At 36.3% G+C, this 72089-nt stretch overlaps 1 protein-coding gene across 1 annotated transcript; it reads left to right on the forward strand.

Moving 5' to 3' along the window:
* The first annotated feature begins 28999 nt into the window (after positions 1 to 28999).
* On the forward strand, positions 29000 to 42634 carry LOC136217612 (DUF724 domain-containing protein 7-like). The gene is made up of 10 exons (XM_066004210.1): positions 29000 to 29540; positions 31140 to 31547; positions 32703 to 33299; positions 34066 to 34122; positions 40297 to 40390; positions 40478 to 40641; positions 41028 to 41121; positions 41209 to 41313; positions 41459 to 41629; positions 41746 to 42634. The coding sequence occupies exons 1-10, from the start codon at positions 29061 to 29063 to the stop codon at positions 42423 to 42425; spliced, it is 2850 nt and encodes a 949-aa protein (XP_065860282.1). The 5' UTR covers positions 29000 to 29060; the 3' UTR covers positions 42426 to 42634.
* Positions 42635 to 72089: the final 29455 nt, after the last annotated feature.

The following is a 72089-nucleotide window of genomic DNA, read 5'->3' on the forward strand; positions in this document are numbered from 1 at the left end:
CTGATATATTTTAATTACTGAAATTTTTTATTTTTTTCACGGGGTTAAAACATTTTATTATTAATTATTTATAAATTCTAATATTTTTAATATATGTATGATTTTTTATAACAACTGCATGATTTTTGTAAAGTATGAAATTCAATGAATATGTAGCAATAAAATGAAAAATATTTGTAACAAAGATGTTTTAAATATTTTTTGTGAAGAAAAAGATGTTATAAATATACACAACAAAATTAATTAAAAGTTATAAAATAAAAAACCAATTACTATTGATGTGGTTAGATATATTTTACTGGATTTTATCATTTTTTTATTTTCTATTAATTAGAATATCAAAAGTCACAAACTTTTTAGTCTTTTGTCATATTTGACGGTTACACTTTTTTTAATGATTTTCTTTTCGGATACTAATAACTATTCCCTGAACCCTTGATAATAACTTATAATATTTCTGTTCCTTTTCATCATTTCACTTAGTCACTTGTTTCGTATTTTCTTTTCAAATACTTATTTAAAAATTTAATAATTTAACTTTATTGTTTCTAAATCTAAGACATCAACAAAGGTCCTGTTTGGAAATTAGCTATTAACATTTTAATTGATTACATTAGCTGTTAGCTGATTACATTAGCTAATTTGATTAGCTGTTTGTGTAGACCTGTTTGGTAAAAATTAGCTGATTGATAATAGCGTTTTATGTAAAAAGACGAATAAGGGTATTAATTTTGGCGCAGGAAAAGAGGGAGTCTATCTATTAGGGTTAAAGAAGTCCATTAATTTTAATATTGCAAAACGCTAATTGAAAAAGCTCTTTTAAGAGCTTTTTCTAAATTAGCGTTTTCATCCCAAAACTCTCTCCCAAACCTCTCTCCACCAAACACCCGAATGGATTCGGATCCTCTCCTGTTTACCCAAAACAGGAGAGGTTCTGTTAATATGATCTACACCATTAGTTGAAATTGGATGGTTCAGATGGAATTAGATAAATTATTAATTTTTAATCTGAAAATTAAAAACAACAGCTCATGGTAAAACAAAATAACAGACTTCGAAATAGCACTTGCGTTCAAAACAGACCTTATCATCTCTTCACTCAGAAGTCTCTGGAAATATTTCCATCGCTAATTTCTTCTACAATAACTCAATCGGTGAAGGTTCCGATAAAGTGTACGGTAAGGCGACTTGACAAGCCGACTCCACTCCACAATTTTGTTCTCATTCTTTAAGTGATTCAATTGAAAATCTGAGAAGAAATTGTGCGAACCAGAAGGAAGCAGTTTCGGCGAGCGATGACGGCATCCGTTACTCAAATCGGCCGGTGAACGGAGTAATGATGCTCGAACCAACTACAGCTGCGTACAATATTAATAATCGGAATTCGAATACTAAGATTGAATATAATGATTTTTGGAGTAGTTTGATAGAAAAAGTTGCAGAGGAAATATCAATAGAAGAAGTGGTGAAGTATGAAACAGGGGAAGTGAATTCAACTTCAAACCAAACCATCTATATACAGGTGCAGTGTTCTTCTGATTTGGAACCCAGGAGTTGCAGGTATTGCTTACGACAAGGAGTGAAGTATTACGAAGGTTGTTGCCAATGGATTTGTAGAAAAAGAGCTCAGATGACAAAATTGAAAATGTGCAGTTAATAATTTGAAAAATACAAAGAAAAGATATGAGTGATTTAGAAACCAGAAACAAAAAGGGGAGACAATGACGATGGTGTTCAATGGAAAGGGGAGATCATGGTGTTCAATGGAATTTCGAAGTCTGTTATTTTGTTTTACCACGAGCTGTTGTTTTTTAACTTTCAGATTAAAAATTAAAAATTATCTAATTCCATCTGAACCATCCAATTTCAACTAATGGTGAAGATCATATTAACAGAACCTCTCCTGTTTTGGGTAAACAGGAGAGGATCCGAATCCCTAATTTTTAAAAGCAAAAAACGTAGAAGCATCTTAAGCGAGGTGCTGTTTCAATAGTAATTTAGTAGTATTTCACGTAATTGGAATTAGTTTTTTTTACTTTGAGTGTTATATAATATTTAGTATGGTTAATGAGTTTTATATAAAGAACCCAAAACAAAAGCTGTTGAGGTAAACAGACGGGCCAGACAAGGACACATATTATATGTTTGGTATGATATCAAATAAATTTATTGATAATTTTTTGTATCAATTATTTTTGTGATGGATTTATTATGGAGGCAAAAAGCTTTAAAAAATATAAACAATCATTTATTATAGAGAGAGAAACATTTCTAAAAAATAGAAAAATGAATTTATCATAGAGAGAGAAACATGTTTTCAGTAACCTGATAACTTCTTAGTAACTTGCTATAGCAGGTCACTTATTCAAAATATGATAGTCTCCATGGATGGAGACTCACCAATGAGAACTCTTCCATATATATATATATATATATATATATATAGGGGAGGGATCAAGTGAGAACCCTCATTTAGGTGAGGACAGTTCCTTATGGTGAGAACATTATACTTAATTTTTGGAACACAAACTATAAACTTTAGAATATACATTATGTTTTTTAGAACATGCGTTACGTTTTTTCGAACATGAGTTATAAATTATATTATAGAACAAACACGAACTATGAAGTTTAAAACGTACGACATATTTTTTAGAACATACGTTATGTTTTTTTTAGAAATGTATTATGTTTTTTCGAACATGAGTTATAAATTATTATAGAACAAACGAAAAAACGATCTAGATATCTACTGATTTTTTTAGAATATTATACTTAATTTTTGGAACACAAACTATAAACTTTAGAACATACGTTATGTTTTTTAGAACATACGTTACGTTTTTTCGAACATGAGTTATAAATTATATTATAGAACACACACGAACTATGAACTTTAGAACGTACGACATATTTTTTAAAACATACGTTATGTTTTTTTAGAACACGTGTTATGTTTTTTCGAACATGAGTTATAAATTATATTATAGAACAAATGAAAAAACGATCCAGATATCTACTGATTTTTTAGAACATTATACTTAATTTTTGAAACATAAACTATAAACTTTAGAACATATGTTATGTTTTTTAGAACATGCATTACGTTTTTTTCGAACATGAGTTATAAATTATACTAGTTTTTGACCCGTGCGATGCACGGATTCATCTTAATATATAAATATTAATAAAAATATAATTCAATAATTATAATTAATGATATAAAGATGCTATATAAATTAAATATTATTTATTTTCACATTTAATTTAAATAATCTTTTTATAGATAAATATAATAATATAACTAAAGTTAATATATTATATTTTTTATCAGTAAAAAATGAGAAAGTGACACCTCAGCTCCATCGTTACTGTTTTATATTATATATAGATATGCAGAGAATTAGAGAGATTTTAGGGATTAATTTAAATTATGTAGAACTTTTAGATATAGATATACAGAGAATTCGAGAGATTTTAGGGATTAATTTAAATTCTATAAACTCATAGATATAGTACGGATAAAATAATCTTTTTATAATTAAATATAATAATATAACTAAAGTTAATATATTATATTTTTTATTATATTTTTTATCAGTAAAAAAGGAGGAAGTGACACCTCAGCTCCATCGTTACTATTTTATATTATATAATATATAGATATGCAGAAAATTAGAGAGATTTCAGAGATTAATTTAGATTCTGTAGAACTTTTAGATATAGATATGCAGAGAATTAGAAATTTTTTATGGATTAATTTAAATTTTGTAGAACTCTTAGATATAGTATATAAATTAAATATTATTATTCTATTTTCACATTTAATTTTAATAATCTTTTTATAGATAAATATAATAATATAATTAAAATTAATATATTATATATTATATTATATTTTTTATAGTAAAAAATAATGAAGTGACACTTCAGCTCCATCGTTACTGTTTTATATTATATATAGATATGCAGAGAATTAGAGAGATTTTAAGAATTAATTTAAATTATGTAGAGCTTTTAGATATAGATATGCAAAGAATTAGAGAGATTTTGGGGATTAATTTAAATTATGTAGAACTCTTATATAGTACGGATAAAATAATCGTTTTATAAATAAATATAATAATATAACTAAAGTTAATATATTATATTTTATATCAGTAAAAAAGGAGGAAGTGACACCTCAGCTCCATCGTTACTGTTTTTTATTATATATAGATGTGCAGAGAATTAGAGAGATTTCAGGGATTAATTTAGATTATGTAGAAGTTTTAGATATAGATATGCAAAGAATTAGAGAGATTTTAGGGATTAGTTTACATTCTATAAAATTTTAGATATAAATATGCAGAGAATTAGAGAGAATTTAGGGATTAATTTAAATTTTGTAGAACTCTTAGATATAGTACGAATAAAATAATCTTTTTATAAATAAATATAATAATATAACTAAAGTTAATATATTTTATATTATATTTTTTATCAGTAAAAAAGGAGGAAGTGACACCTCAGCTCCATCGTTACTATTTTATATTATATATAAATAGATATGTAGAGAATTAGAGAGATTTTAGAGATTAATTTAAATTATGTAGAACTTTTAGATATAGATATGCAGAGAATTAGAGAGATTTTAGGGATTAATTTAAATTCCGTAGAACTCTTAGATATAGTACGGATAAAATAATCTTTTTATAATTAAATATAATAATATAACTAAAGTTAATATATTATATTTTTTATCAGTAAAAAATAAGGAAGTGACACCTCAGCTCCATCATTACTGTTTTATATTATATATAGATATGCAGAGAATTAGAGAGATTTCAGGGATTAATTTAGATTATATAGAACTTTTAGATATAGATATGCAGAGAATTAGAGAGATTTTAGGGATTAATTTAAATTCTGTAGAACTCTTAGATATAGTACGAATAAAATAATCTTTTTATAAATAAATATAATAATATAACTACAGTTAATATATTATATTATATTTTTTATCAGTAAAAAATGAGGAAGTGACACCTCAGCTCCATCGTTACTGTTTTATATTATATATAGATAGATGTGCAGAGAATTAGAGAGATTTTAGGGATTAATTTAAATTATGTAGAACTTTTAGATATAGATATGCAGAGAATTAGAGAGATTTTAGGAATTAATTTAAATTCTGTAAAACTCTTAGATATAGTACGGATAAAATAATCTTTTTATAATTAAATATAATAATATAACTAAAGTTAATATATTATATTTGTTATCAGTAAAAAAGGAGGAAGTGACACCTCAGCTCCATCGTTACTGTTTTATATTATATATAGATATACAGAGAATTAGAGAGATTTTAGGGATTAATTTAAATTATGTAGAACTTTTATATATATATATATATATATATATGCAGAGAATTAGAGAGATTTTAGGGATTAATTTAAATTCTGTAGAACTCTTAGATATAGTACGGATAAAATAATCTTTTTATAATTAAATATAATAGTATAACTAAAGTTAATATATTATATTTTTTATCAGTAAAAAAGGAGGAAGTGACACCTCAGCTCCATCGTTACTGTTTTATATTATATATAGATTATAGAACAAATGCAAAAATGATCGAGATATTTACTGATTTTTTTAAACATTATACTTAATTTTTAGAACATAAATTATAAAGTTTAGAACATATATAACATTATTTAGAACATCGTCCTTAACATTTTAAAACATAAATTACAAAAAATATAGAGGAATTAAATAAATAAATAATTGGAGCATGTTTTTTGATTTTTTTTGTTCTATTAATAATTCATTATTATGCACATGTTTTTTTCTATTAATAATTTATTATTATGCACATTTAATCGATATTAATAAGTGGATGTGTCAAATATTAAACAATAGAAGCTACATGGATTATTGTATATTATGCAGCGCGCTCCATAATAAATAAGAAAACCAATTGTCTTAGTGGTAAGTAGCATGAAGTATAAGTGAAGTGGCCGTAGTTTTGAGTGTTCTCACCGTAAGGAAGTGTCATCACCTAAAAAAGGATTCTCACAGGAGCCATCTCCTATATATATATATATATATATATATATATATATATATAAAAGCAAACATCCATATAACTAAATTATCCTTCTATACAACTCCCAAAAAATGAAAAAAATAAACAAACGATAACAACAAAAAAATAGGAAAAGTAAGGTTGAGCTGATATCATTCCCAATTCATAAAAAAGTACGAAGTTGAAGTTCATATCGATAAAATGGAAAGAGCTAATTACTTCATATGATGCCCCCTCTTAGTCATAAACTTCAACAAAATGTTACTTTCTTAATTCCTAACGACTGAATCCCTTGAACAACAATAATATCTTCTCATTTCCTTATTCGACATTCATTCATTTCCCTTTGCTTTTCAATTATCTTCAACACATCCCATCTGGTTCAATCATTCAATATTTTAATTCTAATGTCAAGCTTTATATCAATTGCAAAAGGAATTAAGTGACTTGTTCCTTTTATAGCTCTAATATTTGTGCATTGAATGAAAAAGTAAACGGATAGACAACTTTTAAGAATAGAGAGAATTGGAAAACAAATAAAAGGGGAAACGATAAGTTATACAAATAGTTAATAAGAATAAATAAAAGGGGAGAGAACTAAAAATGGATGAAAGAGGCGATGAAGCTTTTATGAAAGAGAGAGAACTGAAAAACAAATGTGGATATATTTCTTTTATTTGTGATTTTTTTAAATATACACGTCACCATATATGCTTATGTGTCAACTTGATAATGCTCCATGTTTCGGCTATGGGAGAAAATCTGATGTCCCCTTTCATGTCTCTCTCACATGAAAGTAATTTTTATTTAAAATAAAATATTATATGGGCCAGAAGGATCCACACGTACAATTATTGACTGTTTATGTGAGAGGGACACGAAAATGGACACCAGATTGGGCACAACAAATTTTCTGCCGCTATACATGATGAAGAAAATAATTGGGCAAAGAGCTTTTAAGAAGAGAGAGAACTTGAAGACAATGAAAGCGAAAGTGATAGATTATACAAATAGTTATTAAGAATAAATAAGAGGAGAGAGAACTAAAAACAGATGAAAGAGAAAATGATAAGTCATACTGATAGTTAATATGCATAAATAAGCGGAGATGAAGCTTTTATGAAAGAGATAAAACTGAAAAATAAATATGGAGAGATTTTTTTATTTCTATTTTTTTTTAATTTACACGTCACCCTTATACTTACTAGATATGTACCCGCGCATTGCGCGGATTATATATTATAAAAAAATATTTTTGATTATTTTGTTAAAAATATAAGATACCATTACAAAAATAATTTCACATATAATCTCATTTTTTTATTATTTCTTATTAGGAAAAAATATTCAAAACTTCAATTTTATTTTCTTCAGTTAAATTACATGTAAGGAATTCATGAATTAATTAATTAATGAAAATATATCATACTAAATTTTATTAGAATCTTAATTTATCATTTTTTGTTTGAGAAAAAATTTATCATATTATTAATTAAGAAAATTTGAAGAGTTATAAAAATTTATAAAATATCCCTACCGGTCTTCTCTCTCTCAGATCTGTTGTCATGGTGAAGAATTTTTATGAAGATTGAGAGTTTTGAGATCTATCTCTTCTCTTTTAGATCTTTCTCTCTCTTTTAGATCTATCTTCTCTTTTTCAGATCTGGCTTCTTTCTCTCAGATCTGTTGTCATGGTGAAGAATTTTTATGAAGATGGAGAATTTTGAGATCTATCTTCTCTCTCTCAGATCTATTTCTCTCTTTTAGATCTATCTCCTCTCTTTCAGATCTCTCTTCTCTCTCTAAAACACAGGATCAATTTTATAACTAAATTTTCTCTCTCTCTCTCTCAATTAGTTATAACTAAATTAACTATAACTAATAGTAGAATTTAAGAAAAGTAAATCTCTCTCTCTCTCTCTCTCTCTCGGCGATGACCAAGACGATCGTGAAGGTTAAGGGGGATGGGTCGGTGAAGGCAGGCGGCTGGCCTGTGTCGGATCTGGTGGTGGCGGGGCGCGGGCGGGGCAATGACTCCGGGATCGATGAGGCGTGGGCGGCGACGGATGATGGGAGATCCGAGGGATCTCCTCAGGGGAGGAGGCGGAGCAGCGGGATTCGGAGGGGTCGGTCGAGGGATGGGAGTAGATCGGAGTGGGTGGATGGTGGGGAGGCGGATCCGGCGGTTTCAACGGGGGGTTCTAGGGGTGCGTCGGTGCCGTTGGGGGCTTCTAGGGATGCGGCAGTCGATCGGGGGCTGGAAGGTGTTGGTGCCGCGGCTGCGGCCCTGGACTCGTTTTTCACGGAGGGACGCACGCATGATTCCAGAGTTAGAGGGCCGCTTCCAGTGCTTGGGCCACAGGGAGTACCGACCGTCTCTCCCCAGCAGGATGAGAATGCCGTGCGACTTTCGTTGGCCGCGCAGGCCGCGCTGGCCGCGCAGGCCGCGCAAGCCGCACAGACTGCGCAAGCCGCTCAAGCGGGAGTTTCCGTGGATTTGGGAGGCCCCTCCTGGAGGGATAATTTGCTAGGGGTGTCAGAGGAGGATCCCATGATGGAGGTGGATGCTTTTGAGAATGATTCCGAGGATTTTCTCTCTGATTCTAATTCTAAGGATGGAGAGCCTGATAACCCGCTGTGTCCTAGGATCCGGCTGTTCTCAGATGACAAGCGGGTCATGAGATCGAAGTGGAAATTGGCGTTAATCGTCACTGTGTTGGGGAAAAGGATCAGTTTCAATTATTTTGCCCAGAGGATCCAGGCTCAATGGGCAAAGAAAGGAAAGGTTACTATCACAGACCTTGAAAATGACTATTATGTCATTAAATTCACAAGGGCTGAGGATTTCAATGCTGTTGTGAATGGTGGTCCGTATATTATCTCCAATCATGTGTTGGCTCTGAGACCTTGGGTCCCAAATTTTGATCCCCATGATTGCTCTGTTAACAGGATCCTTACTTGGGTTAGGTTCCTGGGCCTACCTCTTGAATACTACAGTGATAGGTTCCTGAACAAGATTGGTAGCCTTGTTGGGAAAGTCCACCGTGTTGATAAGACTACCATTGGGGCAGTGAGAGGCAAGTTTGCCAGGGTCTATATCGATATTGATCTCGCTAAGCCTCTTCTTTCTCAGTTCTGTACTCAAAACAAGGTCTATCATATTGAATATGAAGGTATACACAACATCTGCTATGAATGTGGTATGTTTGGCCATACCCTTGAGGGTTGTCCTAAGAGGAGGAAGGACGTGGAGGAGTTGGTGCAACCTATCATAGGCGAAGCTGAGAAGAGTCAAGGGGAAGTAAGGAGCTTTGGCCCATGGATGCTTGCCAAGAGGCCAGTGAGAAGGAAGCCACGGGCTAATGTTAATGCTAATCATTCACCAGATATCAGTACGAAGATGACTACTCTCCAGATTGCTCCTGAGATCAAGGTCAGACCCCCGGATATTAAGAAGGGGATTGAGACTGGAGTGGACTCAACTTCGGGTTCCGGGTCAAGGTTCGGTGTTTTGTCTATGGAGGAAGATCAGGACTCGGATCCTTCTGATAAGCAGATTGATTTAAGCATGCCTGGTCTGGAGTCGGTAGAGCATGCCTATAGTCTGGGTAATTCTATCAATCCTCTCTTTGTCTCTAATGCTTCTGCTAAAGGCAAAGAGATTCCCCAGTCTATCCTGTCAGCTGGGAAGGGTTTGAGTAGGGAGGCGAGTACTCTACATCCTCCTGTTGATGCTCCTATTGGTAAGACTATAGGAGTGAGTAAGGCCTTGTTTGATAAACCACTTAATTGCTTAAATTAAAGTGTTAAGCACTTATTTAATTTAAGTGCGTTTGATAACAGTTGTTTCTCTACCACTTAAATTAGTTAATTAAGTTAAAAACCACTTATTTTGATAAGTCAAAATATTTAACTTAACATTTTAAGTTAAACATTATCAACTATGATTTTTATGAAAATAAAATCATTCAATATTTTCAGCACTTATAATATTCAGCACTTAAAATTCAGTACTTATTTTTTCAGCACTTAATTTTCAGTTTTATCAAACAGCACCTAAGTTAAACATGAAGAATCCCAAAGGGAAACCTAAAAAGAACCTTCATGGTTTGAATTCTTTGGATAAAAGGGGTCCTTTTCGGACCGCCTCTAGGCTCTCCGGAGCCCCGAACAAATACCTGATCTAGGGTTTGGGCCTGCGTCTGTAGTCTCCCCCTCTGATGGACTTCTTCGTTTGGAATGTTAGAGGTGCGGCGAGCAAGGCTACCCGCATTCATGTCAATGATCTCATTAAAAAGTTTAACCCTTCCTGCTTTGTCCTTCTTGAGACCAAGGTTAGTGGAGCCAAAGCAGATGAGGTGGTTAGAAAGTTTAAGAATTGGAATTGCGTCAGGTCGGAGGCTACTGGCCGGGCAGGGGGGATTTTGCTCTTTTGGAAGCCAGGTCAAGTCAATATTGATATTGTTACTATGGACAGTCAATTCATCCATAGTAAGGTGTGTTACCCGGGTAATAAACCCTTCTTTATTACCTTCGTCTATGCTGATCCTGTCTCGACTAACTGAAGAAGGCTGTGGGAGATCCTTCATTCTTTTAGCTCTAACATGGTAGAGGTGTGGTTGGTTGCCGGGGATTTTAATGACATTGCCCTCTTGAGTGATCAGAGATGAGGGGGTAATCATTATGTGAACCAGTGTCTTAATCATAAGCAAAGTATGGATATGTGCGGGCTTTCGGACCTGGGTGCTGCTGGCCACAAATTTACCTGGAAAAGGAATAGTGTGTTTGTTAGGTTGGATAAGGTGTACGCTAATGTTGCAGCAATTTATAGGCTTCCTGAGGTCAAGGTACTTAATCTCCCTTTCCGTCACTCAGACCATTGCCCTATCCTCATTAATTTGGTCAAAGGAAATCGGCTGAAAGGTAATAGACCTTTTAGGTATCTGGTGGCTTGGGAGTCTCACCCCAAGTTTAAGGATTTCGTTAAAAGCAATTGGCATCCCCACTCTGATGTTCTCCTCGCTACTGAGGAATTCAGGAGGAATGTGGCTGTTTGGAATAAAAATACTTTTGGTCATATTATCAGGAGGAAGAACAAACTCTTGAGGAGAATGGAAGGTGTTCAGCGTTGCTTGGAGGTTCGTTTTGATCATAGCCTGAATGGCCACCTAAGAGCTCTTCAGAACGAGTTGGAAGCTGTGCTTAGACAGGAAGAGCTTCTGTGGTTCCAGAAATCTAGGAAGGCTTGGATTCAAGACGGGGACCGGAATACCAGGTTTTTCCACCTCTCAACGATCATTAGGAGACAACGAAATAGGATCGAGGCTATTAAAGACGCCAGTGGTGAGTGGATTTTTGAGGAGGAGGACATTCGGCGCCTTGCCCTTGATTTCTACAAGGACCTGTTCAGAGAGGAAGATGTGGACCTAGAGAGTGCCCACTCTGGCATTTCCTTTCCTCGTTTGGGGGAGGATGCTATTAATAATGCTTTCCATCCTATTGAGCTTAAAGAGATTGATCTGGCCTTCTCCAGCATCGGTTCCACTAAGGCTCCTGGTATTGATGGTATCCCCGCTAGTTTCTATCATAAACACTGGGACACTGTTAAAGAGGGTATATACAGCTTTGTGTTAGGTGTCTTTGGTGGTTCGAACGATATCAGTTTGGTTAATAAAACCCTCATTGTCTTGATTCCTAAGGTTGCCAAGCCTTCTTCCTTTCTCCAGATGAGACCCATCAGTCTTTGTAATATCTTGTATAAAGCTATTACTAAGATTGTGGCTAATAGAATCCGGAAGATCCTTCCGGATATTATCAGCCAAAATCAAGGGAGCTTTGTTCCTGGAAGACAATTGATGGATAACGTTGTTATTGCCCAGGAGGTTGTCCATTCTATGAAGATTAAGAAAGGCAAGAAAGGGATCGTGGCTCTCAAGCTGGATCTGGAGAAAGCCTATGATAGGTTGAACTGGAGCTTTCTTCTGGATAGTTTAGCCAAAGCTGGTATCCCGGAGAACTGGAGGAATTTGATTGGAAAGTGTATCTCCTCTCCTGTTTTCCAGGTTATGATCAATGGGGATATGTCGGATGAGTTCTTTCCATCCAGGGGTATTCGTCAAGGGGATCCTATGAGCCCCTTCCTTTTTGTTATTACCATGGAAAGATTGTCTCACCTGATCCAAGAGGCGGTGAGCAAAGGGACTCTCCACCCTGTTTCCATCAACAGACATTGCCCCCCTGTTACCCATTTAATCTTTGCTGATGATGTCATGCTTTTTGTGGAGGGTAATGAGGAACAAATTAAGGCTGTGATGGATATCCTCGACTGCTTTTGTGAGGCTTCTGGCCAGAAGATTAACATCCATAAATCCCGTATGCTTTGTTCCAAGAATATGGAGAATAGCTTGTGTAGAAGACTGAGTGAGATGTCTGGCATTCCCCTGACTCAATCGTTTGGGAAATACCTTGGGGTCCCTCTTCATAGTGACAGGGTGTCCAAAGCCTCTTTTAAAGACATTTTGGACAAATCTAACGGGTTGTGTGCTAGCTGGAAAGCTAATTCTCTTTCCCTTGCAGGTCGCCTTACTTTAATCCAGTCTATCAACTGCGCTGCTCCAAATCACATCATGCAAGCCTGTAAGCTCCCTGAGCTGGTCCTCAACGACCTTGATAAAATTAATCGGCGTTTTCTGTGGGGAGAGTCTGGGGATGGGAGGAAGATTCACCTGGTCCCTTGGAAGGAAGCCTGCCAGCCTAAGAGCAGGGGGGGTCTTGGTATAAGGCAAGCTAAGGACAATAATAAAGTCCTGTTAATGAAGCTTCTTTGGAGAATGTGGCAATCCCCCTCCTCCCTTTGGGTTCGTCTTCTGTGCGGCAAGTATAGGAAAGGTAGAATCTTTGGTGGCCCAAAGGAGAGGGTTGTCAGCTGTTCCTTCCTCTGGAAAGGGCTTAGTGCTGTTTTTGCTGAGTTCTGTACGGGGATTGGCTTGGAGGTGGGTAATGGGAGATCCATTAGTTTCTGGTATGACACTTGGATTGGTGACAAACCGTTGATTGAGGTGTGCATCGCCCCTCCGCCGAATGATCTCCTCTCCTGGAGAATTGCTGATGTACTCGGAGGGAGACTGGATCTGGTCTAAGTTCGACTCCTTTCTTAGCCTGGAGACCCTCCTTAATATTAGAGGTGTGAAGATTAGTAATCAGGAGGAGGATAAGGACAGACACTGCTAGGCCTTGACTAATAATGGTTCTTATTTTTGCAAATCGGCCCATGAAGCTTTTACCCCTAATAGGGCTGATCCTCCCTTAGAAATTTGGAAGTCCATTTGGGCCCTCAAAGTCCCCTACCGCATTAGGAGTTTCCTATGGCTGGGAGTCAAAAACAGGCTCCTCACGAATGCAGATAGACACAGAAGGCACTTGGCTGTATCTGGTGCCTGTAGCAGATGCAGCGGCCATGTGGAAACCTTGTGCCATGCTTTGAGGGATTGCGCGAATAGTAGAAAGGTTTGGGAAGGGGTCCTTCCTCACCACATCCTTCCTTCCTTTATGGGATTCTCTGATATTGACTGGTTCTCTGAAGGCGTTAATGGGAATTTGTTGGCCAATATGGAGCACTGATGCGGTTTCTGGGAAACCTCACTAAGGGATAAGTGTACCCCGTCGTTATCAAGTAATAAATTTCTGGTTTAAGTCCAGGTTATCGTCCACAGGATTTATTTCTGCAAGTACCGAGCTACTCGATCTCGGATGTTATCTAGGCTTAGGGGTTTTTGAGTTGGTTTGTTTATATTAATCTACTCCTAGGTTGAATTATACTAATTCTAGCTAAGTTATCTAATTCTAACTAAGTTATTTAATTCTAACTAAGTTATTCTACGCCTAACTAAGTTACTCTACCCCTAATTGATCTTTTACCAATGCAATTAACCGAATGAACATGAAGGGATACGATGATAATGAAAATAGAATGTTTAAACAATTGAATTGAAACTAAGTCACTTGTGTCCAAGGCGATTAACCCGACCTATCCTCCTAAAGTCCCTAGTTCGTGATTCCCTTGTAAGGCCGAAACTAGCTCTAAGGCTCAGTAATTTGGGCTTAATCTTCTATAGGGTTGTCAATCCTATAGGCACTGACTAGGTCAGATTCAGCTCGCAATATGTGCCAACCTAATTTTGGGATTATCGAATGAGTTAAACCAATCAAACAAAGCGTAAGACAAAGATTAAAACATCAAAACAATTGAATAAACAAGAACTATAATATATATCAAAGATGGAAACATTGTCACGAAGTTACAATAAACCTAGAATTCATAGCATGTATCAGAGGCTAGACAGAATGTAAAAGAAGAAAAATCCCTTTCAGGGAACCTGTCTACCAATGCAGGCGTCTTTCTAGGACTTAAGGATGAAGCTTGAGTAATCCTCGGTGAATGGAGCTTCGGAGGTGTCTTCAATGGAGGTTTGAAGGATATGGAGGAGGTGGAGAGGATTTCTCAAGGTGAAAAGCTAAGAAAATTACAAAGGAAAAAGATGTATAAATTACAATGGAAAAATCCTATTTATAGACGCGTCTCGGGCCTCGTTTTGACCTATTTTCGTGTCCTTGTTGGTGTAGGAAGACGTGGGGCCGAACGTGGCTTCGTGGGGGCGGAATTGGTCTTTTTGACCAATTCCCGCAGGGCTGCTCGCCGAGCAGGGAAGGCTGCTCGGCGAGCAGGGCTGCTCGCGCCGAGCAGCCCCCTGCTCGCCGAGCGGGCGCCTGGCGGCCTGCTCGGCGAGCAGGCCTCTGGCGGCCTGCTCGGCGAGCAGGCCACCAGGGGCTTGCTCGGCGAGCAGAAATGGCCCGTGGGGCCCTGCTCGCCGAGCGTTTTCACCCGAAGCGTGCTCGATTCAAGCTTGATGAGTTCCATGCCCTTTTTCGTCCGAACTTACACCTGCACGCACATAAAAACTCCGGAAAATATTAGTCCAAAAGCCAAATTGATCCGTCAATCGCTTATTTTGAGCAAACGCTTCGTTTAGTGCGACTTTTGACGGACCAATTAGCTTCAAAAGATAACGGAATTCTATTATGCATGCTATTTCGGCCGTATTTGCCTAAATTGATCATAAAACGAGCCTAAACGACGAAAAGTAAATAGAACGTTTCCAATTCCTAACTAACTCACACAAAAGCATTTAAATGCGAGAATTGCTCGCTTATTAACCAAATAACTCTAAAACCCGTCCTAAAACCGTACCCAAAGATAGGGGTTTTTGACCCCTATCAAGCACGGGGCTATTCTCTTCGCTATTATTTGTCACCAAATGTGGAAATGGAGGAATGAAGAGTTATTTGCTGAGAAGACTGTCTTTATTCCTGACCTCCGGTTTTACTTCTCGAAAAAACTCTCTGTTATTACAAAGAGTTTTGAAGAAGAGCCCATGGTTCACCCCTCCCCGGTTAAAGAGGTCCAGTTAGTTGGTTGGAGGAAGCCCAGGGAAGGGGTTGTCAAGTTGAATACGGATGGCTCCTGCCTTAGTAATGGCAGAATTGCTGCTGGTGGAGTTCTTCGGGATGCTGGTGGCGCCTGGCTGGCTGGGTTTGCCCATAACTTAGGTACGTGCTCCTCCTTTACTGCGGAGCTCTGGGGGATCTTGTCTGGCATTAAACTCGCCATTCGCATGGGTGTTAAAAGACTTTCGGTGGAGTCTGACAATTTGGAGGCTATCAATAGGATTTCGGATAGACAAGCTGTTTGTCTTAAAAGTCAGAATCTCATTAAAGCCATCTTGAGGCTTCGTCCTGCCTTCGATTCTCTTACCTTCTCCCATATTTATAGGGAGCAAAACCGCGTGACGGATCGCTTGGCAGCTGCTGGGCATGGGGGGATGTTAGGTGTTTCTACCCTTTCCGTTCCTCCTTCTTTTCTGTTACCTTCTCTTCTTGAGGATAGGATTGGGGTCAGTCTTCCTAGACTGATCCCGGGTTAGGTTTTTGTTTGTTTGTTTTTTTCTTCCCTTCTTACCAAAAAAAAAATAAAATATCCCTACCAAAAAAAAAAAATATAAAATATATAGTTAATTTTAACAAAAATAATAATAATGGTTAATTAAATTATATATAACTTGAAATGTCTATTTGAGTATTTAGTTTATCTCGTTTCTTTTTATGTATTAGTTAATGAAATTTAAAATTTTATTCATTTATATCTTGGATATGTGTTTAAAAACAAAACATGGATTTGTAAATTTAATATCTTAGCATTTAAATTGTTTATTAATAAATTATAATTAAATCTCATCATCTATTAAATACATAATAAATTATTTATTATTATGTAAGTTTAATATCTCAACATTTAAATTATTTAATATCTCAATATTTAAATTATTTATTAATAAATTTAATTCCTTCTTCCTCCTCTTACCTGACAAAATTTGTTGTGTTTTTATTATTATTGTTATTTTCTTTTCTATCCATGTTAATATATTTCATGATCTCTTTATTCGTCTGAATTGTATCAACTCTTTATTATTCTTTCGTTTATAGTTTTTTCGAATTTAGCACGAAAGGAAACAGTTTATCTTGTCCATTGATTAATGGATCTACATGGTTGCAATAAAAGAAAGTATTCACATCTGAATGTTTGAAATAACTTAAATGATGATTGGATTGCATATGATTTTCTACGGATTTGGATTTATGAGAAGTATATGTTTTTTGTCCTTTTGTGTTTTTAATATCTTTTATGGTTATTTTTGCTTTTTGTAGTCGTTTTAATCCTTTTGTGGATCTCGTAAGGTTTTATTCCTTATGTTTTTTTTTGTTGTACTTGCTGTTTATTCATCTATTAAAGCTGAGCATTAAAAATTTTAACATTTCAATAGCGAAGGAGCGCGAGTCGAAGGCGAGACCTAGGGCGATTTCAATTTTGGGTGGCGCGGGTGGCCGATCGGCGAAGGAGGCGGCGGATCGAGCGACGGGGAGGGGGCTGGACATAGATCCAGAGCCGGATGGGAGGTCGGCGGAGGAGGCAAGGAGATCGGAGGTTTCTCCGCGTGATAGGCGGATAAGCAGCGATCGGGTTCGTGATAGGTCGAGGGAGTGGGATCGGCTAGTGCGTTTGGAGGGTGAGGGGCCGAATCCGGCAGCGGTTTTTGATGGTGCAGGGAATCGTGGATCGGAGCGTGGCCGGGAGCGGATCGTGTCATCGGCGGCGCACGGGTTAGTTGGTGACGATAAGTTGATTGTTGGTTCGTTTGGGATGCCGGCAGCGGAAGAGGGTGGGCAGGAGCGGGGATCCGGCTCTGGTTTGTTTGTTGCGGGATTCCCTGGTCATGGTGCGGAAGTGGCCTGCGCTGCGGCAGGTTTCGCCCCGGCTGGGGAGTGCGGCAGAATGGCGCCTGGCGCTATTGCTGAAGCAGGCAGCAGTGCCGCGGGGGAGCCGGCAGTTAGGGAGGCTGCCCAGGTGAGGGCCCTGATGGTGCCCATTGATTCTAGGGCGATTAGGGAATTTGAGGCACCCCCGTTGGGCGGGGCGTTGGCCCAGGGGGCTGCGGGTCAGAAGGTCTCAATTTCTATTGCTAATCCTGTTGATTATGTCAACCCTGGAATAGGACTGGGGAAATTGTCCTGGAGAGACAGGGTGATGGGGGTGGTCGAGGAAGAACCCATGATTGAGGATGACATATCGAGGAGGAGTCTGAGGAAGTTTTTTCCGACTCTGATATTGAGGATGGTGAACAAGAGGACCCGTTGTGTCCTGTGATCTGGCTTTCATCTGAAGACAAGCGGGTTCTCAGATCCAAATGGAAACTCGCCTTAATTGTCACTGTCCTTGGGAAAAGGATAAGCTTTAATTACTTTGCTCAGAGGATCCAGGCACAATGGGCGAAGAAAGGGAAGGTTACCATCACGGACCTGGAGAATGACTATTATGTCATCAAATTTACAAGGGCAGAAGATTTTAATGCAGTTGTTAATGGTGGCCCTTATATCATTTCCAATCATGTATTGGCGTTAAGGCCTTGGGTCCCAAATTTTAATCCCCATGACTGCTCTGTGAACAGGATCCTTACTTGGGTAAGATTCCCAGGCTTACCCATTGAATACTACAATGAAAGATTCCTTAATAAAATTGGCGGTCTGGTTGGGAAAGTCCACCATGTGGACAAAACTACTGTTGGGGCAGTGAGAGGCAAATTTTCTAGGGTTTGTATCGACATTGATCTTGCTAAGCCTCTTCTGTCTAAATTCTGTGTTCAGAATTCGATTTATCATATTGAATACGAAGGGATCCACAATATTTGCTATGAGTGTGGCATGTTTGGCCATACTTTTGATGGCTGTCCTAAGAGAAGGATGGTGGCAGAGGAGGTGATGGTGGCTAATAAAGCTAGAGCTGAGGAGAGTCAAGAAGAAGGGAGGAATTTTGGGCCCTGGATGCTGGCCAAAAGGTCGGTTAGAAGAAAGCCAAAGGCAAATGTTGCTCGACATCAAACCCCTGATATTAGCAAGGAAATAAATTCTCTCCAGATTGCTCCTGATATCAAGGTCAGGCCCCCTGACATCAAGATTGGTGCTGGTGTTGAAACTGCCTCCGGTTCAGGATCAAGATTTGGGGTCCTATCTACTAAGGGTGGCCAGGATTCTGATCTATCTAATGAGCAGTTGGAGTTAAGTATGCCAGGCCTTGAGTCTGCTGAACCAACTACTATCCTAGGTGACTCTATTAATCCCCTCTTCGACTCCAAAATTGTTACCATGGGGAGTTTCCAGACTACTGGCTCAACTGGTAAACTGAAGACCACTGAGGTTAGTAATTTGAAAACTTATGTTGACACCTTAAATGGAAAGACTATGGGAGTCAATAAGTTGAATATGAAGAGACCTAAGGCCAATCCTAAAAAGAACCATAGTTCTTTGGATTCCTAGGACAAAAGGGGGCCTGCTGGCACCTCCTCAAGGCTCTCAGGAGCCCCGAATAAATACCTGGTCTAGGGTTTGGGCCTGTGGTCAGTAAACTCCTTATCTGATGGACCTTTTTGTTTGGAATGTTAGAGGTGCGGCTAGCAAGGCTACCCGCATCCATGTCAAAGATTTAATTAAACAATTTAATCCTTCTTGTTTTGCTTTGCTTGAAACTAAGATTAGTGGTTGCAAAGCAGATGAGGTGGTTAGAAAGTTTAAGAATTAGAATTGTGTCAGATCTGAGGCTACTAGTCGGGCCGGGGGGATTTGGCTTTTTTGGAAGCCAGATCGTGTTAAAATTGATATTATAAGTATGGATAAGCAATTTATTCATAGTAAGGTTTGTTACCCTGGTAATAAACCCTTCTTTCTTACCTTTGTTTATGCCGATCCTGTTTTGGCTAACCGCAAAAAGCTGTGGGAGATCCTTTATTCTTTAAGTACTAGCATGGTGGATGCGTGGATGGTGGCTGGAGACTTTAATGATATTGCCCTTATGAGCGATCAGAAAGGGGGGGGGGGGTAATCATTATGTGAACTGGTGTCTCAATCACAAGCAGAATATGGATTTATGCGGGCTTTCTGACCTGGGGGCCTCTGGTCACAAGTTTACTTAGAAACGGAATAGCGTGTTTGTTCGGTTGGACAAAGTTTATGCGAATGTTGCTATGATTTATAGATTTCCTGAAGTGAATGTGCTGAACCTGCCTTTCCGCCACTCTGACCATTGTCCCATCCTTGTTAAGCTGGTTAAAGGTCATCGGCTTAAAGGGGATAGACCTTTTAGGTACCAGGTAGCCTGGGAGTCCCATCCCGAGTTTAAAATTTTTGTTAAGGACAATTGGCAGCCTCATTCCAATGTTCTCCTTGCCGCTGAGGGGTTTAGAAAGAAGGTGGTGGGATGGAATAAAAACATCTTTGGCCACATTATCAGAAGAAAGAATAAGCTTTTAAGAAGAATTGAAGGCATTCAACGCTGTTTGGAGATCCGTTTTGATCACAGTCTGAATTGTCATCTTAGATCGCTCCAGAACGAGTTGGAAGCTGTGCTTAGACAGGAAGAGCTTCTTTGGTTTCAGAAATCTAGAAAGGCTTGGATTAAGGACGAGGATCGGAATACTAGGTTTTTCCACCTTTCTACTATTATTAGGAGGCAGAGGAATCGGATCGATGCCATTAAGGACTCCAATGGTGATTGGGTCTATGAGGATGATGATATTCGTCACCTGGCCCTTGACTTCTATAAAGACTTATTTAAAGAGGATGAGGTGACTCTGGATAAAGCCTTTTCTGGGATCTCTTTTCCTAGGCTGGAGGAGGATGCTGTTAAGGAAGCTTTCCATCCTATTGACCAGAAAGAGATTGATCTGGCGTTCTCTAGTATTAGAGCGACTAAGGCTCCGGGGATCGATGGTATTCCTGCTAGTTTTTACCACAAACACTGGGAAAATGTGAAGGAAGGCATTTACAGTTTTGTTAAAGGTGTTTTCGGCGGATCCAATGATATTAGGCTGGTGAATAAAAACCTCCTGGTTCTGATCCCTAAAGTTGAGAAACCTTCCTCCTTTTTACAGATGAGGCCGATTAGTCTTTGCAATGTGTTGTACAAAGCTATTACTAAAATTGTGGCTAATAGAATCCGGCGTATTCTTCCTGAGATTATCAGCCAGAATCAAGGCAGTTTTGTTCCTGACAGGCAAATGATGGATAATGTGGTTATTGCCCAAGAGATGGTCCACTCCATGAAGATGAAGAAGGGTAAGAAAGGGATTGTGGCTCTCAAGCTGGATGTGGAGAAAACTTATGACCGTTTAAACTGGAGTTTTCTTCTGGATAGTTTAAAGAGAGCTGGTATCCCGGAAAGCTGGAGGAGATTGATTGAGGATTGCATCTCTTCTCCTATTTTTCAGGTTTTGATCAATGGAGATATGTTTGAGGAGTTCTCTCCCTCCAGGGGGATCCGTCAAGGGGATCCTATGAGCCCTTTCCTTTTTGTGATTGCTATGGAGAGGTTGTCGCACTTGATCCAAGAGGCTGTGAGTAATGGGAGTTTCCATCCTGTGTCCATCAACAAGTTCTGCCCTCCTATTACCCATTTGTTCTTCGCTAACGATGTGATGATCTTTGTGGAAGGGAATGAGGAGCAAGTTAGTGTGGTTATGGATATCCTTAATTGTTTCTGCGCTGCTTCTGGCCAGAAGATCAATATCCAAAAATCTCGGATGCTTTGCTCTAAAAACATGGATAAAGGCATTTGTAAAAGGCTTAGTGAGTTATCTGGTATCCCTCTTACTCACTCTTTGGGGAAGTATCTTGGGGTTCCCCTCCATAGCGATAGAGTTTCCAAAGCCTCTTTTAAAGAAACTCTGGATAAAACTAATGGGTTGTGTGCTAGTTGGAAAGCTAATTCTCTTTCCCTGGCAGGCCGTCTAACGTTAATTCAGTCTGTCAATTGCACGGATCCTAATCACATCATGCAAGCCTGCAGACTGCCTGAGCCTGTTCTTAATGAGCTTGACAAAATTAACCGGCGTTTCCTTTGGGGAGAGTCTGGAGAGGGGAAAAAGATTCATCTCATCCCTTGGAAGGAGGTCTGCCAGCCGAAGAGTATGGGTGGTCTTGGGATAAGACAAGCTAAAGATAATAACAAAGTCTTATTAATGAAGCTCCTCTGGAGAATGTGGCAATGCCCCTCCTCTCTTTGGGTTCGTCTTCTCTATGGAAAGTATCGAAAAGACAAAATTTTTGGGGGCCCTAAGGAGAGAGTTGCCAATTGTTCTTTCCTCTGGAAAGGGCTTAGCGCTGTGTTTGCGGAGTTCTGCTCGGGGGTTCGCTTGGAGGTGGGTAATGGCAAGTCCATCAGTTTCTGGAATGATATCTGGATTGGGGACAAACCGTTATTAGAAGTGTGTAGCTCCCTTCCGCCTAGTAATATCCGTAATTGGAGGATCGCCGATGTGGTTGATTCTGAGGGGGATTGGATTTGGTCTAAGTTCGACACCTTCTTTAGCCTGGATACTCTCCTTAGATTTAGAGGAGTGAAGATAAGTAATCAAGAAGAAGATAAAGATAGGCATTGTTGGGCCCTGACGAACAATGGAGCTTATTCCTGCAAATCGGCCTTTGAAACATTTTCCCTCAACAGGTCTGGTCCTATCTCTGATACTTGGAAACTCATTTGGGCCCTAAAAATCCCTTACCGTATTAGGAGTTTCTTGTGGCTGGGGGTTAAGGACAGATTGCTTACTAATTTGGATAGGCATAGACGGCATCTGGTGGATTTAGGAGCTTGCAGTAGACGCAGAGGCCATGATGAAACTTTGTGCCATGCTCTCAGGGACTGCTCCAAGAGTAAGGAGGTGTGGAAGAAAATTCTCTCTCACCACATTCTTTCTTCCTTCCTTGCCCACTCTGAGCGTGACTGGTTCGCTGATGGTGTTAGGGGGAAGTTACTGGCGTACATGGAGAATGGCGATATTTTCTTTGCTATCATCTGTCACCAAATTTGGAAGTGGAGGAACGAGGAGATTTTTGGTGATAAAGCTGTTTTTATTCCTAACTTAGCTAGTTTCTTCTCGAAAAAACTCTCTAATATTACTTAGAGTTTCAAAGGGGATTCCCTTGCCAGGTCTACCCAGAAGAGAGAGGTCCACCTCCTTGGCTGGAGCAGGCCGAGAGAAGGGGTGGTGAAATTGAATACGGATGGCTCCTGTCTCAATGATGGGAAGATTGCTGCCGGAGGTGTTCTTAGAGATGCGGGGGGCGCCTGGCTGTCTGGGTTCACCCAGAATCTGGGGTTGGGCTCTTCCTTTTCAGCGGAGCTTTGGGGTATTCTCTCTGGTATCAAGCTTGCCTAGAGTCTGGGTTTAAAGTCGTTATCTGTTGAGTCTGATAACATGGAGGCCATTAATATGATTTCTGATAATCATGTTATTTGTCTTAATAGCCGTAACCTTATCAAAGCTATAAAAAGGCTCTGCTCTTCCTTTGAGTTCATAAAGTTCAGCCACATTTTCAGAGAACAGAACCGGGTTGCTGATCGTTTGGCAGCGGCTGGCCATGAGGGGATGTTGGGTGTCACTACCCTTTCTGATCCTCATATTTTTCTCTCTTCTCTTCTTTTAGAAGATAGGATTGGGGTTAGCTTTCCTAGACTGATCACAGGTTAGGTTTTCTTTTGGTTGGTTGTTTTTCTTTTCCTGTTTCTACTAAAAAAAATCTATTGAAGCTGAGCGTTTCCGTAAAAAAAAATTATAATTAAATAGACTCATTGAACTTACATAAAAAAATATAATTAAATAGACTCGTTGAACTTACATATTTTAGCGTTCCAAATTACTTTTGGAACATCTTTTATTTATTATTAAGTGCATAGTTGAAATAAAAAAATATAAATGAAGATAGAATAACATGACAAAATGTTTTTGCATTCACAAAATGAACACATGACTTGAAATTAACAAAGATAACATCAGTACAAAAAAAAATTAAATTATCACCAGTAACAATTGTCTTCCCAATTTCAAAGTCATCAATGTGTAGTATTTAAAGAAATTCGTATAACCAAAACTTAAATATTTTATTAGTGTCATAATAATAATAATAATAATAATAACACAAAAACTCACACCACTTGTTAAAAGCTTGCTTTCTCTATACAAAATCTATAAATGAATCATTCACCTGAACCTAAATATACTTCAAGTTATAAACATTAAAGGCAAAGATAAAATTTATCATTACTTAGGATAGGAATAATATTTGCACATAAATCCAAAACTGCGAGGGTCATGATATTAAATATTTATAGCAGTAGAGGTTTACAAAATGAGTCCTAAAAACAACTCATATTTGATGTCACTTTTTGGTAAAAAATCATTAGAATTTATACATATACAAACAAAAGGTAATATAATTTCAGTAAATTAAAAAAAAATGAAATAGAAGAGTAGAATTAATTATGCAACTTGGATGCATTCTAAAACAGTAGCTTTGTTTGACATGACTCCTATTAATGCTTCATGAATTACCTTTTTTCTTCTTGATCGGAGACCCTAAAAATAATACATGAAATAAAATAAATATGTAACTGCTGCCCATAACCGTTATATATTACATAAAACCTTCATATGAGTTGTGGTTTCAATCCTGAATTATAGAGGCAATTACTTACAGGTCCTCTATTAAGATTTTGTTACTCCTTTTTGCTAAGTTGTGGTTTCGTTTTAAAGGCTCTCCATAAATTTAATTAATCAGAATCTTCTACATTAAATAAATAAAAAGTAGAGTTGCGAATAAATTAAACACATGGAGAGTGAAAAGATTAGCATATTCATACTGCAGCAAGTCCAGCCATTGCTACCACCAAGATCTTGAAAGCAAACTCGTTATAGCCATAAAATTTGTGCTTAAAATTAATCTTCCCCAATAACCTTTTCTATAATAGTATTTGCAAGATGAATTTAAGGGGGGTTTTATTTTGATAGGCTAGAATTTAAGTTGTAATATAACAGAGCCCATTATAGCCTGATAATAAAAGCCATAAATGTATTAGCATGAGACAAACAAAAAAACATGTTAAATCTTTTACGTAGTTTTGGAAAAATTTGAAAGAACTAATCACGCCACAAAGAAATCCGAAGAGTAAGAGTTCCTTATCTTGCCTTAGCCATATCCAGATGCTCATTAAAAAATATATATTACTACAATAGGACTAAGAAGGAAGTAACAATGCTCAAATCACCCAACCAATTAGATTAAAAAGCATGACATTATAGAAGAGTGTATTTGCTTCATGACTTGATCAGGGAAAGAGAATTTAAAATATTTTTCTCCATAAAATGCCTCTATAGCCATGACTCTGTCTCCCGGACAGAGAACTCTATCGACGGATTGCATTTATAATTCTTTGAAAAAACCTAAGAAAACCACAAATTAAAATGGGATATAGGTAAAGAAAAAAAGCACAACAAAAATCCAAGCATGATTGACCGCAGAGGAAAGAACATATGAAATAAAAAAAGATAAAATAATCTACCAGCAAGAGTGATTCTTGTTACAACCAACTACTTGTTTTACTCCAGTTTATATTTTTACGTATTTATTACTAAAATTAGATTCAATTCATATTTTTACATATTCATTACTAAAATTGGAATTAACAGAGGGAAAAAAGATATTTGTTCTTTCTATCACTTACAATATCTTCATGTGAAGAAAAATATGAAAATTAGAAAGCTATTAAAAGTCCTTTGCATCAAGCAGGGGTACCCAAAGAACAAAAGAAGTACAAAGTAACTTACGAACATTATTCAATTATAGCTTGTTATCATGTTTGATTCAAGTTTAATACACCACTTAAACTCTTCGAGAAAAATTGTTACTTCCAAAACTCCAACAGACGATTTGTTATTTGCAAAACTCGAATTACCCAATTTTAATACCAATTTATAGAATTATAATCACCCAAGAAACTTAAATCAGTCAAAGAATCCACTCAATGAAGTGAGATTTATTCAATTTTCGTAAGTAAATGAATCAGAAATGTGATTGTGGAAAGCTAAATCAAACTTAAAACATAAATCTATAAATTAATAATATGAATTGGTAATGAAGAGAATAGGGAAAAAAACAATCACAAAACCCAGTATAAAAGAAACTGGAACCAAAGTTATAAACAAATTATTTCTGTTTCTGGAAGGGATTGTTGTACAGAAAATCAAAATTGTTTCACTTAATAATCATGATATGGAATGCAAAAAATGCTAAATTGCCTATAAGAGTAAAATCAAAAGTAAACAACAATGGTAATAAAAAACCACAAAGGAGTCCTTACCTCATATAGCTGATATGTACATCAACAACTTTAAGTTCCATCTCCTTCAAGTAAATCAAACTTTAAGCAAGATTACATAGAGAAGCCCAAGTATCATCCTCTAACTCCTTTATTTCGTTGAATGTATATATCCAAACATTTCAAATCAACATAACTGATCTTTTATTCACTATAAAATTACTAATTTGGATACATTGAAATCAAAATTCAAACACAAGAATAGGAACTTATAGTAAAAGTAGCAAGAAAAAATTGTTTGATGGCAAGGGAATGAAATAGCTTCTTATTTTTTCGCCAACTATGCTAAAGACGGAAGACAATGTCCCTAGATTGGCCACGAACAAAGTTATTTGTTGAATGGAACCAACCATTGCTTCATGTCCATTACATACAAAGATAAACAACATAAAGAAATTTATCCAATATCCTCTAAGTAAGCAAATTTTGTTCCCGGAAAAAGGTAGCCATTTGATGTGAAAGAGGCGGGAAGAATTTTGCAGCAAAGATGAATACCAGTTGACGGAGATGAGAGGACACTTTTAGGGTATAAGTAATTCCAATGGATAATGGATAGAATTTGAGGGAATTTTAGTGAAAAATGGAATGAGCAGCTGAGAATTATGCGGGATGTGATACAAATCAAGGAGTTACCACTTAGGAACTTACCACCGTGATTGGGGGAGATTATGGAGAAGACCAATAAATAAATTATTAAAAAATTCTGAAATATGAAAATTTTACCCATCATTATTTCTTTTAGATCAACACGTTAAAAAACAACTTATTAAAAATCTAAAAATTTCTAAAAATTGACATATAAGCTAAAGCTTTATTAGTTTGACACCTGTTAAATTAGTAAGGCTTACTTTGTCAAAAACAAAGTAAGCATAGTCTAACCCTTATATATTATATAGATGTGTCAACTTATGATAATGTTTAATATTTCAGCTATAGATAGATATAATAGATTATTTTGTTTCTTAAAAAAAGATTATTTTATCTTTCTTTTTTTTGTAACAAAGATTATTTTGTCTTAGACCTTCCTATGATCTTCATATTGAACTATATATTTATGAGTATAATATATCCAAAATCCACATTAATATCATCTATAAGTAAGTTATGGTAAACAAAAAGATATTGTTTTGTTTCCAACAATAAACAAACTACTCTGCTTTCTACGAAGCATATTGAAGGATTAGGCTATGCTTACTTTGTTTTTGACAAGCCTTACTTTGTTTTTTCCACCATTGGATGCTAATGAACTTTTCAAATAACTATAACTCATAATAAAGACAATTTCTAGCCAAATCCTCTTACATGAATAAACTTAAAATAATTAATAACAACTTTGTATTAATACTGTACATCTTTTCTAATTATGATCTTAAGATCCTCAAAATGCCATCTCAACATGACTGCCTCAAATAAGATTCAATTTTGAGACAGTCATGCTCCAACCAAAATAACTTCATTCCTATGTTGTTGCATTAAAATACCAATTTTTTTTACAAAGTGTTAGCTAACATCTACATGCAAATGGTTTCTTCTTTAAAATTTTTCAAATTTGCACTCTAACTATATGAAAAATAGTATACAAGGTCACAAAAATAAGTTCCTATATTTTTGTTTAGGTATTCATAAACACCTTTCACTTAAACCACTTATATCCGATTTAAACCATATCAAAAATCACGAAAAGCAATCATAACTCATTAATACACAATCCTAAAATCATACTTGTAGATTTTAGAGTCTCAAACTTAAAGAAAAAGATGTTAAAATAACTCACCATTTTCAGTTTATCTTTTTAAATTAACTATGCTTTTATAACTTAACTTGTTTCCTATAAAAAATGGTACAAGATGAAAGAATCACGCTCTCAAGTTTCTAAGGTGATGAAAAGTGATGGATTAGAGTCTAAATCCTAGATAGAATTGAGTTGGGAATGAATAAAAGAGGCATATTTCATTTTGATGGTGATATGTTGTTTTTATTTTGTCCTTACATGACACCTCATATTTAGCGATGTGCTTTTACAACATTTAGTTTTACCCCTTAACTCTAGTTTAACCATTTAAATTTATGTTCATTCCATTCATTTATGTCTTAACTCAATTAACTCTTATTAACAAATCATTAAGTCTTAACACATCGCTAATCACCATTTAATCGTAAGTTAATCATATTATGTATATAGGAAACTTGTTATGAAAATGAAATAATCTAAAACATATTCATATTAATCAATGACATATATTAATATGTAATAGACACGAAGTTAGGATTTTAGAGATTTACAATCGTTCTTTTTAGTAAGAAGTTGTTATTTTTATTATAAGATTCAAAATGCAGTGACACGTTCTTATTATTTTTAGTGATGTGGCGCTCAGTTTTTACGCGATGTGGTGCTTCATTTATGCCACATGGTCCGTCTCAATGAGCATGCTAGTTTATTCTTTTTAACACATTTCAAATAATTATAAATAAATTTAAAAGTTTACTTAATGTAGAAGTAAAATTGTTTTCCTAATAAATACACATTGAAAGTTATATATCAATCCTATTAATCACTTCATTATAAAAACAATTTATTTTTTTCTCTAAATATAAATCATTCTAGTTTTTTTCCGAAACCTTTTTAGTTTAAGTTCTTGGTTGAAACATTAAATTTTGTCCTGATCCATGTGTTTTTTAACATTCCAAAACTTATTCCCTAACTATTATATGAGAGATAATTTTTTTTAATTAACCATTATAAACTTATTAATTTGGTCCTATATTAATAGTATTTCTTAATTTGTGTAAAATAACTTATAGTAACTTATATAATAGAATGGACGGAATAATAACTATCCAAATTCATGAATTAAAAATCACTATTTGATCTTAATTGTTAACTAATTAATGATTAATCCAAATATTATCTACTATTACGATCATATAAGAGTGCTTATATGAATTTTGAATGTTAAATAAATTTGTTCATTCATCGTTATATTCAGGCTTATTAATGCGGGAATCATCTTCAAGTGAAATTTTGGCTAAAAAATTAGCCCGCCAAAATCCACTTAAAATATCTTTCTGGCCTACAATTAAGGTGTGACCTTTATCTTTCTAGACCCACTTAACAAAACGCATAAAAACCCCCTAGGGTTTTCTTCTACTCTTCCCTCAAAAATCGAAAACTGAAATATGGCGGGGTTGGCTCAATCTCGGCCCCAAAATCCGCAGGCAAACAACAAACACAGCCTTGTTCTGAATAAAGGCAAAAAAGTTGAAGTGAGCAGCGACGAGGATGGGTTTAAGGGCGCTTGGTACTTAGCCACCATTGTTGATACTCCACCTAAATCTGGCTCGAAGAAGAGGAAGAAAGTAATGGTAGAGTACAAGACTTTATTAAAAGAAGATTTTTCTCCTCTGGTAGAGCCTGTGGACCCAGAGCACATTAGACCTTTGCCTCCCGAGGTTTCTGACAGGGTTTTTCAAGAAAACGATGTCGTCGATGCTGGTTACAGAGATGGGTGGTGGACTGGGGTTGTAAGGAAGGTTTTAGAAGGTTCTAGATATAGGGTTTATTTTTCTAACCCACCGGATGTTCTGGATTTTGATGGTAAAGATTTGAGACCTCATTGGGAATGGGTTAATGGCAACTGGGTTTCATCCGAGAAGCAGGTATTCCTTTCTTTTAAATGTGCGTTCTCTTCATTTTGTAAATGAGGTTTTATCTGCATTGCATGTTAAAGTAGTGTAGGCATTAGCTTAAAATCAGGTACTTCGTTTTCTCAATCTTAATATATCTGTAAGTGAAGTTTTTTTTTTCCAAATGTTATCACTTGCATCATTACATGTGAAAATGATTGCTGCACAAAGTTGCATGCCAAGGAGAAACATATTCTTTGTCCAATGTATGTTGTTTACTAAGAGCATCTATAGTGGTGTTAATAAACTTTTAGTGTCACTTAGGTACAAATGACAGGGAAAGATATACCCTGTTAGATTTTATTGTTACTTTAAATTTTTGTAGGGTAAAAAAGAACTAATTGAAAAGGAGTGTAATTTTACAAGCAAAAAGTAACTTCTTTGGTAACAAAAAGCAAAAAAAGTGACTTAAGTCTAGAAATGGAGAGAGAAATGGTTGTTATTGATTTTGGTAACAAACCAAATTTGGTAACAACCACTCTAACGGTTGGTTGGTTGTTACCAAATCCCTCAAAGTAACAATACGTCACAAGCACTAGAGGTGCTCTAAGGAGTAAGTAATCACCTTTAATGCTTAGTTGCTGATTATACGTTTTTCAGTTCCCTCCCAGCTTAACATGCTTTTGGTCTTGTAGTACAAGCATAGTTAAAAGATCCCCAAGGCGTGCATTTGTGCACCTGGCCGCAGTTATAAGAGGTGCGCCTATATGTCACATGGGTTTGTTTTTAGGGTTCTTTTAGGATTTTTTTAGGGTTTTAATCTCCACCATTGGATTAGACACATCTAGTGTCACAGATAAACAACAAATAAAGAAAGAAAGACTTCAAAAAGGCATATACACAACTTGGAAACTGACTTTGTACATGACTAAGATGAAGATGAAGATGATCATATCCTTGAAGAAGAATTTGAAGTTGTTGGAGATGAGGAGAGTGAAGGTGATGATTGATGGAGTTGGAGACTTTTGATGAGAATTAGCTATTAGTCAATTTCGGATTTACTATTTAGTTGAACACTTGAACTTTAAATATGGAGTTTGTTGCATGTTAGAGTTTATAATTAAGAATATGCCATGATTTAGTATTTATTGCATTTTGATTTTAGAATTTACCATTTCTTATATTTTAAATATTATCATCTATGGTGTTTATACGTTTTTATTATTTTAGTGTGCCTTCTGTCGCTCAGAAACGCGCCTACACCTTACGCCTCGTTCCGAGGCTATAAGACCCCCTTGCGCTTTAGTGCGCGATGCACCTTTAATAATTGTATCACGTTATTACTCTGAATAACATTATAGCATCTGCTTAGTAATGATACGGCATATGCTAAGATGAATAAGGTGATTATGTTTCAGAATGCTGGTATACAATCACACGCATGGAGTAGGATGTAACCTCTATTCTGCAGGGTCATGTTTTCTTCTTTTTAATATTTACTTATTTGTTCATTTTGCTCGATTTCAAAAGCTGTAATTCATAGATTATTTCTATATCATAGACAGTTGAAGCATGTGCTGTCTGATTTGGGTACCATGTGAATAATTTGGTTTTGTAATTTGATTTTTAAAGCAAACAACAGGATCGATTTTTAGCTCAGGAACAGGAGTCGAGGTGAATATCGAAAATGTACGTGATGCTTGGTTCCCTGCAGTTGTTATCAAGGAAAATGAGGATGGCACATTCCTGGTGAAGTGTCAAAATCCCAGTAACAGTGATGTGGCTGGGGCAAAGGTGTCTGTGGATAACAACCATATTCGGCCCATTCCTCCTCGTTATGCTGACAGAGATTATGAGTTGCTTGAAAAAGTGGATACACAATACTGTTCCGGATGGCGGGCTGGACTCATTACTAAATTGCTTGCTGGGAGGAGGTACAATGTCTTCTTTAAGCAGGGAAATGAGCAGAAGGAACTTAATCACTCAGAAATAAGGCCTAATGTGGAATGGGTTAATGGCGAATGGATTTGCAAATCCCAGGTAAAACAGCCCTTTTCAGTGTTTTAGGGTGGTCCTTTTGCAGTATTAGCTTTTTATTGAAAATGAGCTTCTCATGGCATTTGCTGAAGATATGAATTTATGGAATGTGAAATGGAAATGGGGCAAGAAGTTTATCAGCGTTTACTATTTTTTGGTTTACTTATATCCATTAGGGGTGTCAACGAGCCAGGGTAGTTTGCAAACTTTCCGATTTCGGCTTGATCAAAGCTCGATTCGATAGAGCTCGAATCGAGTTTGGGATCGGATCGAGACATTCACGAGCCAAGCCGAGCTTCTTTAGGTTCGACTCGAATGCTCGTGAGCAGTTTTGATTGTTAATTACTATATATATATATATAATTCCAGATGAAATAAACAATGATAAAAAGAGTAATTATCTTAAATTGATACTAAAAGAATATAAATACATTCAATTTGTTTTAGACTAAAAAAAAGACATTTAAATTGCATCAGGCCTGATTAAGTTTCAGTTAAAGCCCATTAGGTTAGATTTTTACCAAAGTTCTGTATTCATAATGGTAAAAGAAAGAACCCTAAGTTCCTAATGCAGTTTCTTCACTCACTCTCTCTCGTTCTCTCTCTGCCTACCACCACCAAGTTCTCCCTCTCTCTCTAATATGACAGAGGTTTGTTTTTGCTTGCTTTCAATCTATAAGTTCTTTGTCTCTCTCTGCTAGCTTCTTATTTTTCATTTCTGAATGCCATTTGAGACTGGAAAACGTCCCTATTTGATTGATTTTAGGAGCTGTTTGAATTTTATTGTGAAAGTAATTAGTGCTATTAGATTTGTATTATCACTTTTTGACTGATTCAGAGATATACGAGATGTTATTTCTGTCCCTGTGGTCATCAAAGTTTGTTTTGCCTACCTCTACTCATGGTATATGCTAATATGTTTTTCCAATTGCAGTTTATCTGGCTAGAGGTAAAAACCCTATTACTACTGTCCATATGAGGCAATAGACTTGCATGATCAATTCTTCCGCCATTTGTTTTGCACTTTTTGAGATATTTATGCTCATTATTTAGAACTCTAACAACATTTATGTTGGAAAACACCAAAAAATGTGGAAGTTCTATTCATCCTTTGGTAGCTTAACAATTTATTTATTTATTATTTTATTTTTGTCTCAGGAGGTCTTGATTGCTTCGAATAATGAAAAACAGTTAGATGCTGCCCGTAACAGTGCTGGTCAGCCTGAAATGTCCTTGAAATTGGAAACTGATGGTGCTGCGAATGGTAAGACTGAACAAAAAGCACCTTGCTCCAGGTCTACAGCCATAAAGACTCTTTTGGAGCAGTCAACTCATTGCAACGAGAAATCGTCTTCCCATGTGTTGCCTCTGAGCAAGAAGGTTAAGCTGGCAACTCCAAATAGTACTGGTGGCCGTTCACGAACTTCCAAAAAGTCTGCAGAAGAAGGCCATCTAGATGGCGAAGTATCAGTTACACCATTGCCATTAACAAAAATGCAAGTTGAAACACCAATCGAAGAAACACTTGGCAGTTCACGAACTTCCAAAAAGTCAGCAGAAGAAGGCCATCTAGATGGCGAAGTATCAGTTACACCATTGCCATTAACAAAGATGCCAGTTGAAACACCAATTGAAGAAACACTTCGCGGTATGACCATTCCGAGGACTTATGGTAAAAGATCCAAATGCAAAAAACCAATGGGTAATGACCAGGTTGCCGCTCAAACTGAGAGCCCTATTGGAGTACAGAGAACCGTGGGTTTTATTTCTTTTCTTGAATCCTTCATTTACTTGAGATTTGAGTATATTGATTACATATGATGCCATCGTTACCATTGAGTGTCTTTAATTCACCTATACAGCCAACTTTGGTAAAAGAGAGATGCAAGTATTAAAAAAATAATTTGTTGTTATCTCTTGTTGTCACTCTAGGGAAGCACATTGTCTGCAATTCATCACGAAATAATGGGCTAACTTGTAACTTTTTATACCATAAATTGGAATGCCTGTTTCTTTTTTGTTTAGTATCTTTTACGTTAATAGCAAATGATTCAAGTGCACCCATCATATTATTACCAATCAGCTTGCTTCTAATTGTAACAACTGGGTAAAGTGATTCTGCTCAATGGTTAGTTCAGGAGTCATGATAACTAATTCAAATCATTAGACAACTTGGATCAAATATATCCATTATTTTATGCTATAAATAGAAGTATGAAGTGAGGTACTTTACAGCATTTGACCAAATGCTACACTGCAGACATAAGAGAACCTATTATTTTCTATATTACTTTATTGACAGTACAACATATTGTTAAATCTACAAGGCATCCTATTTGTATATGAATACATAACACAATGTTGTAATATTGCCTTCTTGTTTGATTATATACCATGAACTATTTCAGATGTGCTATTTTTCTATTCCCCGCTTCCTTTTTTCCTCTCCAATTATTTTAATGTTGAAATTATTGCAAATTTTTTGTTGGTTATGCTAACTAGTAACTTTTTGAGTCTGTAGGTAGCTTCTGGAGCTGATGAAATCCTTATTCGTATTAAAGAGCTACCTGAGGCTGAGGTATGGTTTACTGCATCTGCTCTCTGAAGTTTCATTACTACCTCATCATTCTATATGTTTGTTAATCTTTATGTTTCTTTTCAAATAATTTTAAATCCTTTGTTTGATTTTGCATTTGTTTGGTTTTGAATGAAATTTTTTAATATATTAATTTGGTTTGCTTTATACAGTTCTGAGTTCATTTTCTTTTGATTTTTCCGTATGATTATTTGATATTAGATTTTTTGTATGTGAATTCTTGATATAGTGTTCAAATATTTTCATTCATTACTTTTTGATTTAGTAGAACCTTAGTAAGTATGTCATATTTATCTTTCTATTCTAGATACTTAGCTTACTTTTGTCTCTAGTCCCATATTGGTCCTTTTCATTATGCTGTTTAGTATTTTTCTTTTCTCTAAATGTCTCGTGGCCAAGTTATTGGTTGCTTTTAATTATTTTACATATTAATATTGTGCCACTTTCGGAAACTTGAATTTCAGTATTTTAATTTTGTTTGGTCTTTCAATCTCATCATAGTCCTATTTCCAATGATGTTCAATTTCCAATTGTTTTGATTTTAAGTTGTTTGTAGTACAATTAATTAAATTCAATCCAATCACGGCTTGTATATAGATCCTATGTTTTGGCCTATATTTTACATTGCTACTTCATTTTATTTTTTTAAACAATTTTCGTACTTTCATGGGCAAAAGGCATTATTTGGCCTTGACCTATCCCAATTGGTAATATTTCACCAAATTTGGATGGAGAGTTAGCAAGTCTGTTACTCTATCCCACATGGCAAGTTATTGCCATCCGGACATGACATGTGGCAACATTTCAAAACAAATTTGCCACATGGATTTCTTATGTATACAATATCATTTAGTAAAAAAAAAACAAAAGAAAGAGGCAAAGCCTAAAACTAAAACTCATAGCGTAGAAGAAGGAAATCAAGCATCATGCTCATTAATCTATTATGTCAGCCAAAAGAAGCAGCACTAAATGTGAATTCGGCCAATGTTTTCTATTTATACGTTGCCTAGTGTGTTAAAAGCTTGTATAAAGTTGGAATCTTGTTTTATTGGCGAATTACGACATGGGGACTGTTCAAAATTAGGGTATGTGATTGATAATATGGTGAGTAGTTCTTTGATCTCGAAATAGGGGTGTGTGATTGATAATATGGTGGGTTTGGTAAAATGAAAGCAGCACGTTATGTGTTTGATGAAATTCCTAGTCCATGTGATGTGTCATGGAGATTGATGATTTTCGGTTAATAAAGGGGTGATGTTGAAACTGCAAAATGCTTCTTTGATGAATATGGGGTTCTATGATTTCTGGGTATGTGCAAAACAATTATTTCAAGGAGTGTTTAGGTTAATGCAATTGACTGATATGGTGCTTGATGAGGGTATTTTTTGAAAGCATTCTTTGTGCTTGTGCTCAATCAGGTGCTTTGGATACTGGGATTTGGGTTCACAGACTAGGATTACCCTTGAATATTTGTTTGAGCACAAGCCTAACCAATATGTACTCAAAATGCGGGAATTTGAATTTTGCGAAGGCATTGTTTGAGGAAATGCCTAAAAGAGACACTAGGCTGTTTATGAAGATGGAGGAGGTTGGATTTAGACCCGATGATGTCACATTCGTAGCTATTTTTTTTTTAAATGTTGCCATGTGTCATGTCCATATGGCAAAAACTTGCCACATGGCATGGAGTTAACTGGCCGTTAACTCTCCATCCAATTTGAGTGAAATATTACCAATTGAGATAGGCAAGGGGCCAAATGTGACCAAATAATAGGTCTGAGACTAAATACACAAATTGAAATATTGACAATTTGACATTTCGTTTTGACTCTATCTTTGTGTTACTTTTGTTAAAGATATTTAAATTCTTTATTTTGAAAGCTTTCTCTTTGTTAATCTATTGTAAAGTCAAATGCTAGGGTACAAGAACACAAGCTTTAATTCTTATGATTTTATTTGTAATAGAAACCACAATGGTAAAATTGTATCGGTTAATCTTAGTGTTTATTGCTTTATGCATAAGTATCGGTTAATATGTTGTCAGTGTAGATATACATTAATTAGACTCCCCTGAGTATGTTGTCAGCGTAGATATACATTAATTAGACTCCCCTGAGCATAAATATTAATCATGCTCAACTTGTTACATATATAGTTAACCTGAAGCCGGTAATGCTTTGGTAAGTACATTTGCCAATTGCCACTATTCTGATATGTGGTGTTGTGATTGTGCCATCTTCTAGCTTTTCTCGAGTAAAGTGGCAGTCCACTTCTATGTGTTTTGTCCTTTCACTAAATACATGATTGTTGGCGATATAGGTAGTTGCTTCATTGTCACACCATAACTTTATAGGTTCTGTTTGAGCAAACCCAATCTCATTAAGAAAATGGCAGAGCCATACAAGTTCACATGTAGTTTGTGCTATAGCCCAGTGCTTAGATTCTGCATTGGATGTGGATACCACACTACTCTTTCATCATACGAGGTTGATTCCTACAAATAGACAATAACCCGTAGTAGAACGTCTATCTGTATACCATGCGGAGATGACATGAATTGGCTTACAACACTAACTGCGAAGGAAATACCAGGACGAGTGATTGTAAGATAGTTCAATTTTCCAACGATTCATCTATATTTTTCAGTATTCAGAAGTAAATCTCCATTGTCAATCTTCAACTTCCCATTTGGTATCATAGGTGCATCAAGTCTTTTCTTCAATAAATCGAGCATCATTTAATACATCTAAGCAGAGTGACATAAATCCCTTTACGACTTCGAAAAACTTCAATCCCTAAGAAAGATTTCAATTGTCCTAGGTCTTTGGTCAGAAAACAAGTACCAAGGAATTCTTTCATTTTCCTAATACCAGTCTCATCATTCCGAGTAATTACAATATCATCAACATACACTACTAGTAAAATGCACCCCGGATTGGATGATGAGTAGAACACAAAATGGTCATAGGCACTTCGACGAAGACCAAATTTTTGTACGCCAAGACCGAATTGCCCAAACTAGGCACAAGTAGATTGCTTCAAGCCATACAAAAACATGCATAACTTGCAAACTTTCTTGGACTCCCTCGGAGCAACAAAGCCAGGATGTTGCTCCATATAAACTTCCTCGTATAAATCACCATTTAGAAAAACATTCTTGACATCAAGTTGATAAAGCGACCAGTTGTAAGTAGCCGCCAAAGAAACAAACAAGCGAACGGAGGAGAGTTTGGCAACATGGGAAAATGTCTCTAAATAGTCTATGCCATAACATAACCTTTTGCAACCAAGCGAGCTTTCACCCAGCAATAGAATCATTCGGGTTGAATTTGACATTGAACACCCATTTGCAACCAATAGCACACATATACCCAAGATCCCAAGTATGATTCTATTCAAGGGCATGCATTTCTTCTTACATTACTTTTAGCCATTAGGATGATTCGGTGCTTCAAAGAGGTCGGAAGAACCAACAACAGAATCTAAAGAGACTACAAAAGACTTGTAGGAAGGTTATAACACAATATTACATACAAATAAAGAAATTGGGTAGGTTCATTAGCAGGTACCTTTTTCGAAGGGTGATAGGATGGTCAAGGCTTGGGTCTGAAGATGTGGAAGGAACTAGAGACAAAATAGGAGGGGGAACACCGGTAGCTGGAGCACTGGGAGTTCCAACACTTGGGGTATGTACACGTCGAGAATAAACTTGATGGATAATCGGGTGAGAAGGAACAAAAACCACCTGCTCACTTACAATATAAACAAGATAATTGGGACTTGACGCATTAACAGAAGGAGTTGATTCAAGACAATAGAAAGAAGTGTTTAAAAAAAGGTAACATCAACAGACACCAAATAACAACCCAAAGTTTGGAGACTTGCGGTTGCATGTCTTGAACAAAACACGTGCAAGAGGAAATAAAGAAGATGAGGGAAAATGAAGGGAGTATGAAATTTGACCGTTAAGGACTAAAGAGGGCATACGTTTGATGAGAAAACAGACAGTGGAGACCGAATTTGTCCAAAAAACTTTGGGAACCTGCATTTGAAACAAAAGTGCTCGAGTGACTTCTCATAAGTGATAATTCTTACATTCAGTAACACCGTTTTGCTGAGGGGTAACGATGCAAGAAGTCAGATGAATAATACCATGCTGGGAAGGATAGGACCGGAAAGTGCTAGATACATATTCTTTTGCATTGTCATTTCGCAAAATACAATTACATTAAAACCTTCATAAATTAATACTCGATAAATTAATAATCTTTTTAAAATAATATTTTCTTGGGCCAGTTCAAAAAATGATCAAATTTTATCGAGTTATTAAGATAATAATTTTTTGGAACAACCCTTAATAAATACATTATTTTATTATCTCTATAAATTAATAATTTCTCAAATACATATGCCAAGGACATATAGATATATACTTAGGATAATTTAGCAAAATGCGACTTTATAGTACTTTGTTTTTTTTTGAAATTTAAATCTAGTTGAATTTCATCTCTAACTATTCTTAATGCATTCAAAAGTTCTGGTGTACTCTTGTCAAATTGTAACAAAAAATTGTAAAGAGTGGCTGATGCTATAATTGCTTCCTTTTTAGTGACGGGTTCCAAAAGTACCGAATTATACTTAGCTTAATCACTCTATAAATTAATAATTAATAATTTATTGATTATTAATATCTCTATAAATTAATAGAATTAATTTATAGAGGTTTTACTGTAGATTTATTAAAATGCGTGCGAATCTTAGCATGAAAGCACAAAAGATAGTAAATAATTTTGAATGATATTTCATAGGATAAAGCCAAGTAACACGAGAATAATCATCAACAAAGGTTACAAAATGATGAGAACCAAGTTTGGACACAACAGGACACGAACCCAGTGTGCACCAAATAAAAGTAGACTCAACACGTTTATTGATTCGCGGAAGATACAAAACTCTTATGCTTAGCAGATTGACAAGCTTCACATTCCAGAGTAGAATCACGCGGAAGACTATGACACAACTTTCGCAAAACAGTAAGTGGAGTTGTAATAGAGACGCTCTTGTGCAGGCAATGGATTTTGGCACCTTATAAGTTGAATCAAACACATACAATCCATTCACGAGGTTCCTTCTGCCAATAATTTGCTTCGTCCCAAGATCCTGAAAAAGTCAATAGGTAGGACAAAAAATAACACAACAAATAAGTGATAATAAGTTTAGAGGAAAATTGGGTAAACATAAAACAGATGATAAAAAGCCATAAATTGAGTACTGAATTTTAAGTGTTGAGTATTATAAGTGCTGGACTTATTGAATGATGTAACTTTTATAAAAATATTAGTCGATAATGTTTAACCTGAAATGTTAAGTTAAATATTTTGATTTATCAAAATAAGTGATTTTAACTTAAGTGGTGGAGAAACAACAGTTATCAAACGCACTTAAATTAAATAAGTGCTTAACATTTTAATTTAAGTGATTAAGTGGTTTATCAAACGAGGCCTAACATAACAGATGAAAAATTAGCCAGATGGTGAAAAGAAGAAATGATACCTTTGTTGCCGGTCATGTGTTCTGTAACACCGGAGTCAATAAACAAATACGAGAGGAGGCGAATAGACATGCATCATGATTACCCGTATCCGCAAAATCGAAGGTTGAGGTTGATGGTTGTTTGGCATCATAAGTCTCAGAAAGTTCATATTCATCTTTAGAAATGGTGACAGGGCGTGGTGGTACGATGCCACCTTGAGTTGCCATATTTGCAAATCTCTTGGGAGCATTCTGTCCCTAGTATTGGGGCGGTTTACCATGCAATTTCCATTAACATGACCTTCTCTCCCACATTGATCACAAGTACGAGGGGAGCTACGTTTGCCACTAGAGAGAGTATTGTCTCCACCTCTACAACCTTGACCAACATTTGCAGTGTTATCATTCTGACAATAATATCCAAATTAATACACAAGCTAGCCGATGCAAGTAGAAGCCTATTAGCTTTCGTGTTGGAAACACTGGCCATATATTTCCACTATGTTGTCATTTTCTGTAGCACATGATCATATAGTTGCTTTGCTTGTTCGGGAATATTTATGATTGGAAGTTTTTCTATGTTCTCTCCCTCTCTTCTTGAATTACTTTTTGTCATCCATGCAGAAGAATAAGCAACATGAAGCTCTTGCTGTACATCGTCGAAAGTTGGAAATAGTGACAAAGAAAGGGAGAACTAGCAGATCACCTTTATCTTTTGGTAGTTCATTGTTTTTTCACTTCACTGATTTATATGCGTTGCATTGCTTATTTATTTTATTTAATCAAAATTGTTTTCGAATTGCAGCAAATGCCACTACTCGCATAAATGAAACTGAGGATAACAGTAAAGAAGCTGAAGTCCCTCTCGTCACAGCATTGGAAGCTAGAAATGGTAATCTTCCCAGTGACCAGAAACTGAAGAGGACTCATACGAAAAATTTAAATGATTTAGTAGGAGGGAAGATGGCGGTAAGCAGATTTACTTTGCTTGGTCATATTTTAGCTTGATAATTTTTATTTGTACGAAAAAGATGATCTTGAAAACTGCCAAGATCAATAGTCAGTAGTTGTCAGAAGTGGAACTATATGCATTGGTCATGAGACTATAGAGTGGTTTTAAGTCGAAATTATTCAGTTTCTGGAATTATCTAATTTGAATACATGTGCAATGACACTGCCATAACTAACACATTTTTTGCCAATTTTGGAGTTCGTGATCATTATATTACTATGATTATTGGGTAAAAACAATGTTTTCTGTAAATGCCTTGCATAACCTCGTGGAGTAAAATGTTAGATTGACTCAACGACCTGGGTAGGTGTGTTAAGTTTGCATAAATGTTTTGTTTATTTAGGAGGGACTTGATCAGCCAACATCTGGAGGAAGTAGTCAACGGAGAAAGAGGGGAAGGCCGTGCAAACTAGTGCTCAAAAAGGCTCCAGAGACTGGTATATAACTTTAAAGTTTAAACAATAATCATTAACCAGATAGTTTGACATGTTGTAAGATAAGCTAACCTGCAGTATAAATTGTAGCTAAGGAGGATGTTGGCATTAAAGATGCTGCTAATGGAAGTGGCACAGGAGATCAAACAATTAATCAAGTTGAACTGCCAGCCCAAAAAATGGTGAAGTGTACAGGTATGTGACCTTTATTAAAAAAGGTGGAGGAGTTGTAATTCCTCTGAACTCTGTTATTGGGCATGCTATTCTTCACCAACTCTATTTCTCATAAATCATATTTTAGAGACAAACAAGAGCTGAAGTGCAGCTTGTAACACTGTAGGTTCTCAAGTTGCATTGAAAGAGAGAGCGACTGAAGTTTCCGAGATAGATTGCAGAACGAAAGAAACTGAGATCACCGATCCCATTGTGTCAAATAATGTGGTGGGTGATGACCAGCCTCTGTCAACGTGGGTCGGGGGAATTCACTCTTCTGCAAATGCTGAAGATTTGCGTAAGTTGCTTAAGACGCTCCGAATGTTTTTCTTATGGGGATTTTTTTTTTACCAGTACTACTAAATGTATGAAACTAACCCTTCTTGTGGTCTTTACTATATATTGTCTGCATAGTATCTTCTGCCAGGCCCGAGAAAAGAAGAAGAGATCTTGATCCTGAACTGGTACCTTGTGTAAATGGGGCTTCAGTGAACGGCACACCGGATGGAAATCATTGTTTGCCTTTTGTAAAGAGTTCACTGGTTTGGAAAGCGATTGAATCTATGGAAGTGTTCCGCACTGTTCCCCAAAACCCACATTTTCGCCCCTTGGCTGATTGTAAAGAGGAGTATCGGGAAGGATCAGCTATAGGTGTTACGGTAACTTTTGCCAGTTTGTTTGACAAGATAACCTCACTTCATTTTAATGATTCGGAAAGCGTATTAGAGAGTATTTTGGAAAGTCTTGTTGATTTAGAGAGACATGGATTTGATGTTAGCATGCCACGAGACCGCGTGAATCAGTTGCTATCAATTAAAGGTGGTAACGAAGCGTTCCTTAGAGAATCAAAAGTTGCTGAAAACCAGATAAAAGAGCTTTCTGATGAGAGAAGAAAATTGGATGGAAACATAAGTAGTATTGAGAAGAAGATAAGTGAGTTACAGGAAGAACTTGCTGCAGCTAAGTCCAAGAGGGAGAACCAGGATGGCGAGATTTCCAGGTTGCAGACTCGTGTGGATTCTATGAATTTCGATTTAAACAATGCTCATAGTAGATTTGAAGAGGTAGCTAGTGGCCCTTGGAAATTGCCCTGAACCTCTCTATGCATGTCTCCATTTTCTTGTACATTCGGATATTCTGCATTCTGCACGTTAGTAGTCTATGAAAATTCCTATGTTTGTTTATGGTGTTTAGAACTTTAGATGTTGTCTTCTGATGTCCTGAAACCTATAAAATTACAGAAATCTTGAGATGGTCAAAATCAGTTTAGATTAAGTGGATTGCCGACCTAGTTTGTTGCTTATTTTGCTCTCTATCTGTTTTCATATAAACCTATAGTTATTTTTTATTATGTTTTATAGAAAATAAGCAGAATCAACTTCTATTTATATCTAGGGTTGTAAATGAGTCGAGCCGTCCATGGGCGGATTGACTGTGTTCAGCTCGATAAAAGCTCGACCATGTACGGCTTGATTTGTAAATGAACTCGATTATAATATTCAGCTTGGTTTGATTTTTTTTTTCAATATTAATATTTTCATAAAGGGAAACATGTAAAACAACAAAATTTTAGTTTTATAGATTTCAAAACCATGTATTTTTGCGTTAAAGAAATTTCAAATCAATATAATTAATGGAAATAATTAATGAGTTCTTCGAAAGCAAAGTTCATGGACTGAATTAATGAGCTGTTTTGTTGTAAAAATAAAATAAAAATAAATGAGCTGTTTATGAGTAAAGTTTATGAACAAGCTTGTTAATAAGCTCTTGAACAGCTTATGAGCAACTCACATATAGAATATTAAGCTCGAACTCGTCAATTTTCGGACGAGTCGAGTCTAAACAGGTCAAAACTTGGCTCGACTTCACTCGATTACAACCTTAAATTATATCCAATATATGTGGGTTAAGCTTAAAAAGTGTATGTTCCCGTGACATAATTTGTTATTCTCTTTAAGAACTTTGAGCCTTATTTTTATCTAAAAATTCATGCAATTTCGGTTGCCTTTCTAAGATTTCATTAGTGTTCATGGATCTGTGGTCATTATCAACCAATTATGGCATAAATGTATCACTTAGATTGTTCTATTTCATTTTCGATGCTTTTAAAATTGTTTGCATTTCGTTCATGTTCTTCAGGAACTTCGGACTCGACGATGGATTCGGTATTTGGAGATACTTCTGGCATGGTGGATGACCCTAAACTATCTCTTCTCATATTTTCAAGAACCATATATGATTCTTGAGGATACAGCGTGCAAGGATAATAGCCCGATATCATTGGACGATTACGCAGTGCAATTATATGATTTCCGATTATGTGTAAGGAAAATCGGTACTATTATATATATATTTTTTTGAAATACAGACCTAGCCCAATGGGAATCCCAACCAGGTTGGCACCCCCGAAAAGGCAAAGAACCAAATATATAAATGAAGAGATGAAAAAAGTATGAAACCAGTACAAAGAATGTTTTAAGAAAATCTAAACATATCCCTACCAAGGGCATTATCTCTAGCAAGAAGGGAGCATAAGTCTGGAAGGGTATTCCACATTTGTAAATCTGAGGCCAGATGTCCGTAATTAGCAAGAGCGTCTGCCACTTGATTTTCCTCACGAAACACATGGGAGACAACCACCTGAATATGCGTCATTGAATCTAAATAATTTAACCAATCCACACGCATTGTCCAGGGAATGATCTACGCACGGGCACGGAAAATTCGAATAACGTAAGTCGAGTCACTTTCAATCCAGAGATGAGTCCATCCACGTGACCTCGCAATCGAAACTGCAAAAATAGCGGCTTGCAATTCCGTCATGTGTACCAAAGCACAATCAAGGGGGAAGGCAAATGACCTAAGAGGATGCCCCTGACTATTTTGAAAAACCACACCGCAACCAGCTCTACCCGAGATCACGGAGGCATCAGTGTTAGCTTTAATCCAATTAGACGGAGGGGGCTGCCATCTAACTTCAATGATTCGAGGGGCCCTATGACGACGAACGTTTAACCCGAGATTGTGGAGAATAGATAACTCCACAACAGAATTCCATACCGATCCGTTGCTGATTCTATCAGAGCTACGAATTGCAGACCAAAGATAGCGTAATGCCTCATTAATGTTTGGTGGCTTGCACTAAAAAATAGCAGCATTTCTTACAAACCAGATCAACCAAACAACGTTGACAAGCGCGACCTGCCAGAGGGAAAGGACTTGCGAACTGAACTTGTGTGAGAAGGCGTGTTGCAAGAGGGTCTGTAGAGAAGAATCAAGTATAAGTCTTCTACCAAATAAAGCTGATATGCTGAACCTGGTTTGGGAAGCAAAGGGGCAATGAACAAGCAAATGATCACTCGTCTCATAAGCCATTAAACAGATCGGGCAACGAGATATTAGAGGCAGACCTCTAGCACGGAGCGCATCATAAGTTGGTAAAGCGCCCCAGTATGCACACGAGCAAACCATGGAGTGCGACGGCTGAATAAAAGGTTTCCAAATTGACTGAAAAACCAAAGGCAAAGTCGGAGGAGCACGTAGCCAGTGATAGAATAAGTTTACCGTGAAGAGGCCATTGCTCGCAGGTCTCTAAAAACATAAATCATGTTCAGAGCCATTTCCATGCATATTCCGGATGCGCTGGTGCAGCGGACTAGCCAGCATCGGAAGATCCCGCCAGTTCCCATTTTCATAAAAATCTGAGATTCTATTAGTGAGCTTCAAACAGTCTGACATAGAAATCCCAAGCTGTTCAGTCAGGGGCGGCAAAATCCATTCCGAATTCCAGAATGACAACTCAGAAGATGATCCAAATGACCAAAAACAATTCTCCCGTAACTTGAGATAGGCGGCCTTGACAGACCACCAAACAGATGATCTCTGCAACCGAAACTTTGGCAAACCAGCCCTGTTTAGAAAACGCATCCTCAACAAATTAAAGCATAAAGAATTAGAGGAAAGAAAGCCCCACGCCAATTTACCACTCATAGCCAAGTTAAGGGTCGAGAGGTGTTTAATACCCAACCCTCCTTCCTTTAAGGACTTTAAGCAAACCTTCAAGGGGACAGTAACAAGCTTTTTGGATAAAACTGAACCCGTCCAAATGAAATTCCTCATGTGTCTATTGAGTCTATTTAGCAAACTCACATGCCATTTGTAAACCATAAAGGTGTGTGTAACGTCCGTGTCTAAAATTCTGATCTTCGATATATCATAATATAATTTTTATAGTGTTAATTAATTACGAATTTACATATACTATCAAGTTAATTTATCGGGTTTAATTTAATGTTTTAGATGTACATTAAAAGTTTGGAGTAAACTTGAAAAGAAATTATAAATTAAGACTTTAAATGATATTTTTTTTATTAGTATAAAACAAATACACTATTTTACGAAAATATATAATGAAAGAAAAAGATAATAATAAAGATAATAATTAAATGGTTTTGTGTAATACATATTCAACCAAAATGTGCCATTTTAAAATTATAAACAAATAATAAGTGTCATACATGTAGTTAGTTAATGAAAACGTGTCAAATACCTATATATGTTAAGATTACGTGTCATATATATAAGTTAAGCCTTGGTGATGTGTCAAGTGTTGATTAAAAAAAAAATAATAAAAATCTCAATATAAAAGGAGGTTAATTTTATCAAAGGAAAGGAGGGATATTGTTTTTTGGGGGTTAGTATGTATACGAGAGAGTTTTTTAGAACAAAAAAAAGAAGTTTGATTTAAAAAAAATAACAAACGAGTCCGAGTAAAAGCAACGGTTTCAATGTGCACCGACGACATGAACCAGATGCTGATTTTCGGTGACCGATGATATTTCGGTAACAGAATTTTATACTCAAATTATTTTTAAAATATTATAGATATGATTTTAAGTAAGTTTGGTTTTGATAAGTTTCGTTAAATTTTAATAGATTTACAATTAATGATTTAGCGTCTATCAATTATTAATAAAAATATAAATTTTAGACTAGTTATCTTTTAATAACGTGAAATTCAGTATTAATAGATTTCTAGCAGTGTTACGAGTCTAACTGAACATTCGGTCGTAGTTAACAATATCAGTTTAGTTTACACGTTACAATTCCAATAGTCTGATAAATGTGTTTGATTAATAGTTTAGAGACTTTACATTGTCGAGTTAAAAGAATTTATATATTAGAAGGACTAATACCGATAATTGTTAAATATAGTCTATACAAATTTGAATATAGAAGTTTAGGCACAATAATTTGAATAAAAAGAGTAGTAGAATAATTTGAATATAAAATTAGAATGAATATATTCTTAGAAGTTTAACGTGGTCTAACGAGTTTAATAGTTCAAATTGATTATTTAGTTTAGAGTTTTGTTTCGGTGATCGAAAATATTCCTTTAAGAATATTTATTCGTAAACGATATTAAAATTTATTAATATAATATTTTGAGCTATTTAATTTCTGAAGTTGGATTAAATTATGAAACGGTGATTTATACGAGCTTTTATTACTTATATTAAAAGAATATTAATTTTAAAGGATTTTGGTGTTTTGTTTGTAAACTATTTTGAATAATTGTGATGATTTACGAAATTGTTATAATTGAAGGTAAATGCTTTATGATTATGGAATTATTTGGAAATTTGATTGTGAAAAGATATTTGAGCATACTGTGATTTCATGAGTTTTATATCCATCTAGAGTAATCCGGATTGATGATTTTGATATTTGAAGACCATGTGAACATGGCCTGTGTACACAGTGTAAAGACCTAGTCGGGTATTGGCAGCGAAGTGTGGAGTAAGACCAATACGGGATTAGGCAAGGTTAAAGAGACGTCTCGACTATATATCGCTTATGAGGTTTGTGGATTGATACGTAAGGGGAGAAACTCTAGAATGGATATGAGGATTTTGATATAAGGTTCTACGTTTTCAATTATGAGTTGATTTTAATATAAGGATATAAGGTTTTATGTTTTCGGATATGAATCGATTATGACATAAGGATTTACGTTCGATTAATTACGAGTTTGATTGACTACGAATTTGGTTGATTACGAATTTGGTTTAATAAAGCGTTTATTTAATTACGGATTTGGTTTGATAAAACGTTTGATTGATTACGAATTGGTTTGATAAAACATTTGATTAGTTACGAGTTATTTTGATAAAATGCCGATATAACGATATCGATATTTATCTGTGATTTGATTTGATTTGATTTGATTGGATAACGTGATTTTAAGGTTTTTAAGTTTAAGTTTTATGTTGTCGAATCGATAAAGTATTCGCATATATATAATAAATAAATTACTATGGTCTGAATAAGCGTTTTGGTCTATTTCGAAATTAAGTTAAGCTATTAGGATATTAAATTAAGCTTTTAACGGGTTAATCGATGAGTTGAAATGGTAGATCAGGATATTAAATATATGGCGAATAGTAGTAGCGATAAAACGAAATTATATAGCTATAAAGTGAAGTCTATTGAATTCATCAATCTCTCAATAAGTTGAGAGAACTATTTAAATAGGTAGAACTATGTGGCTTTGATTCCCGATTGAAAAGATTAAAAGATGTTCGGGATACGTAGGAAGCTCGATAGAATTATCGAGTCCAAGCCAAATAACTAAATAAACTTTAGGTAGTCCAAATAAATTTGTATCTATTAGAAAATAGATTCGTGTTTCAGACCGATAGGCGTTCATTATCCTATTTTCCCTTCATACCCAATGCCGATTTGGGTCGGGTGTGACAGTGTGGATCAGAGAGCTAGTGATAACTGAATTGTGTTAGCCTACCAGCCATAGAGAGAGACGTCCCCGCCCAGTGCGAGAAAGAGAGAATAATTCTATCCGCAGTCGCCGCAAGGTATTTAGCTCTTGGGATCCTTTGAAAAAGAGGAACGCGCAAGTAATTAAACGGGAGAGATCCAATTTTGATTCCAATTAGACCCGCCAATCTGTTCCGACGTCTGAGTAAGATCGAATCCCCGAAGAAAATCTCAGACTTTTGCCAATTCACTAATTGTCCAGATAGAGAGCCATATAAATAAAAAATATCCATGCGAGCATGTATGTTCGAGATGTTTGCCCTGTAGAAAACTTAAACATCATCTGCATAAAACAAGTGCAAAGGTATTACAGAAGAAGTAGAATAACCCATCGGAGACAGCGACCCACGCAGGGTATGGGCATTAATAAAACGGCTAAGGAAATCCTCCGCTAAACGAAATAGAAGAGGAGAAAGCGGATCTCCTTGTCTTACTCCTCGAGAGCAAGAGACATACCCAACAGATCCATTAGCAGTGAGAATCGAGATATGAGCCAAATAGAGTATCGCATGAATCCAATCAATGAATTGAGAGGAAAAACCAAACGACTTAAGAACTTCAAACAGAAATTGCCAGTTTAACGTATCAAAGGCTTTTCTAATGTCCACCTTCAGGCACATGTTACCACCAAAACATTTTTTATTCAAGAGATTGACACCTTCAGAAGCGATTGCAATGCACTAATGGATTTGGTACCCTTTTATGAATCCAAATTGATTCTCTGTAACAATTCGGCTAGCAATAATGGCGAGCCTATCAGCTAAGATCTTTGAGATGATTTTGAATGTGAAATTGCTCATAACAATCGGCCTATACTGTTCAATTGTCGAGGCACCAGGGACTTTGGGGATAAGTGCCATCAAGCTTGAATTCAGCCCACTAGAGATTTTCCCATGCTGAAAGAACCACTGAACCATTTTACACACATCACTACCCACAATGCTTCAATAGGACTGAAAGAAATGACCGGTGAAGCCGTCAGGGCCAGGAGAGCTAGAAAGATCCATGGAAAAAACCGTATGACGGATGCAATCCTCATCAGGGCAGATGGTTAGAGAAGTGTTCTCAAAATCTATCACAACCTGAGGAACCATATCAGAAACCAGAGACAAATCCACCGGATTCCCACCTGTGCTGTCGAACAAAATTTGTTGTATATTATCATTCTAAATAATACAAGCCACATACTCTGGTAATTTGAAATATCATCTTGAATTTTGTAACTACACATCACCTGTTATTATAAATTAGATGTGTAATGATATCTTAAATTAGATGTGTAATGATATCTTGAAATGTATCCGAAATATGATTTTGTTTCGTCTTGTATATGAATTTATAACTGTAACCGTATTTAGAGAGTTTAATTTAGGGGTTAGGCTATGCTTACTTTGTTTTTGACACTATTGGATGATGATCCGATGGTGGAAAAAACAAAGTAAGCTTTACTTTGTCAAAAACAAAGTAACCATAGAAGGCTAAGAATCTTTAGGAAATAATTACCATATTACGGAATATTAATCAAGTTTTCTAACCTTACACGTGGTTTATGACATAATCCAAGGCACTAAAAAAACTAAATAAATTATTGTTAATGATTTATATCACTCGTGTTTGACATATTTTAGTGATTTATATGATTTAAAATAACATTTTGAATTAATTTTATTTAAAGAAACTCACATGTCAATTTTGTAATAGAAAAAAGCATATAAAAGCTAAGTATTGGCACTAAAAAGAAGAAGAAAGTTCAAAACAAGGATATGTGAAATCAAAGATGTATGTCACATATGTTGATGTTGATGATGAAGCAGACGACTTGACAGTTACCACATGGATTCAAATTGTATATTTGACTCTGTTTGTTTGTTTCGGGTAAATTTCATCAATGATGTACAATCTTTATCTTATTTCACATTTTAATATACGATTTTATAGGTGATTTCCCACTATAGTGTACAACAAGTAAAAATGACCAGTCAACGTCTGGTCAACGCGTCACCTCAGCTCCACCACATTTATAATGACTAAAATACCCCTATCCCTAAAAAAATAATAAAAGATCTCGAGCACTCTTTTTCCTTAAATAGGGTCTTTCCCATTAAAGGTTTTAATGAGGCTCTCAAGGGGACCATTATCCATTGTAATAAAGAGTTTATTGGCAACATAAATGTCTCCATATAAAAGGAGGGGGGACAACAAAATGCACGATGCAAGTATTCCCCATCAAAAACCCCAAGGACGGGCCTACCAAGTCCCATCAAAGGCGAGTTTTCTCTTTTCCTCAAAGAAAAAGGAAACCTACAAGCTTCTCTAAAAGCTCAAATCTCTCCTCATAGGAGAATGCAAAGTCCCATCAAGGACGGGTTTTCTCTTTTCCTAAGGAAAAAGGAAATTCACAAGCTTATTACTAGCTTCTAAGGTACGACTGGCCACATATCCCGACCAATTAGAGAAATTCTAAGTAAACCAAGTTCTAAAAATTACTTGTTGAAAGATATATGCTAAGTAAACAAGTACTGGAAGAAAAAGGATTCGCACAAAATATATCGCTAAAAGGATACGCGCATATATTAAAAGCAAATAGTATATCATACTTATTATAAAGGCACCAAAGGCCTCAAAATAGAAGTTACAAAAATCCTACTCTACAAGAGGATCGAGGGAAGTGTTAAGGACGGTCTCGGGAGCCTCAAAGCCAGCTTCAGGTATGATGTTTGTAGGGCGGACCTCCTCCTCAACCTCGGACCAATCCCTTGCTTGGACAACTGAGGAGGGTTTTGGAGCACCTAGGATCTCGGCCTTGATAGCACCCACTGGATCCTCCATGCGTCGTACCTTCGAGCCTCTTCCTCTGAAGGAATCTCCATATCAGTCTCCACCAGGTCCACCCCTGGGTTGTCCCGCCCGTAAGCGACACCCATCCTTTCAGCGAAGTAGGCAACCCTGAGACCAAGGAGCACTTCTTGATCTGCCAGTTTCTTGACCAGATCCGCCTTTTCCGCTTCCATCCTCGTCTTCTCCTCAATCAATGCCTTATTTTGGTCCGCCTGGGACTTAGCAAGGATAACGATGGAATGACGACTGGCCCACTCCTTCGCCAGCTCATCCCTCAGCTTAACGATATCTGCAGCGTAAGTAGCGGCTTCTAGCAGAGAAGCCTTCACATCATTGAGATGATTGAAAGCCTGCACAAAAGTTAGAGACATAAAAAACTAGGTAAAAAGCATACCGTGAAGAAGCTAAGGAAAAAAACAAGTACCCCAAAAGACTTTTTAATAGCCATGTTGAGCTGGCTTATGGGCGGATACTTGCTCATGTCTTCCGCTACTCTGGAAAGCTCCCTCAACGCGTCATGGGCGTCATCTAACACTCTGGCATGCACAATAGTAACATTAGGGCCATACACCCCTACCCAGTATCGCCCCAGACGGGGCTTCTCTTCCTGCCAAAGCATCAAGAAAAAAGGGATCAAAAGTTATGTAAATAAACGGAAAGAAAGGTGTCAATAACTCACAAGGAAAGGTTGCAAAATGGGAGGCTTCTTGACACCCCCGGACGGATCCTAGGAGCCGCCAACTCCACCCTCGTTGATGACAAGGGCACCAGATTTTTACCTCTTGGAGAGAGGCATATCTGTTGGGGGTTTTATGTTCTATAGACAATTGTTTAGAATATAAACATTTTAAATGAATTGTTCTTTTATATCATTTGTTTTAATAAGATATAGTTTGTTTTAACTATATAAAGGCATTCATCTTTTAAGAACTAATTAAGTCAAATAAAAGAAAATCCCGAAGTTTATTTAAAGTGATTATAAAGTGTTCATACAAGCATGAAGTGAGACCAAACCTTATAATAAACTAATAAACTTAAAACCACCCCAAGTCAAGTAATATGTTCATATAGGGATTAACATAATACTGTTGAGACTTGCATGTAATAGTGTCTTCTGTTATGAACAGAGAGCTGATCTCACAAGCTTCAGATATGGAGATATCTGGACAGTTACATGGATCTGGTGAAGGAGTTCATTAGGATTGGGGACCCGACTTGAGATAACATGATGGATGGATTTATCTTATGTCACTTATTTATCACATTGGTATTAGTAGGTATAAGTAATCACCAGACTCAAAGAAATATTAATTAGTGATTATGGATTATGGAGGTGATACTTTGACTCTGTTCAAACATGATCCATAACAGGAAGGATCCTGGGGTGTGTGCGGGCAGGTGTTGGGTATCACACAAAGTAATTGCGAAATAGTTAATATTGGATTGAGCATTCATCACTCCTGATAAATGGGAGATATATCCATGATCGCTTGTGGAGACTTAACTCTAAATCTTTGCAAGGTGATAAATTAAGAGTCGAAATGAAGATTTCACTTAATCTATCTATTTGGAGTTAACTCTACCTGAACAAGTAAAATGAACATCTCGTTATATGTGACTTGACAATATTCACAGTCACAAGATTCGTTCAAGGATATAACTGGTGAAGGATCGAATTATACTGGACCTAATACGGAAAGATCAACGACGGAATCAACCTATCTTCTTATGGCTCTGGAGAAATGTTTATGGTTCTGCTATTCACAGTCTGCGCACTCATTCTGATATACAAAAGGTTGAATGTAATTTTGGAAATTAATTCAATAAATGTATACGACTAGTAGTAATAAGAACCTAATGGGTCACACATAAGACTTGGAACCAAAAGAGGGCAAGATGGTAATTATTGAATGGAGAGATAAAAATGGATGAATTAGGGGGGCGAATTTTATATGTATATGTGTATATTATTTTAGTTAATTTATTTAAATAATTATAATTGTGGTTAAATTAATTATGGGATAAATGAGTTAGGAGATTTAATTTGATTACATCTTTAACTCAGAATGTATTATCCTATCTAAAATATATATATTACGTATAATTAATTTATTTAGATAATTATAATTAGATTATAATTATGGTTAAATTAATTATAGGATAAAATTATAGGATAAAATTAATTCGATGGTAACAGTTTCTTTGGCAACGGTTTGATGACTCTTTGGGTGGATCCATCTGGGAGGGCGTATTTATACCTATCTGGCGGATGTGGATCTCCCTAATGAGATGAGTCCATGTGGCAGGACCTTCATGATATACAACTTTCGGTATACGCCATGACCTTGGTCTAGCAGATCTCCTTTAGCGGAACACTTCTTTACCAACTGATCCTTCGTTCTATGGATATTTATGATTATGCCCCAAGGACATTCTTCGGATGTTATCAGAATTTGATATCCTGCTGATTATCTTTGACTGGAGATCTTCCATGTGGAATGTCGTTGGGATCGGCCGGGCACTCCGATGCCAAAGTCAGTAATAATCTTTAGAATAAAATAATAATCACAAACTAGGGTTAGAATAATCTGTGTACCTAGAATACCTCGTAGTGGGGGTATTTATACAGGATTCTATAACAATCGTAGCAATCCTTCATTTATTGCCTTTGAATGTAGTTTAATGCTACATTCTTTATGTCTGACCATTAATGTTGACACTTATTAAAAGACCGTGTGGATTTCGCGGTTAAGTTTGTTTGTCATTCAGCAAACTTAGTAACTCACATTTTTGCTAGGGCTGTAAGTTCTGTGTCTGATCGTGGGGAATGATATACCAACCCCTCTCAGTTTGCTTGTAATGCTCTTACACTTGATTATTAGATAATATCTTCGTTCTCTTAAAAAAAAATTAGCTTTTTTTTTGGGTAAATTCTAAAAAAAACCCTTGCGGTTTGATGTTGTTTCAAAAAACTCTTGTGGTTTGTTATTACAAAAAAAAAAGGAATGTGGTTTGCGCCGTTACCCAAAAAACGGAAATTGGCTTAACACCGTTAAAGTGCTGACGTGGCACAGGGGTAAAATTGTCAGAACTAAAATAAAAAAATAAAAAATAAAAATAATAATTATTCTTCTTCTTGCTGCACATTCTTCTCCTTCTTCGTTCGACCTTGACAAACCAGGCGGCAAATTCTTCTTGCTGCAAATTCAATGGCTACTGTAAGTTCATCCACCTGACAAACCAGGCGGTTCGACGACGACAAGCTCCCGATAAACTTAATTTTCTTACTACCACTATTTCCATCTTCATCTTCCCCAATCACATCTCTCCTCCTCTTCTTCAATTCCCTCTTCCCCAATTCAGAGATTGAGCCATTGGAGGTTCCTCCTCTTCTCCAATTCCATCTTCCCAATCACATCTCTCCTCCTCTTCTCCAATTCCCTCCATATGAAAAACTCCCCAAAAATTCAGCTTTAGAAAACTAAAATTCGAACAAGAATTCAATGCTGTGTAATCTGTAAAACCCCCAATTTGATGAACTTGAACTCAAAATTCAGCTCAGAAAAGTAAAATTCGAACAACAATTCAATGTCGTATAATCTATAAAACCCCCAATTCCTGCCCATCTTAATTTTAATCTTCACTCACTTACCCAACAAACAAGCTCACAATGTCTGATCAGAAAACAGGAATGAGTGATCAATTATCAAAACAAACGTCAGTTACGCTCCAAGACTAAAAATAACAACAACAAAAACCCCCCCAAATTCCTCTGGTTTCTAAAGAGATCCAGGAAATCAAAATCGAACCAATCTTTAAGCAACAACTCGCCGCCGCTCAAATCCAAACCCACCACCAGGAATTGGCCGATGGAAACGATAGGGAAGCTTCGTTGGATGTGCCACTGGAGAAGGGGTGTCACGGGATTCAGATTGAGAACGGAAAAGGGCAGAATTTGATCACTTATCCCGGAGAACCTACACGTGCAGGCAACGGAAACGGCAACGGCGGAGGAAGTAATGATCAGACGGGTGTGGTGGTGGATCCTGATGTATCACATTTGGGTTGGGAAGAAGAAGAAGAAAAAGAAAGGAGACGAAGGAGGAGAGAGAAGAGGGAAAAAAAAAATAAAAAAAAAAATCGATTTTCCCGTTTTACCTCTGTGCCACGTCAGCAATTTAACGGTGTTAAGTCAATTTCCGTTTTTTGGGTAACGGCGAAAACCACAGTCCTTTTTTTTGTAATAACAAACCACAAAAGTTTTTTTGGAACAACATCAAACCACAAGAGTTTTTTTTGGAATTTACCCTTTTTTTTACAGTCTGTTCAATTTCTCGATTCGAGACTCGTCAGACACTCTTTAGATGGATTCTCTCCCAATTAAAGCTATATATGCATGTTAGAACTTGAACTCGAGATCAAATTTAAGTAACTTGAAACCCTTAACCACTCAAATCAATCTTAATGTAAATCAACCTTATATAACAGTTAAGGGTAGTTGTGTATTAAGGGAAGAAATAAATAGAGTATTAACTTTGTAATTTGAGCATAGTGGACCTCTTTTGTTCCCCCTTGAACTTGATGTCTCCTTATCTCATCATTCAATTTGGTCTCAAACTCAACCACTACTTTCCATTTAACCACTTTCTAACTCGAAACGGACACATAACCTTATTTAATTAAAATCAAGCGTACTCTTCTTACTATTACTAACTCAATTCAATATTACATTTTCATAAAAAAAAAAATAAGGGTAATTAATTTATTAGTCCTTATATTTTGATAAAACATACTATTTAGTCTTTGTATTTTTAAAAACACATGGTAAGGTCTCTAACCTTTTTCTCAGTGAACTGTTTAGTCATTCCGTCTGTTTGTTATATTTTTTACTATTTATGACTTCGGAAATGACTAAATTACCGTTTACTATTTACCTTCAAACTTCAGAAGAGGAAATCCAATTTAGAAGAAGAAGCTATTTGTATGGAGAACAAGAAAAAGAGCAGACCCAATGCTTACGAATTTGAACGATTAAGAAGAAAATCAAGAAGAACACTCAAAGTTGATTTCAGATGCATTAGAGTTTAAAGGAACGGAAAATAAAGGAAAAGAAGAACGCAAATTCAAATTGACTAACAGAATCTTCATGAGAGTCTAACGACAGGGACTAAATAGTTCACCGAGAAATAGCTTCTTCTTCTTGTTCAAATTCGTAAGCAATATTACATTTATATATAACGGATTTTCTGTTCAATTAATTAAGGCTGCCATCAAGATCAAATTACATAAACAAACCAAATACTCTATTAAAATTGATGTTTTCTTTTCAAAATAATATAATAATTGAGATTTGTGTTTTGAGTTTCATTCACTATCAGAGTGTTTGTTTACCTACTTTTCACCTTTTATTTGCTTTTTCATTTTAAAATGCTGAGTTTTAGGTGTTTGGTTAGGTATCTCCTGTTTGCATTTTATAGCTGAAAAGTAGCTTTTAACAAAAGGAGAGAACCTCTGCTTTTTGGAAAAGCAACAGCTTTTTCCAAACGCAAACAGGAACAACAACCAACAAACATGAACAGAAAACAACAAATAGCCAGACGGACCCTAAATCTATTTTGGAGCATTCAAAATTTTAAGTATTTTTTGGGATCTCTTTTATTATTTCTCATTAATCCATGACCTATTATGTTGTTGTTATATTTACCATTGTTTTGTTTTGTCCTAGTGAGAGATTCTTAATTTTCCTTTTTTTTGTATGTTGGAGTGGTGACTTTTATAGACCTTATTTCTATGTTTTCAGGGTACAATGAATAAAAGGAATGCTGCAGTTTTTCTTTCTTTCACATTCTTTCATTGCTGTGGATATTTTACAAATGGATAGCCAAAAATTATGAACAATCAATTTTAAATTGTTGGAGCAGAAAGTTAGAAAATAATAGCAAAGGTACACAAAAAGAGCTAGGAATTTTTTTTTTTATAAAGATGCATGTGAAAATTTCACATGCCTGGCAAAAGATTTACATGTCATTATGCCACACACGTCACTAATAGAGTTTCCAACATATAGCTTTAAATAAAAGACTATAAAACTAGTTGAATTAAACTGAATTTGAAATACTACTAAAATGAAATTATATATTATATATATAATAATTATAATTATAATAAATAATAATAAATTATATATATAATAATAAACTATATATAGAGAATGCTAAATTATATATAAATAATTATAATTATAATAAATATTATATATAGAGAACGCTAAATTATATATAAATAATTATAATTATAATAAATAAGATATAAATAATATTAATTTATCGAGTATTAATTTATTGAACTGGCCAAGCCAGGATCAGAAGAAATTATTATTTTAAAGAGGTTATTAATTTATCGAGTATTAATTTATAAAGGTTTTATTGTACATTCAAGATCAAGGATTAACGTGAAAATAAATGATCAGACTTGACCTTTAAAACTAAAACTTTAAGATAATTATGGATTGTCAATCTTTGAGTGGTAAGGAGTTAAATATCTGCTTGTCAGGTTTGAGATTCGATTTCTCACTCCGGCAAAATTTAGCCCTTATTTATTGGTTGGTGATAAAAAAAAAAGATACTTACGGATTTTGCCTAAACATTTAAAATGGTGAAATTTCACCCATAACGTTGGCAATCAATAGCAATTTGGGATAAAATTGGGTCAATTTAAGACATTATTATAAAACACAAATATTTTGTTCTTTATTCTGCACCAATCGAATATCAATTTGTTTAAAAAAAGACAGTATATTTTTTAAAAAAAATTTCACATTTAATCATACGTGTATGATCTGTTAAACGTTAAAGGTATTTTTGCACTTTATCCTTAAAAATTATTATTGAAACTTATCTAATTATTTTATTTGTTAGATTAAATTATTATTGACATGATATAAGAGCTTTTAGATCAAAGTGTTTGAGGATTTAAATACTAACATCATTATTTATTGATGAAATTTCAATAAATAATAAGATAAATCTGTATTATACATTTTAGGGATAGCTTAAGGATTTTGGAGGAGTATCTATTTACACAAATTTAAGTTTAACATTATAAAAGAGTACCAATTTAGACATCAACAACAGAACATGACATATCATTTGTATTACATTGTTATGTTCGACCAAATGTACGTGGAGAGAAAAATCAAAACTTAAAAGAGTAATATAAATAACGTGTCACAATTTATTATCGAAATCTAAATTGATACTGTTTTGTAAATGTTAAATTTAACTTAGTACAAATACCCAAAGCCTAAATTGATAGTTTAAAAAACTTTAAGGACCTTATCCTACATTTTTATAAATTCAGAAAATTTAGCTATACGAAAACAATAGTAGAATCTTGGTAAACAGAATAGTTGGATGAAGACGCATTTTGGTGATTAAACCAAATCAAATTATTATTTTTCAAACTGAAACCTAATTTTAGAAATTTCGTCCAAAAGAATTGAAAATAAATGCAATACACTTTCGAATGATTTGACATTCCTATCCAATGAGTAGTTAGCCAGTAGTTGATAACTAGTCCATTCCCATAATTACTTATAAAATTATATAAATATAATTCGGATAAATTACACTCATGGTTATTGAGCTTTACTTATTTTAATAGTATGGTCATTGAATTTCAATTCTTAACAGTATGATCATTAAATTTTACATTTTTTTTAACACCGGTGGCCATTCAATACCTCAAAACGACCGTTGACGGCCTCAAAATAAAAAAATTCGAAGAGTTAATAATATTCTAAGGAACTTTAATTCTTGAAAATTTTCGTTTTGAGGTCATTTAGGTGTTGTTTGGTTAGAAGAGAGTGTGGATTTTTAGAGAGAGAAATCTCCAAAAAATATGATTTTGGAAAATAAAAAAATGTGCTTTCATGGTAAATGTCGTTCTGAACAACTTTAATTCTTGGATATTTCTATTTTGAGGTCGTTAACGGTCATTTTGATGAGTTAGTTAAAGTTGAGTGGTCGCCGGTGTTAAAAACTGTAAAATCCAGTGATCATACCATTAAGAATTGAAGTTCAGTGATCATACTATTAAAATAGGTAAAATTCAGTGACCATGAGTGTAATTTACCTAATATAATTCACACATATTTCACAAATTATACCGAAATATTAATGGGATAGGTAGATTCTAATGGGCATATTTAAAAATATATATTAAGTCTCAATCAAGTATTTAATAATAATAATAAAAAAAAATCTCAATCAAATGATTTAGTTCTTCATTTACTCATTTAAAGAAGTAATTAAAGTTGTATAGTATTGTTTGCCTAAAAAAAGTTGTATAGTATTGCAAAATTATATATTTCTTTTAAGAATTAATTTTTTACTTATTTATTTATATTAAAATGATGATCCTACTATAATTAATAAAAGTCAACTACAGAAGGCATTTGGCGACCTCTGGAGCTTGCGGTAGATGTAGAGGCCATGTTGAATCGTTGTGCCACGCTCTTAGGGATTGCCCTAAGAGTGAAGAGGTTTGGAAGAAAATTCTCCCTCATCATACTTTCTCTTCCTTCATGTCCCATTCTGTGAACGACTGGTTCTCAGATGGTATTAGGGAAAAGTTATTGTCTTATATGGAGCATGGGGACATTTTCTTTGCCATTATCTGTCATCAAGTGTGGAAATGGAGGAACGAGGAGATTTTTGATAATAAAGCTGTGCTTTTGCCTAACTTAGCTGAGTTCTTCTTGAAGAAACTCTCCTCTATTATTGATAGTTTCAAAGGTGAGTTCCTTGCCAGATCTTCCCCGAGTAGTGATGTCCACCTCGTGAGCTGGAGCAGGCCGAGAGAGGGGGTTGTGAAGCTGAATACTGATGGTTCCTGCCTCAGTAATGGTAAGATTGCTGCCGGAGGTGTTCTTAGGGATGCGGGAGGCGCCTGGCTTTCTGGGTTTACCCAGAATTTGGGTTTGGGTTCTTCCTTCTCTGCGGAGCTCTGGGGCATTCTCTCTGGGATCCAGCTAGCGATTAGGCTGGGTGTTAAGAGGCTTTCTGTGGAGTCAGATAACTTGGAGGCCATCAATATGATTTTGGGTAGTCATGCCATGGGTCTTCATAGCCGCAACCTTATTAAAGCTATTAAGAGGCTTAGCCCCTCATTTGATATCCTTGAGTTCAGCCACATTTTCCGGGAGCAGAACCGTGTTGCAGATCACTTGGCGGCGGCATGCCATGAGGGGGTGTTAGGTGTTACCCTTACCGTTCCCCCTATCGCTCTTTCTCCTCTTCTTTTAGAGGATAGGATTGGGGTTAGCTTTCCTAGGCTAATCCCGGTGTAGTTGCTTGTTTTGCTTTGCTTTCCTTTCCTTTTCTACCAAATAAATAAATAAAAGTAAACTACAGAGATATAAATACAACACTCTAGAGTTCGTTTGTTATTTATCCCCTCAATCAATGCCAAGAGAATATCTGAATGCAAAATAGAAAACAAGTACTCGAAAGCAATTTGGACTGCACCGAAACAAAGCCATTACTTGTTTATGTACAAAGTAGTAGTTCAACTCAATGTGTTTAGTGCAAGAATGGAGCACTGAATTGACAGTCAAGTAAATGACACCAACATTGTCATACCAAAGTTGCCCAGTACGAGGAATTTGATATGAAACTCTCACATGAGTGATTGGATCCAGAGCAATTTCGCAATTACATTAGCAACTTTGTATTCGCTTTTTGTGGAAGGGAGAGCAATAGTGGATTACTTACGAGTGGTCCATAACACAACTTTTTCTAAGGTAGATGCAATATGCTCCAATAGAACGACGATCATATGTACATCCGCTCTAGTCACTGCCTAAGTAATAGTGAACTGCACGAATTGGTGTATTGGAGGAGACAATACCAAGATCTTGGGTGCCATGAATATAATGTAGAACGTGTTTGACACCCTTCCAATGTTCATCAATTGGAAAATGTAAAAACTAACACATCTTATTGACCGAGAAAACAATGTTAGGGTGGGTCAAAGTAAGGTACTCAAGTTCCATGATAACACTTTCTTATGTTAAATAATTAAACATAAAATGTTTGCTAATGATCAAAATAATAAAATTCCCTTGCCTAAACACAGTCGAAATCATGATATATATACAAGTAGATTTAGGAATCCTTGATAGACTAGAGTTAGGAGTGTGAAAGGTATAAAAAGTGTTATCCCTTAATTGAAGGATAATTACAAATATATTCTAGGATAATATCAAAAGGAGATAAGGATAAAGACCGAGAGTTTTAATTTATCTCTAACAACCCCTTACAAGCTGAGGATAAAGGTGAAATTATAAAAGGTCACACAACAATACAAATCAAGCACTTGGCAACAAATGTCAGCAACTTGATCCTCAATCAGAATAAAGCGAACAACAAGAAAACCGACGGATACTTGCTCATGAACAAAGTGGTAATCAAGTTCAATATGTTTTATACGAGCATGAAAAAATGGGTTGGAAGTTAAGTAAATAGCTCTCACATTATCACACCACAACTGAAATGGTCAAGCAATAGGAAATCAAAGTTTACGAAGTAAGGACCGAATCCATATAAGTCCAGTTTAGCATTAGAAATGGCTTTTGTATTCACTTTTAGTGGATGATTAAGAAATTTTTGGTTGTTTTCGAGTATGCCATGAGATTAAAAAATTTCCAAGGTAGATGCAGAATGCTCCAATGGACCGTCGATCATCAGGACAACAACCCATATCGCTATTAGGGTAACAGTGCACAGTAGTGATAGGGGAAGATACAAAGATAAGACTTATATTATGAGAGCCTTAAACATAATACAAACTGCATTTGACTCCTTTCCAAAGCTCATCTGTGGGACTATGAAGAAATTGACATAGCTTATTGGTAGAAAAGGCTAGGTCAAGATGACTGAGGGTAAGATATTGAAAACCCCCAACAATATTGCGATATTCATCCCCTAACTTTAGCTTAATGGTGAGCTCTCGAGACAGACTGGGAGTAGTGGCCATCAGAGTGGAATGAGGTTTACAATCAACCATGTTTACACATTCAAGAATATCACTAGCATACTTAGCTTGAGATAAATGAATGCCTTCCAGTGTGTAATTAATTTCAAGCCCTATAAAGTAAGATGCTCATCCCAGATTACAAATGTGAATTCTATTTCAATGGCTTTGATGGTAGTCTCAATCAATCCGGGTCTGGTTCATGTAATCAGAATATTATCCACATAGTATATAATGGATGTCTTTGTTGTAGATGTGGACTATATGAAGAGAGAATTTTCAGCACCTAACATGATAAACCTATGGGTAACAAAAAAACTTAAGTTTTATGAACCACTCACGAGGAGCCTGTTTTAATTTGTATAGATATTTCTAGAGTAGGTACACATAATATGGTCGATCTTTGTCCCGAAAGCCTTGAGGTTGCTCTATATAAATGGTTTAAGTGAAGTTATCATGAAGAAATGCATTGGAGACGTCAATTCGGTTAATGAACCAGTTGTGAGCGAAAGGTAAAGCAAAAATGAGATGAACAGTGTGTTGAAACACCTTTCTACATGATTTTGATTTGACAAAATTATTTAAGTTAATCCATGATTAAGGGGCAATTAAATTTAAGTGCTTTGGTTTAATTGTACTAATGTGTTTGTTCAATGTTGAGTATAATTTTAAGTGAACAGAAATAAAAAGTACGACAGAATGAAGTCAGCATGAGGCACAGAAGCTGAGTAAAACACGACTCAGCATATTAGAAGAAAAGTCATCTTCAGAACAAACGCTTGAAGATGAAGATGACCAAAGAAGCTGAGTGGAACACAACTCAGCATAATAGAAGAAAAGTCTTCTTCAGAACAAACGCTTGAAGACGAAGCTGACCGAAGAAGCTGAGTAGAATATGACTCAGCCTCGCCAGAGACAAAGATCGAATGCAACGTCTATTAGAGTCAAGTTGAATGTTCATCAGGACAACGCGAATGATCCGTTTGCAAAAAGACAAGATCCAACAACTGTCTGCACCAATACAGAAGCTTTGGAATTACGCACGGAGACAGTTTCGAGATGCATGGGTCAACTGGCCGTTGGCTAAAATACGAAACTGGCGTTAGAAGACGAACCTGGCGGAAGAAGACAAGCCTGACGCCTGCTAAATTCAGACGACAGGATTGGCCTGCAATGTTTGTATGCTAACCAGTGAATGACGCAAGGAGCCGTTTGGATTTCAACGGATAGATCCGAATTCAAATGATTAAGCCATCAGATTTCACTATAAAAGGACAAGTGCAACTCTTGGATCCTTTGCCGAAGTACAAAAAGAAAAGAGCATACATACAAAGCACATTCAAACAAGAAAAGAAAATCTTACACCAAATTCCTATCTCTGTGTAAAAGTCTAGATTGAATTTGTATTCATCTAAAGTGTTCTTCATCTAGAAAGAACAAATTTGTATCAATTGTAAAGATTGAGAGAGTGGTGCTGAGTACTCGGTTTTAGTACTCAGTGGTAGAGAAAATCTAAGTGTTTGGTTATAGCGCTTAGTAAGGTTGAGTAGACAAATAGAGGAAGGTACTCTTGCATACTCAACTGCTTTGTAAACGGTTTGTGCTCTACCTTTAAAGAGCTCAGTATTGGATTGAAAAAGCCCGGAAGTATTCTGGGGACTGGACGTAGGCGGTGAGGCCGAACCAGGATAAGTCTGCTGAGTAATTTCTAACCCTTTCTCTCAATATATATATATATGTATGTGTTGCTTGCTTAAATTACTCAGGATATAAATTGTAAAAGCTGACACTAAGTAATCGGAGTGCTGAGTTGGAAGCTGGCCTAAGTGTTAATTCCCAACTCACAAGTAAAACGGTTCTAGTCAGCCTCTGACTAAAGCTGTCTTACATCTCTCTCGGCCGTGCTGACCAAAACTAAGTTAAGTAATTTAAAGAATTGATTAAGTCAGCATTATTAAGCGAAAAAGTTACATTAGTTCCTAACCCCCCCCCTTGGAACTAATTACACGGGACCAACAAGTGGTATCAGAGCTCAGTAGCTCACTACTCAAAGATAAAACTATCTTGAGCTGATCCCTGTAAATGGCTGAGAACAGCACTCGTTTCCTTCCTGGAAATCAAACAACACAGATACTCCCTGAGGGATTATCAATTAGTCGGCCTCCCTTGTTCTTCGGATCAAACTATACATTCTGGAAGAACAGGATGAAAATTTTTATTCAAGCCACAAACATGAGTGCATGGCTTGCAATAGTCCAAGGCCCGTTTGTGCCTTTCAAAATGGTAAACAACGAGAAAGTCGTTAAGAGTGAAACTGAGTGGTCAGAGGATGACCTTAGAAAACTACAAAATAACGCTTCGGCTATCAATATGCTTCACTGTGCTTTAGATGCTGCAGAGTACAACAAAATTTCAGGTTGTGAGTCAGCACAGGAAATATGGAAGAAGCTGGAAGTGACCTATGAAGGCACCAGCAAGGTCAAGGAATCAAAGGTGAATCAACACATGAGACTATATGAGCTATTCGAGATGAATGAAAATGAAGACATCTCGGAGATGAACTCAAGGTTCACAAATATCATAAATGAGCTTAAACGACTCGGCAAGAACTTCACAGAAGAAGAGCAGGTGAAGAAAATCTTGAGGAGTCTACCCAAGAGCTGGCAAGCTAAAAAGACAGCTGTAGAAGAAGCTCAGGACTTGACCACATACAAATATGATGAGCTGATCGGATCTCTACTGACCCATGAGATCTCCATGAAAAACTTTGAAGCTAAAGAAAAGTCAGAAGATAAGAAACAAAAATCACTTGTCATGAAAGCTGACTCAACCGAAGCTGACTCATCGGATGATGAGGAGATGGCCATGTTTACCAGGAAAATGAAGAAGCTGTTCAGAAAGAATGACAAGAACAGCAAAAGGCCACTCAGAAGAAACAATAAGTACAAAGCTGAGTCCAGTGACAGCAGATACAAAAAGGACAGCTCGAAGCCTGTTACATGCTTTGAATGCCATCAGACTGGGCACATTAAATCAAGCTGTCCAACTCTGAAGAAAGAGAAGAAAGGAAGCAGAAAAGTAATGGTGGCAACATGGAGCGACATTGATGAGTCAACCTCATCAGAAGCTGATGCAAATGAGTCAGCAAACATATGCTTCATGGCCGATGAAACTGCTGACCAATGCCGATTTGAGCAAGCTGACCTCTCAGGTGAATCTGACCAAGAGGAACACTCCAATGAGGTAACATCTCTTCTCTTGCTTAGAAATGAAATGGTTAATGCCCTGAGTGATCTATACACACTGACCAAAAAGTGTAACAAGAAAATAAAGGCACTCAGCAGGCGATGTGATGAGATCGAAGAGGTCAAGCTAAGTGACCTCCGACATCTTCTCCAAGATAACACCAGGCAAGATGAAAATCTGAAAATCATGCATGGTTTTGTCTCAAAAGTCCAGTCAGATTCAAAGAAGCTGAGAAAGGACATCACAACTATACAGAACCAGCTGAGTACATCAGCTAAGAAAAGGTTCTATCCACATGCTGAGTATCAAGGTACTGGTCAGCATCGACAGTACACTCAGCAGAACAGTCGGTGTGACTGTTGTGGAAAGAGAGGACACACTATAAAAGTGTGTTGGTATGCTCAGCACCATCGTGCTAACCAAAAGAGGAAATACCCTCAAAGGGTAATGTTTTGTGACTTTTATGGAAAAGATGGCCACACCATAAGTGTATGCCGTCACAAAATTCAATACGATGCTTCACCTGTTCATGCTAACAAACGAGGACCCAAAAAGAATTGGGTACCTAAAGATGAATAGTTTAAAATGCAGGTGATCCTGAGGTGCGCGGAGAAGTCAAAGCTTTGGTATATTGACAGCGCATGCTCGAGGCATATGACTGGTGATGAAACTCAATTCATCACACTTGAGCGTAAACGAGGTGGAAGCGTAAGCTTCAGAGACAACAAAAAGGGTAAGATAGTAGGTTCAGGTACTATCGGAGGTAACCCTACTATTGAGTCAGTCTCCCTAGTCAGGGGTCTTAAATATAACCTACTGAGCGTAGCTCAGCTGTGTGACAGCGGTAGAAAGGTTGTATTTGACGCCACTGAATGTCGGATACTCGAGGGAAAAACAAATGATTTGATTTTAACTGCCCCTCGTGTTGGCAATGTGTACATGTTGAGTTTAGAAAAGAATTTTTCGAAAAACATATGCTTAGTGTCAAAGGAGGACAACTCCTGGCTATGGCATAGGAGACTTGGTCATGTAAGCTTGGACCTCCTTGCCATATTAGCAAGAAAACAATTAGTTGAGGGTTTGCCCAAACTTAGATTTGAGAAAGATCAATTATGTATTGCTTGTCAGCAAGGTAAACAAACCAAAAAGTCTTTTCAAAGTAAAAATATTGTCTCAACCAAGCGTCCATTGGAACTACTACACTTGGATCTTTTCGGACCTGTCCAACCACTCAGCTTGGGCGGTAAGAGATTTTCCTTGGTCATTATGGATGATTTCTCTCGGTACACTTGGGTCCTCTTGCTGAGTAGCAAGGATGGAGCTTTTGAGACATTCTCAACACTGATCAGAAAACTTGAAAATGACCGAGATTTAAAATTAGCTCACATCCGTAGTGATAATGGCGGAGAATTAAAAAACCAACAGTTTGATGAATTCTGTGAAGTCAACGGCATTGACCACAATTTTTCTGCTCCTAAAACTCCTCAACAAAATGGGGTAGTTGAGAGGAAGAACAGAACTCTAGTTGAAATAGCTAGGACAATGCTGAGTGAGAATAGGCTTCCAAAGTATTTCTGAGGTGAAGCTGTCAACACAGCATGCTATATGCTCAATAGGGCTTTAGTTAGACCTATTCTTAAGAAAACTGTTGTCCTCAGAATAGACTCTAGCAAGTGCACTAGATACAAGTAATAAAGTGATAAGTTAAGTATCGTCTCCACAGGGATTGAGGATCAAATTTCACTAGAAAACGTTGCTGAACAGGGTGTTCCTGGTGTGTGACTCTTTTATATTGATAGATGTTGAGAGATGTGAAGACTTGTGACTAAACAAATGATTTTACGAATAAAAATAATTACTTGATAATGATAAACGAGTAGAACAGGCTAAGCACAGTGGAACAGGTTACCGTAAGCTCCTAAACAACCTAATCAGTCATGAATGATGCAACTGAAGTCAAGGTTTCTGCTTTAATGCTCACTTTAGTCAACTCTCGTGTGTTCTTAAGATTCTAAGACTTACTAAAACCAACAACGTCCCAAAGGTTTGTTCTTTCTTGCATTAAGATTGAAACAACATTTCAAATGAGAAAACCCTTGATAAAACCACCTAACATTTCTGCTTCGGGGTTGGATGCTTGATAGAGAGTTCGGTGAAGATGAAAGCAGTGTCCTATCATTCATCTAACACAGGCATATATGCATAAGCACTGAAATATAAAGCCTCATCAAACACTTCATACATTAACACCATTCATTCATTAATAGACTTAGGAAGCTTACATCACCGGCCCCAACTGGCCGTGCCTATTCAAAAGGATTACTCACTCATACTGGCGAGTGAGCAATCTGCTGGTTCAAAGCTCTGAAACTCCATCTCTGGAGCTTTCTTTCTTCCGGACTAAGTCTATATTTTTCTTTCTCAAAAGATCCGATCCCTTTCTTATCCTTACTACATCTATTTAAAGGAAAGGTCAGGGCCGAAACGGTACCAGAAAAGTATCCGATCAAAATATTACAATAAAAAGTCAATTGTTCAGAAATCTAAAAATGCTAAAAGTAGTGAAGATCCTTTTGACCCTTGAACACTCAAGGGTCGAGCTTTCCTTTCATCTTGTTGCTTTACGACTGCACTTATCCGCCTTTCTGCCTGCAGCTACTGCTATACCTACTTCCCATCCTGTCGCGGTCCATCATCAGAAGTTCCGGCGTTTGACCGCTGGATCAAAGAATGGCTCAATCTCCTCTTGGCATGTGCGAAACAGGCTCCTTCCAGTCTGTTCGGCTTAAACTTTCCTTATCTGCACAAAAGCACCTATAAGACCTTCCTTCTTGCAATAAAACACAACAAACACCCTTAATTTATTATAATTAATACATTAAAATGTAGTCAATTTCATGCCTAACAAATACCCCCAAATTGAATCTTTGCTTGTCCTCAAGTAAACAACAGATAAAAAGCAAGTTAATCCAAAGGAAAAAGAGTTAGGAATGAAAGAATACGGAAACAGGATTTTTGAATGTTTCAGAGAACTGAGAAGATTATAGTAATCGTTTTGCTCTGAGGAGATATTGACAGAATATGTGCAAGTTATGATCTTTTGATGAGGTTATACTAGTGCAAGATTGTGTACCCTACTCGAGAAATTCCTTAAAGCTTAAAATTAGACCTCAATTTTCACAGGAACAACCTGTTTGCCTGTTGTGCCTCACCAAGGAATGGAATTTTTCACTCGCTCTCGTATGGCACTTGTTTGCCATAGGGGAAAGGAATGCAACTTCACTCCTCAGCTTAGTAAATACACCCTTAGGGTGTGAGTTTGCTTTTTGGTCCTGTATCTATGGATCAACATTTTTCCAAACATCGTCCAAAGGTCTTGACATAGGTTGTAATGTTAGGCTAAGGCTAGGGCATGGAAGTGAGTAGCTATTTCAGGTGTAAGAATTCTGTCTTCATGCAACGATATTTAAATGCACCCAGTTCTCAACACATGAACAATTCTTGTTCTTAACCTAAGCACTCTACATGGCCTGTTTCATAAGTTTGGCCAGACTATTCTTTTAAACACACAAAAGACAACCATCAAACATTTTATTTCCGGCTCAAGATATGAACAAGTGTCTGATGCGCCTCTGTTGAGAATGCTCACTAAGGGACAAGTGTACCCCGTCGTTATCAAGTAATAAATCTGGAAAGTCCAGGTATCGAATCCACAGGATTTATTTACTACAAGTATCGAGCTACTTGGTCTCAGGTGTTATCTAGGCTGTGTGGGTTTTGAGTTGGTTTTGTTTAAGTTAATCTACTCCTAGTTGAATTACTCTACTCCTAGCTAAGTTATTCTAATTCTAATTAAGTTATTCTACTCCTAATTAAGTTAAACTACTCCTAGGTGATCTTTTACCAATGTAATTACCCGAAGGGACATGAGGTGATACGATAATAATGAGAATAGATTGTTTAGACAACGGAATTAAAACCTAATCTAAGTCACTTGTGTCCGAGGCGATTAACCCTACCTATCCTCCTGAGGTCCCTAGTTCGTGATTCCCTTGTAAGGCCGAAACTAGCTCTAAGGCTCAGCAATTTGGGCTTAATCTTCTATAGGGTTGTCAATCCTATAGGCACCGACTAGGTCAGATTCAGCTCGCAATATGTGCCAACTTAATTTTGGGATTATGGAATGAGTTAAACCAATCAGACAAAGCGTAAAACAAAGAATTAAGCAATAGAACAATTGAATAAACAAAACTATAATATATATCAAAGATGAAAAGTATTGTCACGAAGATACAATGAGCCTAGGATTCATAACATGGATCATAGGCTAGACAGAATATAAAAGAAGAAAAATCCCTTTCAGGGAACCTGTCTACCAATGCAGGCGTCTTCCCAGGACTTAAGGATGGAACTTGAGCAATCCTCGGTGAACGGAGCTGTCTTCAATGGAGGTTGAAGGAGACGGAGGAGGTGGAGAGGATTTCTCAAGGTGGAAGCTTAGGTTTTTACAAAGATAAAAGATATCTAATTTACAATTGGAAATTCCTATTTATAGACGCGGTTTGGGCCCTCTTTCTGACCTAATTCGTGTCCTTTTGCAGGTGGGAAGACGTGGGGTCAATCGTGACTTTGTGGGGTCGGGAATCAGTCTTTTGACTGATTCCCGCAGGTCAGCTCGCCGAGCTGGGCGAGCCAGCTCGGCGAGCTGGCTCTTGCAGGCCAGCTCGCCGCGAGCTGGCCTCTAGCTCGACCGAGCAGGCCCCTGAGGGCCTGCTCGGTGAGCTAGCATAGCCAGCTCGACGAGCTGGCCTACGAAGGCCAGTTCGGCGAGCGGTTTTGCCCAGAACGCCTTTGCGCGATCGCTGGATGTCCCAAAATGCAATTTTCGCCCGAACTCATTCCTGCACATGCACGAAAACTCCAAATAGCATTAGTCCCAGGGCTAAATTGACCCGCCAATCGCTCATTTTGAGCAAACACTCCGTTTGGTGCGACTTTTGGCGGATCAATTAGCTATAAAAGATAATGGAAATTTAACATACATGCTATTTTGGCCATATTTGCCTAAAATAACCAGAAAACGAGCCTAAACAACGAAAAGTAAATAAAACATTTCCAATTTCTAACTAACTCACAGAAACGCATATAAATGCGAGAATTGCTCGCTTATTCATGAAATAACGCTAAAACCCGTCCTAAAATCATACCCAAAGATAGGGGTTTTTGACCCCTATCAAACCTCCTCGCATTTAAAACTTTACTTGTCCCCAAGTAAACTAAAAAACTAAACCCGCAATCACAAGCAAGCTAGAAAACCTCCTGGTTTGACTAGGTGCTTGACACAATTTCGAGCATCTGTAATTACATGCATTCGGAAATACAAAGTAGAGACACGATATCCAAAAGCCGCATTTCAATTATCACAGGTCATATGTTTAAGAAAAAGGACACATGTTCAATTAAACGAGCTTAAGGGGATAGCTAAGTAAAACACCTCACCATAGGTAGTTCACTCGATTCACACAATTTTGGTGGCTGAAGTGTTTACTCTCGGCTTATGTTCTTGCTTAGGACTACGTTGATTTTGCACGTTCATCCGAGTTCCTCTACTATGCTATATGACTCCGATGATATCAAAAACAGCCTCGAATTGGGGTTGTAATGTGGTTAGAGGGTTAAAGGTACAACAAGGGTTAGGAGTTCTAGCGCTAGAAAAACAAAGTTTAAAATGGCTTTAGCAAATTGTGAAGTGATTGAGCTTTTTATTCACATATTTTTTTTTCTGAGACGTTCTAATTTTAAGACTTGGGAGATATGGTTCTCCTTCTTTTGTCCGTCTCTTTCCTTTTTCTTTTCTATTTTTCTTTTTCTTTTTTTTTTCTTTTTGGATAGTAATGCTCATTCACTTATTAGCTTTTTGGCTTGCTACTATGGTGCCATAAACAAGGATAAAGCGCTAGAAGAAAACAAAGGCTCAATGCGAGTTTTGCAAAAACTCGGGTTAAGCAACAAACCAAGTGATGGTTTGCAAAAATTTGGGTTAGAACGAAAGAAAAATCTACAAACTACAAAAAATACAGGCTCAAAGGGGCTTCCTAGAGTGGATGAAAAAGAGAAAATAAGGTAAAGAAAAGGGTTAATCCTAATGAGGCTGATTCATCGTTTACCATCTCAAATCATTGCATGTAGGTTCAACTCAGTATTAGGTGCAAAATCTGTAATCTTTCCACAAGTCAGAGCATTCACACAAAAATGTCAAGAAAAAGAGCTTTTTGATGTTCGCTCTTGGGCTCAAATTCAACTCACAGTTCTTGGGTTTCAAATTTGTGCTTACTAGTTTTCCCCAAACTCAAGTTTAATATCACATGCCTTCAATTCTTAAGTTATCTACCTAAGTAATGATTTTAGCATTTCTTTAAAAGTAGGGTCTAAATGCAAACTTTAGCTCATGCTTTTACAGATACAAGGGTTGTGTCCTTCACCTAAACTAGTTGTCATGCAATTTTAGATTCGGTTCTCAGCCCTCAAGGACAAATAACGAAGTTTAGATTCGAAGGAGGTTCACGGTTTTAGGTCCTAAACCTGCAAAAACATAAATAAAACCCGAAAACGTTAAACTAAACTAGACACGACGCAACAAAAATTAAAAATTATACAAATTTTTGTAAGTTTGTCTACCCCTCCTCCTCACACTTAAAATATGCAATAAGTTCCAACATTGCATTCAACATCATAAAACAAGAGTGTAAAGAGTTAGGGTGGAGAAGACAACTTACTGATCGTCCTGTAGATGCAGGATTTGTACA

This window comes from Euphorbia lathyris, chromosome 2 (genome assembly GCF_963576675.1).
Source record: "Euphorbia lathyris chromosome 2, ddEupLath1.1, whole genome shotgun sequence".
In the NCBI taxonomy this organism is placed as follows: Eukaryota; Viridiplantae; Streptophyta; class Magnoliopsida; order Malpighiales; family Euphorbiaceae; genus Euphorbia; species Euphorbia lathyris.

Coding starts and splice junctions, on each gene's coding strand:
- LOC136217612 (XM_066004210.1), top strand. CDS start 29,061: ATGGCGGGGTTGGCTCAATCTCGGCCCCAAAATCCGCAGGCAAACAAC. Junction 29,541..31,139: donor GGGTTTCATCCGAGAAGCAG/GTATTCCTTTCT, acceptor TGATTTTTAAAG/CAAACAACAGGATCGATTTT. Junction 33,300..34,065: donor CTATTGGAGTACAGAGAACC/GTGGGTTTTATT, acceptor TTGAGTCTGTAG/GTAGCTTCTGGAGCTGATGA.